This window comes from Gopherus evgoodei, chromosome 5 (assembly GCF_007399415.2).
Source record: "Gopherus evgoodei ecotype Sinaloan lineage chromosome 5, rGopEvg1_v1.p, whole genome shotgun sequence".
Classification (NCBI taxonomy): Eukaryota; Metazoa; Chordata; order Testudines; family Testudinidae; genus Gopherus; species Gopherus evgoodei.
In genome coordinates, this window is record NC_044326.1 from 72,721,166 (window position 1) to 72,793,254 (window position 72,089).

The 72,089-nt window shown below is 41.5% G+C and overlaps 1 protein-coding gene and 1 pseudogene across 8 annotated transcripts; both read left to right on the plus strand.

The window, feature by feature from the left end:
* The first annotated feature begins 27,285 nt into the window (after window positions 1–27,285).
* AADAT (aminoadipate aminotransferase) lies at window positions 27,286–55,353 on the plus strand. Of its 8 annotated transcripts, none has more exons than XM_030564043.1 (14): window positions 27,382–27,470; window positions 29,509–29,627; window positions 36,189–36,357; window positions 38,474–38,606; window positions 39,433–39,507; window positions 40,929–41,138; window positions 42,074–42,139; window positions 43,439–43,521; window positions 45,760–45,856; window positions 46,914–46,975; window positions 48,920–48,984; window positions 52,299–52,405; window positions 52,996–53,097; window positions 54,344–55,353. In XM_030564043.1, exons 2-14 carry the CDS (start codon window positions 29,561–29,563, stop codon window positions 54,383–54,385), a joined length of 1,278 nt encoding a protein of 425 aa, XP_030419903.1. In that variant the 5' UTR covers window positions 27,382–27,470; window positions 29,509–29,560; the 3' UTR covers window positions 54,386–55,353. The 8 variants fall into 8 exon arrangements, with proteins under 8 accessions (XP_030419902.1, XP_030419908.1, XP_030419909.1 ...); XM_030564046.1 differs by having other exon boundaries at window positions 27,385–27,470; window positions 29,559–29,627; XM_030564044.1 differs by lacking the exon at window positions 27,382–27,470 and adding an exon at window positions 27,493–27,758.
* Window positions 55,354–62,248: 6,895 nt separating this feature from the next.
* Window positions 62,249–72,089, plus strand: part of LOC115652671 — a 12,655-nt pseudogene continuing 2,814 nt past the window's right edge.

Below are 72,089 nucleotides of genomic sequence, written 5' to 3' on the forward strand. Positions count from 1 at the left end.
TTGTGGAAAGCCATTTTTCCCCTCTAAAAATCTGTGTTACTCCCATAAATGACAGAAGTCAGGGTGGGGAATGCAAACTGCCAGCATCCTATCATCTATGTCTACACTGCATTTTGATAACATGATTTACCTAGAGCAGCCAGGTGTCCGGTTTTCAACCCAAATGCCCAGTCAAAAAGGGATCCTGGCAGCTCTGGTCAGCACAGCTGACATGGCACCAAAAGTCTGGTTGGCTACAACAGGCAGCTCCGCATGGCTCCCAGAAGTGGCTGGCATGTCCCTCTGGCTCCTAGGTGCAGGGACGGCCACAGGGGTGGCTCCACGCACTGTCCCTGCCTGCACCAAAAGGGTCACCCCAAGCGTCAGCTCCACTGCACCCATTGGCCAGGAAGCTGAGATAAGCACCACCTGGAGCATGCATCCCAAACCCCCTCCCACACCCCAACCTCCTGCCCCAGCCCTGAGCCCCCTCCTGCACCCCAACTCCCTCCCAGATCCTGCAACCCCTCTTACACCCCTGCCCCAGTCTGGAGCGCTCTCCTTTCCCCAAACTCTTTATCCCCAGCCACACCCCCGAGCTCTCACCGCTTCTGCACCCCAACCCAGTGAAAATAAGTGAGTGAACTTGGGGAGAGGGATGCAGTAAGCGGGGGCAGGGCCTCAAGGAAGGGCAAGGGTGTTCAGTTTTCTGCAATCAGAAAGTTGGCAACCCTAGGCTTCTTCAGTTGCAGTGCTGTTTAAATGCAGTGCAGACACTTGGGTTCAGGCTGCACCCCTTCAACCTTGGGACCTTCCCCCCTTGCGGGGTCCTAGAGCCTGGGCTCCCGACCAGACTAAGCCCAGTAATCCACAATCAGTTAAACCTCCCTGCAGCCCATGTCAGCCAGCATAGGCCAGCTGAGGGTATCTAATTGCAGCATAGATATAGTCAAAGGCCAGCTCTTTACCAGACACCACAGCTGGTAATGCATCTATTCTTTCTGTATAGTGATGTATTAATCTGATTGATAATCTTGGATTAAATAATTCCATTTGAGCCTGTTAAATTCTGAGGCTTGGAGAAGAGAGGCCTGACAGAGCTAGGTAGAGTGGCACACAACAGAGACTGACCTATCAGGACAAGTCAGTATCCACCAGATCCAGCATCCTGTGATCAACGGTTATCAATGCTTGATACTTGCAAGTCAGCATAAAATATAGAGGGGAAGGAATAGAGAATTTATTCTCGACTCCAATTTGAGATCACTTATACTATAAAGAATGTGTATTGGTAGTTCTTTGCATCTGTAGCCTAACTATAAATACAGACACTACCCTAATCTGTACCTTGTCAAATTTACTCCTAGGCAGAGGGCCAGCAAAAGGCTGCCACTTAAACTCTCAGAGTAGCCCAGAAGAGTTTTGAAAACCCAAAAAGTTAAGGGATTTGATCCAGTTTACCTTTGCATGAGTTACAGGTCAATGTCATATTTATTAAGAGAATCATAGATGTTGTACAGGCTACTCTGAGGCTGGCAAATCTGAATAGAGTGCAGCCAAAAATCATGTGAGAAAATGTTAATAAGACCACAGTAGTCCAGTCTGAAAGGACTAAAGAAACCAAATCCAACCTTTCTCATCTTGCTTAGAGCACGAAGAAGAGAAGACTAAGATGGCCACTACCATCTACAGTGATGTTAATAGCAGAAGAACAGAAGGGGGCAAGTTGTTCATGGACAACTTAAAACCTCTGTCAAAGTAATAGCTTCTTGGGTGAATTTTCATAACTCCTCGGGAACTTACTAGGAAAGTTTCCAGACTCGAGTATATCCTGGTGGGAGCAGAGATGAGAGCTGGTCAAAAAGGGGAGAAAAGATTGAGGAAGCCATTTTCCACTGGAAAAACAACAGTGTTGAAGCCAAAATGCTTTGTGCAATCATGTTGATTTTAGTGACATTTTATTCCAGATGTAAAAAGTAAGGAATTCCAACAGCATTGTAGGACATTTAAAATTTTGTTTTGAAATGAAGTCATTTATTTTGTATATTTTTTAAAAGTTGAAGTCCAAATGTGTCATTTCGACTTTTCAGAATGAACCCTCCCTCCCCCCCAAATGTTAAACTTTCCTTCAGAGAATTTCTAAATGTTCAGGTTTTGTTCCAATTCTAATCCACATTTTGAAGTCCTCCGTGAAACACCATTTGCATCCTCTGCACAGCTTTAGAAAGAAGCAACAGTTAACCTAGACATCTACATAGTAATTAAACACTTGTAACAGGCCTGGGGCAACTGACTCGGCTTTCAGGGTTCAGACTGCAACACTGTAAAATTGCAGTTTAGCTGTTCAGGCTTGGGCTGGAGTCCGAACTCTGGTACCTCACAAGGAGGGAGGAAAAACTCAAGCCCAGGCTCCAAGCCAAGCCTGAACATCTACACAGAAGTTTTACAAACCTGCAGCCATGCCTGAATCAGCAGATCTAGGCCAGAAGCCTTGTGCCATGATCATTTATTCCAGTGTAGGTGCATCCTTAGTGGACTGCAAGTTTATTACAGGCTTTATAAGATCTGGTGAACCTGCTCACAAGTTGTGAGTGGGCTACACCCAGATACTACAGCTGGCAGATTATTCTCTCTGCCAGATATTCAATGTAACAGTACCATATAGCCTGCTGACCTGCTATAGAAGTGGGGCATATGTAGCCTTCTATCAAAATTGGGAGGGGGGGCAATAAACCCAGCTCACTTTCCACACAGATATGATGAAAGCCTTGTCCGTGAAGGAAGTTTAATAAAATCAGTTTTTAAACTGATTAAACCAGTGCCAACTCCTACGTGGAAGCAATCAATTTATAACTGACATATCCATTTATCTCACATTTATAAATTAAGAAACATCCTGCATGCATCCTTCCTGTTTAGCTTTTAGAGGGGAAGGATCAAAACACAAGTGTACCTTCTTTCAGAGTTATAGGAAGAAGTTTTGAAATGGTCAACCTCTTATTTTTGTGATACCAAATGTTTTCCACATACAGTTCAGTTACAAATGCAAATCTCAGAATGTTTACCTCCTACCACCTGTTTCACGGCGTAATTTGGGTCATTAGAGGCTCAACTCCTCTGACTTGTAACTGCAGATTTTGTAAGCACAAATTTTGTTTGTTAAAATGGAGTCTTTGCCTCTGAACACATATCACCCTACTGTTCTCCACATTATTATAGTACACTTTCTGCAGAATCTTCCAACTTTCTAAACAGGAGTATTCCCCAAGGGAAGAGTTATTAGAATATGAGAGGAACGGATTTTCCACAAAGGCTATTTAAGTCCACTGGAGTAGGGGGAAGAAAATCCTATTAGCTAGCTCAAACCTTATAAGACTTCAAAAAGGTATCCTTTGAAGTTTAGGAAAGGCCTTTGAAGTGACCAAATATATCAAGGGGAGTTTAAAGAACGTGTATTGCAGGATGCCAAAAATATCCATGGAGAATTTCTATAAATTGACAAGATACAATGGTAACTGCATTGGACAAGTGACATTCTACCAAGCATGTAAAATTAGCACTGGAGATCTCCACAATCAGAGTGAACTATAAACAACTGTTGTGAGTTTCTAACAGAGACTGACCCTTCCAGGAGTTAGGAAGCTGGAAAGATCACCGGCTTTCCAGAGCTAGCGACAATCAAACTGGACTATGCACCACTTTTGATCGGTACAGTTACAGATTTTGAAAACTCTGGAATTAAGTCTCAAAGCCCATACTTTTGGGTTTTTCTATCATCAGAGTCAAAAGGGATGGTCTTTTGAATGCTCTTCTGTGGATTTTATGGTTTTCCACTATATTTCCTTGAATGGGCAAGATTCTTTTCAAATGCAACTCTAGGACTGAACAGGATTCAAGACACTCACATGATAGCCAAAAGCATATTACAGGAAGCTGGTAATACTTTTTTGGTTGACCATCTGATATCTACCCATGTCCTCAAAGGTTCTGGACCAATATTACATATGGAAAGAAATATGACTTGGTGTCTTTTTATAAGTTTTATTACACAATTTAAACACAATCAAGCTATTGTGAATATTAAACTAATATGTGAAACAACACAACTATCAAATCAGTCTCAAGATTGGATTGGAATTGAATTATCAGTTAGATCAATAAATCATTAAAATGAATACAACCCCTTCCGAATTCCAAGAAGGGATCAAAAGAGATGGCTATCCATTTGGTGGTTTCCTAAACTAAAGAAGTTTACCAAAGTTAATCAGCTCTATCGTTCAGAGATGGCTAAATATTTTGCTACTGAAGTCAAGTTGTCTTAACCACAACCTCAGAGCCAACCTCCTTACATTTAAATTTTTGTATGGTAGCCAACCCTTTCTTTTCCCCTTACTCCACAGAGGTGATATAACACAGATTAACAATTCACTTGGATATGTAGAAACTTGACAACCTCTATGTACCCAAGTTCTCAGACAGTTTAAATTTTTTGGTACTTAACAGAGCACATTGTAATAAGCATCTCTGAGATATTCAGGCCTATTTAAGTGGAGGAAACTTCTGTTTCTGAACTTTATGGATGTTCATACACAGCCACACTAAGTTTAGGGTGTAGAGAGATAATGGCTGGGATGTCTCCCAGCTAACAAGACAAAAATAAAAAGTGGAAAAATAAAGGTAAGATGTTTGTGAACTCTTCAGCTGTCAGTCTTCTGGATTCTCATAGCATAAGAGCTGGAACTGCAGACAAGGAGCCAAAAAGTGATGTTCTGCTGGCATAGTAGGTCTCTGTATCAGGCCTTCTTTGGGTACAGGGGGACCAGTTCTGAAAAGTGAAGGTTTCTCAGCTATACACTTTATTCTTATTTTTTGCTAACTTTGCTTATTCTGCCTTGTAGTACCTCCCTCCAAAGCCTTCAGACAATATCAGGTACAAGGCCTACCTTGGAGTGATGCCATTTGGTCCACTCAGGTTTGAGTTAGGTCATCCTAGCATCACTTTTAGGATAAGCCTCACTTTGAGGCAGAAATTTTAAAAGAGTCTTTCGTATGCAGAATACTGTATAACTGTGAGACACCTCCTCCCTCTGCTCAGGTCATACTTAAAACTCAGTCCCACTCTGGGGTACTCGTCAGCCCGCCTTCTGGGGCCAGTTCCTAGCCCCTTCTGAGCTACCTTAGACTCCTTATCTGCTCTTTCCTAGAGTGCCAACTTCCAGGCTGCTTTCCTGGAGTCCCTGTCAGTCTATCATTTATTGGCTGAAGTTCTCTGCTCTTTGCATCTACTCCTAGGCCCTGCAGACTTCTTTGCTCCTCAATTCCTTCTCCCTGAGGTGCTTTTCCCTAGCAGGTTCCCCAGTCTCCCCTCCCAAGGGACATTGGCAGCTTCTCTCAGGGACCTCCCTCCTTTAGAGGCTCCCATGGGCGATGCAAGAGATTTTTCAGCAGCTCTCTTCTGTGTGGAAACAGCACCAGAAACACTGTCCAGCATTGGAAAGCATTGAAAGTGCTGTCCAGCACTAAGAGTGCTGATGTATCACCATAAGCTGAAACAGGGAGACATGAAAATTTGGGCTTGCTTGAATTAGTGAAATTGGAGCGCTGACAGTGAAGCATAATGTTAAGGCACATATAAGTATAATTTTTTGGTAATCATAAAGATTTAAATAGTTAATAAAGGTGGTTTTAAGCAGTTAGGGCTAGGGAAAACAAGATGATGGTTGCAAGAAATCATAGCTGGAAAAACCAAATGGAGGCCTTAGAATGATCCAGCCAATGGCAAGCAGGCTGGGATGAAACAAAGGTCACTCCAAAATCTGAAGGGTGAGGTCATTGAGACAGAACATAGGTCTTCAAACAGGTCTAGCTTCTAAAGTGCAGGTTTTCAATCACATCCAGCTTTGATTGACAGAGAGAGGGCTTGAAGTTGATTGGTTGTTTATGAAGCCCTACCATTATAAGCCAATCACAATAGATCAAAATCTGTGTACAAGATGAAGAGCTGACAGTCTTTAGTTAGTTTATCAGTGTGCAACAGTGGAAAGTACTGGTGTGTGACAGACGACAAAGATGATCAAGAAGAAGCCAACTAAAAGAGCAGAACGAAATCACTGAAGAAGGAAACCAAACAGCTGGCAACAGAATAGAAGGACCTATCAGAGGAATACAAAGACTACAAGAGAAGCAAGCATGGTGATTTCAATAAGAATCCTAAACTAGAATGAGTGATTTGGTCTGTATGGGATCATGAAGCTGGATGATTGTGTATGTATGTTTGTTATTACAGGCACAGTCTTTAATGTTGAAGAACTGGCTGTAAGCATCCTATCTGAGACTGGCCACTGTATACAGAATGAAGCCACTTAAAGGTATTTTCTAATGGTAGGATATTGCAATTTTGGGTACTTGAATGTACTTTATGCCTAAGAAAATGTGTGGTTTATTTTTTTAAATATATGTTTTATCGCTGCTGTGTTTTCATAATATTTTAATATGTTTTAGATTTACAGTATTAGGAAATATTGTGCTAAATAAAGGTTATTTGTTTTTGAAGAATTACTGCCTGAGGGTCAATTCTTTGAACAGAAAGTTGTATCCGTGTCCTCACAAGGGTTAAGAGTTAATCCGTTCTGGGGAGTTTTCCACAAATTGGAGGGAAACCCGCTAATAAAACCCTGCCAATTCCTCTAGGGCTAGCCACCTCCCATTACCTACTAATGCAGAAAAAAACTGACAATTGGTTTACTGGTACAGGCAGGCCATTATAGAGGTGCCATAGATCAGATTTTGGGGTAACCTGGGAGCCTAATCTGTTCCCTGTGGTTCTTATCACATCTTCCAATGACTTTTTATTCCAAGGCCCTGGTACCCACCATGCTGACACCTGTTCCCATTAGCCCTCTCCCTCTGTGGCTGGCAAGCAGTTAATTATGGCACAGGTGTAAATAACCCCATTTTCCCTGTGACATGCTCATTTACTCCAGTGACTCTGCTCACCTTATTAATCACTGTTTCCTGAGAGAAGCAGTGTGGACAGTTCAGACTCCGTGACATCTGGTAGAAAATTGTTTACCTTTGGTAGGTAGAAATATACTCACCTTACAGGAGGGACAATTGAAGTGCAAACATCCCATTTTCAAAATGGTCTAAGTGACTTGGGAGCTTAGGTCCCATTGAAAGGGCTCCTAAATGCCAAAGTCACTTAGGAAAAATCAGAATTAGGCACTTTTGAAAATTCTACCAATTAATGCATTACGCAAGGATGCATTGTAGGTCTGTTAGAAGGAATGAGAACAGAAATCAAGAATCATAGATGCCAGCCTTGAACCCTAGCCTTGTTCCATAATAGTCTGTATCATAACCTAGTCCCAGATTTGGACCTTAGCGTCCAAAATATGGGGGTTAGCATGAAAACCTCCAAGCTTAGTTACCAGCTTGGTCCTGGTAAAGCTGCCACCACCCAAAAAATTAGAGTGTTTTGGGGCACTCTGGTCCCCCCAAAAACCTTCCCTGGGGACCCCAAGACCCAAATCCCTTGAGTCTCACAACAAAGGGAAATAAACCTTTTCCCTTCCCCCCTCCAGGTGTTCCTGGAGAGATACACAGAAGCAAACTCCGTGAATCTAAACAGAGGGAGTCCACCCTCTCTATTTCCAGTCCTGGAAACACAAGCACTTCCCTCTTCACCCAGAGGGAATGCAAAGTCAGGCTAGTAAATCTAACACACACAGATTTCCCCCTGACTTCTTCCTCCCACCAATTCCCTGGGGTTCCCCACTAAAGAAAAACTTCAACAGGTTTTCAAAAGAAAGCTTTATATAAAAAGAAAGAAAAAGTACATAAAAATGGTCTCTCTGTATTAAGGTGACAAATACAGGGTCAATTGCTTAAAAGAATATTGAATAAACAGCCTTATTCAAAAAGAATACAATTCAAAGCACTCCAGCAACAATAGACATGTAAATACAAAAGGAAAAAAACAATAACCCCTATTGTTTTTATGATCTCTGTACTCACAACTTGGAAACAGAAGATTAGAAAGCAGGAAATAGAAATCCCCTCATAGCCGAGAGAAAGTCAGGCAGAAGAACCAAGAACAAAGGACTCACACACAAAAAAAAAAACCTCCACCCAGATTTGAAAAAGTCTTGTTTCCTGATTGGTCCTCTGGTCAGGTGTTCAGATTACTTTTTTCCAGGTGTAAGAGACATTAACCCTTAGCTATCTGTTTATGACAGTCTGCTATACTTGACTCTGTTTAGAGTAATCTCATTCTGTCTAATGGTCACTAGGGAATGCTATACGAGTTAACAGAGGTAGTGCCCACTGAACCAAAACCACATTGCCTTAGTAATGAATACCCTTGATCTTCAGCTTCGAGTGCAAGCCTGCTGACATGCTGAACTGGAGTATCTTGTTACTAAATCCATTCTTAAGTCAGTCTCCTGGTTTTTTTTTTTAATTGATCATGCCAAATATACATGACACTTAATGATAGAGAAATACTGTGATAGTCTCTTAGCTTTCTCCCCCAAAAGAAAGTCTTTGAAAGCCTTGCGTGAAAACCTGGCCACAATCAAGTCAGTGCAAAACTCCTATTGACTTCAATAGGGCCAGGACTTCACTCCTAATTTATTAAGCATCCACTAGTCAAGTGTATCCGCAAATAATTGTTAGTCCACATGAAGTTCTTTTAAGATATGAGAATGAATCCTGACAGTTTTACACAGCTTCTCTAGCAAGTTCCCCCATTAAACACAGGTAGAATTCTTACCATTAAAATAAATAAAGTCTTGGAGTGTTAAAACAAATACACACACACACACCCCGAAAGTGAAAGATAAAACCAAGTGAGAGACGATGTCGAAGGTAAATTTAAAACATGAGATTCAGCCTTTGCCATTTCTCTAGGAATATGAGAAAAAAATACTTAAGGAGAAGTTTCCAATTCCCTGTTGTAGCAGATGAGGGAACTTAACTGAAGAGTTGTTCTAAAGTTTACTAATTAATATGGTTGTTAGTGTGCATCACTGTTCACAAGTGGGAGTAGGAGGTTCACAATCATTTTTGCTTTGCCTTATATTTCAACACTGCACCATTTAACAGGGTCTCAACAAACAAAAACAGACTTTTCAGTATTCTGTGGAAGAGAGGGAAGAACCCATACATGTCTGGGGGGAGGATACATTAAAAAAAATGAACATATCCAATGCAAGAGTATCAGTCTTGCCCTAGCACCTTACACCATGAGTAGGCTCTTTGAAGTCAGTTGGGCCCACAATTAAGAGGGAGATATTAGATATTTCACTACATTCTAGTGGCTTTTTTAGAAGAAGTGTCAGTGAAATGGAAACATTCTATAACAAGCTGTATTCATGCTCTTGGAAGTTCTGTATTTTTCTTTTCTTTCCGTTTTGTGCAAAGGGTAGTGTAAGGTATTACTAATAAAGTTTAACAGGGAACTTGGTCTTTAGGTATTTGTTGCACCTCTTTCTCTCCTTGCATCCCCTTGTATAAACACATGTGCAGTATAATACAGATTTATACTCATCTGTATACTACCCCTCAGTGTAAATATTCAACATAAAAAATGTCAGGCCACAAGAAGTCAGTGGCCCACCTCATCTGGTGTTCTGCCTTCAATAGTGGCTTATACCCAAGGCTTCAAAGAAGCAGGAAAAAACCTACACAATGCAATACAGGAAGGTAAGATGCTTCACTATGCCATCTAGTTATCCTGCCCTGAGAACCCTTTAAATTTCTGCATATACTTAACACAACTCAAATCTTATTTGTATCAATATCTGCCTTTTAATCTTCCTAATTTATATCATTTGATAATATCCTGAAGTTCCATAGGTTAACCACTGAGCTTTAAAAAGCCCTTCCTTTTTATCCATTTTAAATTTATTACCTTTTAAACATGAAAGCAAACAAATAGGAAGAGAGAAACAATAGCAACTGCAGAGCATAGAGCATTTGATGAATACTAAGCTACCACTAGAGTGCTGTTCATAGACTATGAGATAGAGTCAACTTCATCATTCTTACTGAAAGTGTGATTGCTTCCTCTGAATATGTTGACAGAGTTGAACAAGTTCATAGATTATTGCTGCTTGCAGAACGGTTTATCATCTTCTAAATGTAGTGAGGTATGAGAAATGCAGAAAGTTAATGTTTCTATAAACCACACAATCATACAAATGAACTTGATTGAGGCTGTGTCTGAGGATTTTGAATCCTATCCCAGACAAGGCAGAAGGGGAAACATATGTGGAAGTTGTCTCAGACACCAGTTCTGAAAAATGGGATACAGCACATAAGGATACTGGAACCACAATTCAATTGAAATAGAGAAGTAGCTATACAGAGTGACAGGAAGTATTTAGGTCTTGGGCGGGGTGGGGGGAAGGGTTGCCGTACTAAAGTGGAGACAACTGTATTTTGATGTACTTGAAGAGGGGAGATGCTAGATTCAAGGTCTCCAGGACATCCATTACTCCTGGAGATTACAGTAGGGGAGTGAAAGATTCTCAGCATCTTGCTGGATCAGGCTGACTTGGGATATGTCCACAACAGCAATCAGATGAACGGGCTTACTAGGTAGCATCCTTGAGGCAATTGTAGCTACCAAGCATGTCCACCAGCTAATGGATGGGGGGAAATGTCCACCTATGAACAGCTCTGAACAATTAATAAGGAGTCATGGGCCTAAGGTTGTGCACAGAGCCGGTACTCCCACCACATAAAGACAAGCTTATTACAGAAGTGGACACCAGGAGCCCTATTGGTATGCAGCAAGCTAACAAGACAGCAGCTTCATATGAAGAACATGAGAGGCAACTGGTCAAATGCATAAGGAAGCCCATGTCCTGAAAATTCCCTTGCTCAAGGTTGGATCAAGAATTAAAAAACACACAGATTTTGCAATGTGAGAGCAATGTACAAAGCTACTAAAACAATTAAAGAAATGGATAGATATTCTCTTAATGTCCTTTGAATCAATAAATGTAGATGGACAGATTCCAACTATGTTAGAGAAACAAATAAGACCAGAATCTTCTCTAGGAATGTGGAGGGTAGACATGAGACTGGCTCAGAAATCCCAATGCCAAATCAAACAGAGCAGGCACTGATTGAGTGGGAAATACTCAAAGAAAGAATTATTAGAGCTTGTTAGTTTGAAGACACTAGTCTGAAAGCAAGCAATCATACAATAGTCCATACTAACCAATGAAAAGCCAGATGAGGAAAACAATGCTTTTTATGATTTGTTACAGGATTTATTAAGCAAGGTCCCAAAAAATGATAGTGACTATGGGTAATTTTGAACACAGCTGGTTGGAAGTAACAATGAGGGGTTGGATAAAGTTATGAGCAACTGCAGCAGGGTTTGGACATGGACCAAAATGGTTAAATATTAGTAGAAATGTACAGTGTGAACAGCCTAGTGAAAGGTGGAACAATATTCCCTTTCAAGTATATAAAGTGACATGGAACTCTCCAAATGGTACGACAAAGAAAAAGATGAAATGCAGAAGTAATGCAAGAACATCCAATGTATGTGCATATAGAAGAGCAGATATGAGCAGCAGCCATAACCTTGGTATCACTAAATTGAAGGTCAAGTTCAAGATGAAGGTGAAAAGACAACTGCACATCAATAGCGCACAACTGAAAGACAAGCACAAAAAATGCTTTTCAGCCTGGAGTGAAGAATAGGTTCAGTGTTCTAGTAGCATTAACTGAAGAAAACCAAGAGGTTGATACTGTGGGAAATCACAGCATGCTGTTTAGAAAGTGAAAAGACAACTCTATCACCAAACCCTAAAAGGGAAGAATGGATTGGTGATACTATTTGGCCAGCAGTGGAAAAGAAAAGAATTGTAAAGCAAAAAGTCATGAAAGCTGAGATGTGAAGAGTCAAGCAAGCAGCAAGAAAACAGAGCTCTAGACAGAGGTAAAGAGAAGTACTTGCTAGATTAAGTTTTAAAGAGACTTGTAGATGTAGGTTTTCACTTGTAACTCTTGCTAACTTTATTTTACGTGGCATCACTTCACCTATGTCCTATTGTTAACATATTGGTTTTATTCTTCCATTTAAACACAGTGATGAGTTGGTTTATAGTAAGGGTATATTTACTCCAGTTGAGTTAACAACTTGTCACGTTTGCTTTTTAGAGGAATTAACTACAGTAACTCCTCACTTAAAGTCATCCTGGTTAATGTTGTTTCATTGCTGATCAATTAGAGAACATGGTTGTTTGAAGTTGAACAATGCTCCCTTATAACACTGTTTGGCAGCCGCCTCTTTTGTCCACTTCTTGCAGAAAGAGCAGCCCATTGGAGCTTGCTGGTGGGGGCTTGGAACCAGGGTAGATTGGAAGCCCCTCCAATCAGCTCCCCGCTCCACTAAGTTCCCTGTGCAGCAGGCTTCCAGCAGGCTATCAATAGCCAGCGGTTCAGCTGTCCCTCCTTCCACTTGCATGTGCTGCTCCTGCCCTCTGCCTTGGAGCTGCTCCCGCGAGTCTCCTGCTTGCTGTACAGGGTGGGGGAGAGAAAGGGGTGCTAATGTCAGGGTGTCCCCCTGCCCCCTGCTCCTGCCTCTCCCCACTTACCCCATCTCCATAGAGCAGCAGAGGACACAGGAGGGAGCTTTCTGGCAGCAACAACTGTCTGAACTTGCTGATCAACTTTAAAAGGTAATGTACTTTGAGTCTTTTGTCTGGTGAAAAAAAATTCCCTGGAATCTAACCCCCCCCCCTTTATATTTATTCTTATGGGGAAATTGGATTTGCTTAACATCGTTAAGTGAGGAGTTACTGTATAATATCTCTCTGAACTGTCCAACAGAGGTCACAGTTTGGGAGAAATTTGGGACCAGGGCTGTCTAGGCAGACACTCAGGATGTGACATGCATGCTTGCAGGCTGGTTGTGAGCAGCCCAGGCTAGGAGCTCCAGCTCAAAGCATTAAGGCATTCTGGGTTACACAGCAAGTGGTGACACAATCTCTCACTGGTTGGACTGCAGCCCTGAACACAAACTGGACCATCACAGTGGTTCCACGGAATTTCTTGGGTTTATACTTGCATCATTTAGGCTCCTAAAACATTCTGCTGGTTTGTATTACCATGACATACTAGCTATTTATCTTTCCTACTTCACATGCAGTTTCACCTACTATGTCTTTTTTACTTCAAAGCCCCACTTTCTCAGAAAGTCAACCTTCTACCCATTTATCCTCTTTTTAGGCTACCTGACAGTTACCCACCATCTAGGATTTAGATTTTTCAGTAGCTTAATGATTATTGTAAGAAGGTCTTACCCAATACAGCATCACACTCTGCCATTGCCTTGGTTTCTCTTCTCCAGAGAGTCAATGCTATTGGGAGGAAAACCTTGCAGTGTCAATTCACCTTTTGGGAAGCTTGATAACTAATGTTCAAGATATGTACAGATCTCCTACCCAATCTTCCTAGCTAGCTCACCACCCTTTGTGCAATGTTCTCAGCTTCCCCTGCTGAGGCATTCCTTCTAGCAGGTCCCTGCTCTCCACAGGTATCTCTCCCGAGTCATCTGCTTAGGGACCTCTGAAAGTTATTCAGTCTAGACCTCCTCACTGGCACTTTCCTGACAGTTCATTCCATTCTTTAACAGTACTTCACTCCCAGGTCTACACTCCTCTGTCACTGCTCTGACTGAACTCAAACTGCCCTCATATGCAACCCCCTGTATTAACTGCCTTCACCTGAAGAAATGTGCTGAATCCCGGACACCTGAAAGGACCAGCTCACCCAATGATACTTATCTTTTGATTTCACAGCCTAGCTAGGTTTTTACTCCTCTTTTCAGTGTCACAGAATCTTAGGCCTCTTAAGTTACTATTATCTTGGCTTCAGTAGCCCATGACATAGGTTCTGAAAGGTGATATATTTTATCTTGGATCTGACGGACAGCAACAGATGTAAAGGTTGGTACAGCAAGTACATCACTCTTTTCTCAGATTCTCCTGCAAGGGTTGAAAATTTCTTTTGAGTCTTGTCTCTTACAGACTCTCTTCTGACTCCAGAGTTTAAGGTTCCCTTAGAGATCTGCATATACATTACTATATTAACCAGGTTCCTAAATTGCAGGTACACACTAATTAGCATACAGAAGTCTAACAATCCTATTGGTCATAGGTGTTGACACTGTGGGTGCTCCAGGGCTCAAGCACCCACAACAAATAGGGGGTACTCTGCACTCACCAGCCACATTGGTTCTGGACCGTCCAGGGCTGGTTGCCGATCAGCTGTTCAGTGAGCCCCCAAAGCTGGCCAGTGGAGCAACGAGCAACTGGCAGGAGGCTCTTGGAGCAGGTGGAGAGAAGCGAGCAGCAGGCACAGAGTGGGGTGGGGCACAGTGAGGATGGAGCACCCAAGGAGGGAAAAGTCAGCACCTATACTACTGGTAGTACATTCAAAAAGTGTAATATGCTTCATTGTGTTTACATATTTTTGAGCAAAATTCACCCTTACAATCCTGTATCCTTAGCCATTACTCTGCTAGACACTGAACTGATTATGTATATTTATCCTTTATCTGAAACCTACATAACACATCTGGAATATTTAAGGACTTAAAGCAGAAGTAAAGGAATCCTGATAGGGAAGTGACAAGAACACTCTCTCATACAGTGGCCACGTATGTCAATTATGCAGGAGACTTGCCAGTGAAGTCACTCCAATTCTGCACCAGAATGTGAAAAGGTTTGAAGCTGAATATTAAGTGGAATGGCTTCACTCTAGGATGTGAGTGGAAAAGTCTCCTCCAATGCCTTCCAACAGGAGTAGTAGGGGCAAGAAAGTGGACTCAGTGACTCAGGAGGTCCCTTCCTATACTATGGTCTTAATGCTGAGGAGAACAATTTAAGATAGTCTTTCCTTGTTGAAACATGCAGCCCTTTGAAAAGGGATCTTTTTCTTTATGGCCCTCCAAAGATTTTTCTTGTGCTTTAGGTCTTCGAACAATCTAATTGTGGTACTAACCTAGAGACCGTTGACTATTAATAGCGCTCTCAGTATATTTGTTGTCGTCAGGATCTTCTGAGGACTATAGGTAGCCAATAAATAATTGATGACCTACCGTGAAGCAGTTTCGGAGGTGATATTGGGTGTTTTAATTGAAGCCTCTGAGATTAGTCTTGAGAGGTAAAATAGATAGAAGGATCTGGGTTATATGCATAAGACCACTAAAATGTCCCCGAAGATGAAGGTTTTCAAATGATCTTTCATCTAATAGGTACAAATTTGGCAGATGAGAAATGATGCTCTAGAGAAGTTGCAGTAGATATCTGGAATCACAACTTAGCTTATTTTCCTCAGGGCATAGTATGAAATAATTGGAGAGCATGTCCATGCCAAGGACTGAAAGTATGGGGTTTATAATGTGTTGATAACAGATTCATGTTGCATACAGAAATCTGCCCCCAGAAAGCCACAGTTAATTCCTTTCCACCACAGATGGACATGGGATGTGTGCTAAGGAAATCCAGCTCTCAGCATTAAGAAGTTTAAGAGATCAGAGGACAAGGTAAAATAAGATGATGTATAACATCAGTTCAACATTGCAACTCTCAAATTAAAAGTTAAATTGCAGCAGATTAGATTATACAGAAAGGAAGAATGTTGTCCCCAAATTAGACATCTGCATTTAACCTTACAGTTCACACCAGCATGTGCTGAAAGTTTTCAAAATAATGTCATGTACATGTATATGAAAGAAATCTAATGCTAAAGTCAGGGTAAATTTTTGTAATAGTGAGAGGCTTAATGATAAACCAAGAAGGTAAACTTTAAAGAATTTTCTCTTCTCCAATCTGCAAAGTGCATGAGGGTATAGACATGCTGAGGCAAAGTGGCTGATGGTGTCTGGAATAGGCAAATTTAAGAGTAAATGAAGGAATAGAACACCTTGTCTAGTCTCAAATTCATACCTGAACATGCCTTTTCTCAGGGCATTGACCATTATGAATTGACTAGTGGGTTTACTTTTAAGTGTTCCTGTCTACACTTGGGTCTTGATCAGCCTCTGACCACCCCCACCCCTACAGCACTTCTCTTAGAGCTTGTGTGGTTCAGACCTTAACAAATCTATATGAAGCCTCTGGGAATGGAAATTATGAACAGCATGGGAATAAGAACAGCCAGTGGGAGAGAAATATTTGTGTACTGAACCAGAATTAACTCTGCAAGGGCTGAGCCCTGGGAATAGCACCTTTTGAAATCAAATTACTGAGCACCCATATCCTAGAAGATGTACAGATTAGAGTTTGCATGGCATTTCTTCTTCTCCTACAATATGCAACCAAATGACAGGGCTTAGGTTCTGTGGAATAGCATTTATCTAAACATCGTCAGGAGATTTCATTTATATTAGGATTATATTTAGGATATTAACTAGATATATTATTGATCCTTGCTCCATTCAATTTTGGCTTCAGCAGCTTAGACAAAAATGTGATTTGAAAAGTGTCTGTTCTGGCTTTCTCTCAGAGCAATGTTGATAATCAGAGTTTATGAAAAAAATCTATATAAAATATTTAGTTGTACTGGCAACTTTTGAATCAGTACTGTTTGGAATAAGACTATTTTGAGAAAAATTCTGGAACAGGCATTCAGGATTTCTAGATTCTATTCTTGGCTCTTTCCAGATGTGACATTGAGACAGAAAGGGTTAAGCAACTTGCCAGCTAAATGACCAAATTCTACCTTTAAAGACATATTAGAGAAGTCTATAAATCAGGGGTCAGCAACCTATGGCACGCGTGCCAAAGACGGCACACAAGCCGATTTTTAATGGCATGCTGCTGCCTGCCGGAATCCCGACAGGCAGCAGCGTGCCATTAAAAATCCTGCCCTGCCCAGCCCAGCCCAGCCTGCTCTTCCCTGCCCTCCACTCCCACCTTGGTCCTGCCGGCTCCCCTGCCTCTTTCCGTAGTATGCTGGGTTCCTGCCCCTCCTCTGCCTCTCCGTCCCTCCCTCCCTGATGGCCGATCAGCTGATGGTCCTTGCAAGGGAGGGGGTCACAAGGAGCAGAGTCAGAGAAGAAGCGGACGCAGGGCCTTGGGGAAGGGGGGGGAATGGGGCATATCCCCCTGCCCTGACCCCCCCACACACACACCAAGCCCTGAGCCCTGACCCCCCATACACACACACAGCCCTCTGCCCTGAGCCCCGCAGCCACACCCCCAGGCCTGTGCCCTGAGCCCCATACATCCCCTAGGCCCCTGCCCTGAGCTCTGTACCCCCCTCACACATACCCAGCCCTCTGCTTGACTCTTTCACCCCCGCCATGACTCCAGCCCTGTCTCTGGCACCCCCACAGATACCCAGCCCCCACCACCCCCTGCCCTGACACCTGCACCCCCTTCACATGCTCCCAGCCCTCTGCCCTGACTCTTGCACCCCCCACATACCCAGCCCCCCACACCCCATGCACCCCCCACATCCTGACTCTTGCATACCCCACATTGAGCACCAAACAGAAGCTCTTGCACACACCCACACATTCCCACCTGCACCTCTTGCATCAAATGGGAGCTGCCCAGGTTAAGTGCCCCACACCCAAACCTCCTGCCCCAACCCTGAGCCCCCTCCCTCATTCTAGCTCCTGGCCAGACCCTTCACCCCCAGCCCTGTGCTCAGTGCACTCCCACCCTCAGCTCAGTGCAGAGAGAGGAAGAGAATGGGCCAGAACCAGGGAGAAGATAGGTACCTGCTGTATGCGGGCAGGGCTGGGACCCCAGACTGGCAGCGGGCTGAGCGCGCCTGGCAGCCAGGATTACGCCTGGCAAGAGCCGGCAGATGGAACCCCTGAGCAGCAGTGGGCTGAGCTGCTTAGCCCACTGCCGGTCTGGGGTCCCAGCTGCCAGCCCCACACAGCCTGCTGCTGGTCTGGGGTTCTGGCTGCCGGACCCTTGCCAGCCGGGGTCCTGGCTGCAGGCCTCGCTCAGCCTGCCACAGGCCTAGGTGAACAGAACCCCAGACCAGCAGCGGGCTGAGCGGGCTGACGGCGTAAGATCAACATTTTAATTTAATTTTAAATGAAGCTTCTTAAATATTTTGAAAACCTTGTTTATTTTACAGTACAATAGTTTAGTTATATAATATATAGACTTATAGAGAGAGACCTTCTAAAAAATGTTAAAATGTATCACTGGCATGTGAAACCTTAAATTAAAGAGAATAAATGAAGACTCGGCAAACCACTTCTGAAAGGATGCCAACTCCTGCTATAAATGGTAATTAGGGCTAGTCCTTATACATAGTTAACAAAGCCACGTTAGATATGAAACGTTTGAAATGAAAACCTGTATTATTAGAGAATTAGAGGTAATACTAATTGTATGTAGTTACTTATATCTTGTCAGATGTTAACCATGTAAACAGACAGTTCCTGTCTGTCATTATGTTACATTGATTCAAAGATCAAAAGGGATTAACATTTTTATGAAGCTTAGGCGTAACAATATCATTGTCTTTATTTCTCTTTGAAATTTGTAATAAATTACCTAGTGGTGCAAGTAAATATCATTTCTTGCCAGTACTGCACTTATGGGAGGGACACAAGGGGGGGTGACATGTGACCTCCCCACCTGACCCTCCATGGGGCTCCTCCCTGCCCCACCCCAGGGCTCCCAGCTTTTGCCAAGTGAAGGAAAATCTGTTCTGACTTATGAATGATGATGTTTGGAGTCACATGGGCAAGCTACATGTCCATCACCATAGCCCATACTCTAATTAGAATGTTCACAGGAAGAGTCCATTAAGTGTAGCCAGGTGTTTTCCAGGGTTCATTCTGAGCTAAGTGTTCCTTAATAGACCATTCAACTTGACTTGTCTCTTTATATTCTGGTTAAGTACCTTGTGGGTATTACCACAGGAGCAAACATGTAGTAAACATAGCTAATATTTATAACTTGAGATACCAAGATGATACATGCATAGAAATAGCATAATCATAAGTACCACCTATTTCACATACATGACTATTCCCAAGAGAGATTCTGGGGAAAAAAAATCGCACCGTGTACCTGAGACCCCATGTGCCAGCACCATGCCCCACTGGAGTTTTGTTATCTGTTATATAACAGCACAGATGGAGCGAGTAGCATGACTTCATTTAGCCTAAAAGAGCCGGGTTAATTTTTAGCTGTTCAGGTGCGACTGCGCCTTTGAGCCTAGTCAGTGAGGGCATACATTCAAGTTAATACTTAAACACTGAGGCCAGCTGTAAACTGCAACTGATTTTTCATCTGTTGGATCTTTATTCTTTGTATATGGAAGCATAATATTTCATTTTATAGTGGAAATAGGGTGAGTTTTGAACAAAGGATACATTTTTTCAACCTCGAGTTCTTTTTAACAATGAAAAACAACAAAAAGAAAATCTTCATGAGAGAACAAAGTCTGTATGTTTCCTGGTTTATGGGCACCAAGCAACTCTGGGAACAAAACAGGCAATGAGCTCTGCAGATGTGAAAAATTCCTAGAAATTGAAAGATACAATACACAAAAAACCTAAAACCATCACATCTACCGCACACAAAGATACAGAAAAGGGAAGGAGCAGAGAGGAAAGAAAGATATGAACGGAGAAAAGGAGAGGAAATATAAAGAGAAAAGATTTATAGGAGAATCTTCCTTCATCTTTGAGTTCTCTTTCAGCCAGGCACAGTGCATTGTTCCTAGATAGTGGCTTTTATACAATAAGAATTCCCCCAGTATTTCAGTCCTATATTTGGTCTAACATAGCTCCCAGTGTTACAAGGGGAAAATCTATTTCTTTCACTACTGGTTAGCTGAGTTTTCTTGTTGCATAATTAGATTGAACTCCCCTGTATATTATTCTAGGCAGAGACCTACATTTTTCCCCCCACCCCTGTTTTATTGTTTGGTATTAGATTCATCTTGTAATGCCAGGGTCATCATCACACATTTTTCCAAAAAAATGAAGGTCACATCTGGAAACAATAGCAGCAGAGGTGCCACGTGCGGAAAAGAAAACAAACTCCAAGGGCATGTAGCCAGATATGGAGAGACAGAGGCTACCCAGCCTGCAAAACTGCAAGAGCTGCTGCCCAAAAGTGCATCTTTCATTTATCCAGTCAACCAGGCCACTTAGGTCCTTTAGGTCTGTGCCCATACTGATTCCAGTCAGCTTCTTCATAGCACTGTTCATGAGTGGAGGACAATAATGACCAACTCCTGTGCCTTTGACATGGTTCTGGCCAACCTAAAACTGCAAAACATAAGCTAACAAACCTAAACAAAGGCTTTGTTTAAGTTTGTTAGCATATGTATTGTGCTGTTAAAAATGAATGCTGCAGCAGTGAAAGGAGCAGAGTGCAGCTCTGCCCTCCACAGCCATGTCCTCTGGCACGGCTACGAAGCTGTGTGGGGGCATAGGGCAGAGCTACCAGCATGGGGCCATCCAGCAGCCCTAAGTCTTTCTGGTACGCCATATCAGCTAGAAATCTCTTGTAAATATGAAGTATGGAGGGTACTGCCATACTTGCACTCCTGAAACTACCTATAAATGGTGGGAGATGGGCAGTTGCCTTATAGTAATCCATGCAGCTAATTACTAATGGTACATAGGAAATAGGAAGTTCTGCTTCAAAGCCATAATGCTTCACCCAAGGAATGCCTGCTGTCAAGAAGCTGCCAGAGAACTATAAAAAACTCTTTGGCCCTGATCCTGTTAGCTCAGCTCAGCTTAAGCTTTGTCAGGGGAAGCTCGAGTCAAGCTTGAAGACTGAAGTCTCCAGTTCCAATCTGGATGACCCTGATATTGGACATTGGACTATAACCTATGGAACCAATTCTGAAAGAACTCTTTGCAACTCTAAAGCTCACAATCTCTACTATGAAAGTGACTAAGAATTCTACTCAGATCTGTATGTATGATGATCAATACTCTTTTTAAATAAATCTTAATTTAGTTAATAAGAATTGGCTGTGAGCCTGTATTTGGGTAAAGTCTGAACTATTCATTGACCTGGTGGACAATGTGTCCAATCCTTTAGGATTGGTAGAACTTTTTAGTATGATGAACAAGATTTTCAGTAATTCTCATTATATTTGACTTGACTGTCTGGATAGGAGCCCAAGGTTGGATTGTTCTGAAGGAACTGTGTTTTTGGCTAAAATCTGGGTAACCAGCAAGGTGATGTAGAAGCTGTTTTGTTCCTGGATTGGTGAATCTAATTATTAGAAACACCACCCAGTTTTGGAGACCACCTGCCCAAGTCTTTACAGTTTGCCCTGATTGTTCAATCTCAGCATACGCCTCCCCCAACCTATTCTATTCTTGATGGAAAATGGAGTATAAAAAGGTGGCAGCAACTGCACCAGGGTCTGGTACAAGAGAAATGTGTGTTTCCTGCAGTTTGCACATGAGCATTTTCCCCTGTTTGTGATTCCCAACAAAAAGGGTGGAAACCACTTCTGTACATCCTGCCACCCAACTGCTGCATCTGTGTGCTGTCAGTCCTCCAGTACAACTGGACACAAAACCAGTTACTTCAAATAGGTCCAAACAAAGAACACCTTATCACTGAAGTAGGCTGTTGCTTTTGTTTTTATTTTAAGCATTTCATTGGACATCTGTTATCGGCACCACAGTTACCAGGCCTATTGTGCCACTATGCTTTACAACTTCATTCAACTGAAAATCATTGCAGCACAACAATGGGAGAATGGTAACGAGGAAAATCCTTTGATAAAAGTTATGACAGGAATACATGGAAAGCACCTTGGCATAATACAAGTATGTTTTCCAAATTCTGTACACTTCAACAAATGGAAAATGGGCATGAAGTACTGAGTGAGCTTTCCTTACTAGTCTTCTTAATTTTAAAGAGATTTTTTGGAGAGAGCAATAGGAATGGTCACTATTTTTAAAAAAAGTCTTGCCTTTAACTTTCTCTGCCCCCACCAATTCTCACTACAGACCAAATCTTTGAACCCCCGATAAAAAAAAGTCCATATACGTTCTGTGCACGTGGGATTCTCTGTGTGGGACAAGGGTAAGGAATCCTTCCATTACATAGTACTCATGAACTATTATTGTTTCTATTATGGTAGCATCCACTGGTGCTAACCAAGTTAAGGCCTCCATGTATAGGTACTGTAGAAATAGAGAGATGATTCCTTCCCTGGAAACCTTACAGTCTTAAGAGACAAGACAGGCAAAGGTAGGGAGGAAAGAATGTAACTTGCAAGCAGAGAAAACAAATGTGATGGATTCAACTGTCATGTGTCATCCACGGATTTACTACCAATGCAGTCACAACACGAGTAGCTTTAGACTCTTGGTAGAACTGGCCAGAGTTATCCAGCAAATCTAAGAGACCTCATCCCTACACTGGACCAAACCCCACTCAGAATTGCTAGGGAGAGCTTATGTTCTTCAGAGTCTGCTAGATCTATTTTGCTGCCGCAAATTTGATAGTTTTCCTCATTTAGGACCTTCCATGAGGTCAGGATAGAAGGAAATCTCCAGGGATATTCAATATGGCTGATTTTATTTCTGTCCACTTCTTATTAAGATCTGATCAAGTCAGTGTCATACTTCCACTTTCATCGGTATCGCTGCTCTGATACTACCACCTTTTAAACTTCTAGTTGTTCCAGCTGCTACTAGGCACTGGCACTAGCTGGAATTAACCCTTAAGATAAAAATGCAGGTAGAAGACTAGCCTTGGCAGGACACTTCATTTCTAGTTTCACTGCCTGCAGTAAAGCAATTACAATCTAGTGGAATAAGCAGATATGATTTTGGCAGGAATTTTTATTTAGTTCAATTTCATGATCACAAAATGAAGTGCACAGCTGCCATCTACTGGTCAAACATTAGTACACAGATGTCTCTAATCTTGCCCCTTTTCTACAGGCAACATCTATACTGCTTAGCCCAGGTATCACCAAATAATTTCAGTGAATTTTAACACTTCCTGTGGCACACCACAGTGCATGCTGGACTAGGTCGTTTAATGATGGTCTAATATTTCCTATGGAATGGCATTTAGTTTGCAGGACATTCAGTGTCCTCAATCAGCCCAATTACCGCTCTTTTTTTAGGATATATTTATGTGCCTTAAGATATAGAAACAACAATAGTTCAAGTCACATTACAAAAGTAATTAAGTGTTGTAACAACCTTAAATAATCACAAAAATACTGTAGTTTGAATCTTGGCACAGTCTCATAGCAAGGGCAGCTTCTTTTTTGGTCAGCTCAGAAGAAAAAAACTACCAAGCCAATCTTTAAATCCAAGGAGTGTAATGTGTAATATATACATATATATATATATTATAAAACACACACATGCACTCCTGAAGTGCACTGCTTTCTAGCCCCTTTGCACAACTAATAAGATAATTTGAGTTCAAAAAGAAAAGTGAGACTGGACCTATAACATAGTCCAACTGTTTCGGGATTTAAGGATGATGGGGGGAATGTTTTTAAAGGAAAGAGATACTGTTCCTTAAAATGATGTGGGTATTACACATTCACAGCAACATTTCTTCACGAATTTCACAAGACTTACTAAAAATAGCATACACCCTATACAGAAACACAAATATCAGAACAGCTGAGAAGTGACTACTCTTACATAATGTGTAAACAAAGCATACATTTTGATTTGTGGTTTATAGGGTATGTAACTGGCGATGAATAAACTGCTAAAAGATCCAAGATTTAACAGATGAATGCAGCTTGGATAAGCATTAAATGAGCTATATTCTCTGTAACTTATTTTAGTTTGTTTCAAAAATACAACACTGAAATCTACTAAGGGCACCAATAAAGCCCACTGAAATCAGTGTAGCAGGGTTGCCAGCTTGGTCAGCAGGCTTGCCGTCCTAGTCTCTCTTTTCACCCAATGTATCCAGGACCCCATAGAGGGGATTCTACTCAGTCAGCTTCCGAATTGGTAATACCCTAGTCCTGCCCATCCCAGAGGTAGGCAAAGAGGAACCTGTGGTGGAGAGGGGAGTCTGGGCCCTACCACTCCATCAGGTCCCAGCCCAGGACCCTGAAAGAACAGGCTAGCCTGTTCTTGGCTTATCTTCTGTTCACCCTGCCCTGGGACACTTTCCACTCCACCCAATGTTTCAGTTTAGGGCATAGCTGATTTTTTATTTAGTCCATTTCACCAAACCCCCCGGAGTCTCAGGGCTGATGCAGACAACCCTCTCATGTCTCCATGGTTCTCTCTATCCCTGGGGTGAGATCTCAAGGTGTGGGGAGGGAGAAAGACTGACAGCTGGATCACCTCAATAAGAGCTTCTTCTGGTCCTGTTGCAGGACAGCACTCTTTCTGGAAATTGCTTCTCTCCTCCCAACTGCCAGGGCTGCTAGAGCTCTTTTTATAATGCTCCTTTTCCCAGGAGCATGCTCAGCAGCACCTGAGGGTATGGTACTCTGTACTACAAAGCAGCATCCCCATATTCACCACTATCATAATTATGATAGGTTTTGTACAAAGTATGCCTTGTGAGGTATCACTTTAAAAGTTTTGATCTGTTGAACATTTTTATCCTGTTGGATCATATGTGCTATCATTGTATGTGAAGTTATTCTGTATGTGTGTTACTGAAATATGTTCTGAGGTTAGGAACCCACAACCAGTCTTTCAGGTACAGCAATGGAATAGCAAGATATGCTGATAGCCCATTAAAGGGAATCCACTTTCCCAGCAGCCATCCCAGAAGACTTCTCAGAGAGAGCACTTAGACAATGGAGACTATCTGACCAATGTGGGCAGACCGCACATCACAAGCAGCGATCTTCCCAGCCAGCTGGATAAAACTAGTACTGGGCCTCTCCCTCCCCTCCAGCCCCCAAACTCAACACCTGGAAGATTAAGACTTTGAGCTGAGGCTGGTGGTCCCAGCCTGGAAAAGAGCCACAGCCTGTGTATTGAAGATCTGTAGCCTGCTTCAATCATCTGTCAAGATGAGACACTGCTTGATTCAAATCCTGTTTAGGTTGTAGAACTCAGACTGTGAATTTATTTTATTTCTTAGGTAACCAACTTTGATCTGTACACCTGCTACTTATAGTCACTTAAAAACTAATATTTCTGTAGTTAAGATATCAGTTTTATATTTTACCTAAAACAGCGTCTTTTGGTTGAAGTGCTTGGGAAATCTCAGCTCAGTGTACAAAGGCTAGTGTGTATCATCTCCACATCGAGAGAAGGGCAGACTGGGTAATGAACTTGCCCTGCTCAGAAGCCTGACCAGTGTAAGATGGTCCAGTTCTGGAGTGCAAAACTAGGGAGCTGTAGGGAATTTGCTGGAGCCTCTTTTGTTGGCTCATGAGTGGTTGGCAAAGCGTTCATGTAACTCAGTAGGATGTGTCCCTGCCTGTGGATGTCTGCAAATGAAGTACCTGCCAGAAGTTGTGACTTAACAATAGCACCACCGTGTGAGAGGGATACCCCAGATTGGTGGGACAGAGAGCTCAGTGGTCTCAGAGTCCAGGTTGCACCCCGGGAACCCATCACAGAGGATGAGAGCTTTCCTGTGTTCCACACTCCTTTGCCCTTGTGACAGAGTGCTGTTGGCAGCTACAAAATGAGCCCTTTGAAAGCCAGCATCCTGGTCACTAGATCACCCAGGGCACTGGAAGCAATTAGTGTAGTCAGGATTTGAAAGGGTAGAAGGGCCTGAGGGGCTAGTGAAGTATTTAATTTGACAGCTGGGTAGCTCTGAGAAGAAAACAAGCATCATGAAAGGTTGAGCCACGAGCAGGAAGGGGGCTCCATGAAACTACTGTTACAGTGTGATGTACCCAGAGCGTAAATAGCAACAAAGCACTTGGTAGAGGTACCTTGGTGGACTGTGTGTGTGGCTTAATTTACAGAGAGGGCCAGCCAGCCCTCCTAAGAGGTGACAGGGGAACCCATTCACAGTCCCACATGACTAAAAAACCAGTGTAGGATTTAAAACAACTCTAATCATTTTACCCTGCAGGACAAACAAATTTTAAGCACTTTAACCTTCTCTTCAAATGCTCTCCTCTTTCCACCTCCTATATGATGTCATATATTGACTATGATGTATTTACACACACTATCATGGTATTATGTGTAAATCATAATGCAAGTGCTTCAGAAGCTCAGGGCCCCTGCTTTATCCCTGTGTCTGTAAAGTACAATGCAGAAATCTGCCAACAGCTAAAGAATTAAATAAAAATAAATATTTCAAGAATAAACTCAGAAGGCAATTATTTTCTATCATATCATTTTTAAATGTTGAATGGTGCAGCTCCTAGACTGCATCTAGAATGCCTAGCAGAAACACAAGAAGTCTGGACCAGCTACACAATGCAGCTTGTCTCTGCTTTCCCACCTCAGTGTGGGAGGCATATCTTCTACCCATCACCCCTTGGGCAGCAAACTTCCCCACTCCCCTTTCCGAGATCTTTTCCCCTCTGCCCACTCAGCACCCCCATAAACCCACACCCCAACCCAAGATTTTCAAAAACAGGCAACTAAAGTTATGCTATGCAGGGCTGGCTTTAGGCCTATTCCACCAAATCCCCTGAATCGGGCCCCGCGCCTAAGAGGGCCTCGTGCCCAGTGAGAACCCTTCCCTGGCTAGAGGCACCTTTTTAATTTTTACTCACTTGGCGGTGCTCCAGGTCTTCAGCAGCACTTTGGCAGCGGGTCCTTCAGTGCCACCGAAGACCTGGAGCGAGTGAAGGACCCACCGCCGAAGACTCGGAGCACTGCCTGGGTGAGTACAAGCCCCATGTGTTTTTTTTACATTTTTTTTTTTAGGTGATCCCTGCTGGGGCCCCGCACTTCCTAAAGCTGGCTCTGACGCTATGGGTGACATTTCCAAGAGCACCTAAATTAACTTAGGAGCCCAAGTCCCTTTTTTAAGAGACTCAGGCACCCCAGGGTCCAAACAGACTTATGTGCTGACATTTATTGTATGCCCATAATTAGGCAAGTAAATACTGAGCTGTTCTTTTCAAATGGCTGAGCACCCCTCAGCAGGAGAGACTGGGGCCTCCAGAGTTTTGAGGGGCGAGGGGAGGGAAGATCTGGCCTCTTAGTAAGGTGCCTAAATAGCTAGGGACCTAATTTTAGTCTTTGTATTATTTAATCGTGGCCTGAACTCTGATCTCTCCCTCTGCTCTTCCACTGCCTCCTCCCTGGTCCCTCCCACCCGGCTCCCAGCAGCTCTATGGGCTTACAGCAGGGGGCTGTGACTTCAGCGGGACTTCACTTTCCCAGCGCTCACGTGCGCCTAGCAGCACATGCCCACCAGGGCGCATTCCAGTTTGCACAGGAGCACGGCAAAAGCCGGCCTTGCACCGACCGCGTCCGGGCCCGAGCCTGTGCGCGGATCCCGCCTGCCCGCCAGCGGGGAAGGTGCTGCGCCCGTGACCGCGGGTAGCTCCCGCCTCTGCCTGGCGCTGGGAGGAAGGTCAGTGCGCGCGCCTGCAGTGCCACGGGGCTAGTGGGGACGCGGCCGCGGCTGCTGCTCTCCGCTTCCGCTGCGACCTTACCCAGCGGCCTGAGCAGACGCTTGGTCCTGCCGGGGCTCGCGCCGCTGTCGGGACAGACACTGGCAGGAGGCGGAGGGTGAGCGCTGCAGGAGCCGCCGTAGGCAGCAGGGCCGGGGACGCTGGCGCCTGCGCTCTCTGAAACAGCCACTGACCGAGCCGCCAGCCTGAGCTGCCACGGCTGCTGCGGAAGCCAAGTCTCCTGCCCAGTAAGGATCCCCTGCTTTGCTCCCCCATGTTACAGCCAGACGCCGGAGCACTGAAATGCATTACAGGCAGGGCTTAGTCCCCGCCGAGGGAAACAAAGAGTTACCAGCTCCGTGCTGGTCAGTTTCAGCGTCTGCTTACATTATAGACTAGCAAAATCAACTACAAACTCAGATATCTACATAACATGTTTACACAGAGGTCATACAGTCAGTTACCTACTGGGGTAATGCATTGCAGAGAAGGTGAGTGGAACTAGGATCAGTCCAGACATTGATTACATTTTAATCCAGAAGAAGGGAATTTGAACAGTTTATAGTAACTTGAGAACATGAATTTGATGGGACCGTCACAGTCCAAATTCACCTACCTGTTGACTTACCCTGTTACTGAGGGCTGGTCTACACTGGGGGGTGGGGGGATCGATCTAAGATACTTCAACTTCAGCTATGTTATTCACGTAGCTGAAGTTGAGTATCTTAGATCGAGTTACCTGCCGTCCTCACGGTACGGGATCGACATCCGCGGCTCCCCCTGTCGACTCCACTACCGCCGTTCACGCTGAGTCGACAGGAGCACGTTCGGGGATCGATATATCGCGTCTAGATGAGACGTGATATTTCGATCCCCAAGAAATCAATTGCTAGCCGCCAATACGGCCGGTAGTGGAGACATACCCTGACACATCTAGTACTGTTTACACTTGCTTCTGCAGTTGCATGCAATTAGATAGTAACAAGTAACATTAACTTCACTTCTGAATTCTACCCTGCTTCCTTAGATACAGTGAGCTGTATTCTTTCCTGGTGCAATACAGAACAGTCAACAGATACAGTTGGACTAGTATTTCAAAAGTGATATTTTGTCCTGGGGAAAAGATGAATTCTAGGTCCTGCAGGAAGTCTATTTCGCTAGCCACATACATTTCTATTTGAAATATTTTCTAGAACATACAGCAACTGATTCTGGTCTCACACTAGTGTAACCAGGAATAGACTTGCTGAAATCAATACAAATGACACTATTGGAAAACTGGTGGAAGTGAGAGCAGAATTAGGTCCATGCTTTTGATATCAAGTTTGCAGGTGGATTTTTTTTCAGTGAATCCAAAGAATGTCAATCATCCTATCAGCTTTTAAAAAAAAACCAAAACACAAAAATGTCAGCCTGTGGTTTAAATAATGCATAATTAAGAATGTCTTTCAAAATGTTTCAAACTGTTTGTTTTTTGTCCATTTTCATTTGACAATTTTATTTTCCCCTTTCCCTCCTTATCTTTTAAATAAACCCAATATAGAGCTGCTACTTACCAGTACTTCCTTTTGTGTGTGTGTGTGCATCAGAATAGTTGATGTTCCCCAAAAATGTATACAGCTCTCAGAACAGTGCTGGTTAACTACTACAGCAGAAACAAAAAGAGTGAGAAAAAGAGAGAGAGAGAGAGAGAGAGCACAAAACCACTGTACATTGTTTTGTGAATGGGCTCCCCAAACTAAGTCATCTAAACATTCATTAAGAACATTTTAAAAAAAGCTATTTTGAATCAATGTGAAGGGAATTCATTTTAATTAGATTAAATTGTGATCTTAACAATGTGATGTTCCCCCATTTTAATGATCTTACTAAATGGCACAGTTAAACAGATTGTATGTTGGAGAAGTTTTTTATTGATGGATATTTTTTATGTGTTTACAATCCAATGTCATGAACCATGTTGAAAAGTGATGTTTTCTTTTTCCTTCCTTTTTCTAGCCCATTGTGTCCCATTTAACTAATGATCTGAATTGCTGCTTGTCTTATAGTCATGAATTATTCTCATTTCATCACTGCAGTAAGTGCAGCAAGAAAGGCATCTCCAATAAGACTTCTGAGTGAGTACACACTGGCCACCCCTCACTGATAGCTCCTAAACCATATTGCCCTGTCTTCCGAACTCAGCCATGACACTGCAGATAAATACCAGAACACTCCTACAAGAAAACTGTGAGCAATTATAAGCTAATACATACATAGCTAACAAATATGCTGTGTGTCTTATTTGCTTTTATGCGTAAAGGCAGAGGTACCTGAGATAGTTTGCCTTTGATCTATAAAATGAATATGCATTGTACCCAGTGGAAACCACCTCACACAGAGAAAAGAATTGGAAATAGCAACACTGTTTAATTCTTTTAAATTCATGCCAGAAAATATTTCTGCCAATGCCCCTGCTTCTGGAGTTGTGGCCATTAAACTGTGATTTTTATTGCTGAATTTTTATTAGTTGTACAGGTCCAACTGACTATTAGAAAAGATGAGACTGACCTTCAGGAGGACTTCCTCTTGGATTCAATAATTAACTATTATTGAATCCAAGAGGAAGTCGTCCTGAAAGTCTGTCTCATCTTCTTCACACTTCTGATTGCCTTAGCCTGTCACTTGAAGAAGACTAAGGCTTAAGGCCAGAAACGACCATCATGATCCCAAAGAACCTCCCCCACCCACTCCTATAATAGGCCCATAACCTCTAGCTGAATTACTGAAGTCCTCAAATCATGATTTAAAGACTTCAAGTTACAAAGAATCCACTGTTTACTCTAGTAAGTTACTCTAGACCTTACCAGTCATATTGATATGCTTAGTAACTCCTGTACCCTATCAACTTCCTTGGCTGTTTCATGCCATTACTGCTTCTTACTTGCCTGACTCTGTGCAGCTGACTTGAGATGAATACTATACATATACACCAGTGGTTCTCAACCGGGGTAGGCGTATTCCTAGGGGTACACAGAGGTATTCCAGTGGGTACGTCAACTCATCTAGATATTTGCCTAGTTTTATAACAGGCTACATAAAAAGCACTAGTGAAGTCAGTACAAACTCAAGCATGCAGAGGTATAATCAGAAAGGCCAAAACACAACTGGAGTTGCAGCTAGCAAGGGATGTGAAGGGTTTCTACAGGTATGTTAGCAACAAGAAAAAGGTCAGGGAAAGTGTGGGACACTTAATGAATGGGGGAGGCAACCTAGTGACAGATGATGTCGAAAAAGCTGAAGTACTCCATGCTTTTTTTGCCTCTGTCTTCACAGACAAGGTCATCTCCCACACTGCTGTCTTGGGCAACACAGTATGGGGAGGAGGTGAGCAGCCCTCAGGGGTGAAAGAACAGATTAAGAACTATTTAGAAAATCTGGCGTGCACAAGTACATAGGTTCAGATCTAATGCATCCGAGGGTGCTGAGGGAATTGACAGATGTGATTACAGAGCCATTAGCCATTATCTCTGAAAACTCCTGGTGATCAGGGGAGGTCCTGGACAGTTGGAAAAAGGCAAATATATTGCCCATCTTTAAAAAAGGGAAGAAGGAGAACCTGGGGAACTACAGACCAGTCAGCCTCAACTCAGTCCCTGGAAAAATCATGGAGCAGGTCCTCAAAGAAACTATTCTGAAGCACTTGAGGGGGGAAAAGAAGGTGATCAGGAACAGTCAACATGGATTCACCAAGGGCAAGTCATGCCCGACCAACCTGATTGCTTCTATGATGAGATAACTAGCTCTGTGGATATGGGGAAAGCAGTGGACATGTGTCATAAACAGATAGCTAAGGGTTAATGTCTCTTTCACCTGAAGCACCTGACCAGAGGACCAATCAGGAAACCGGATTTTTTCAACTCTGGGTGGAGGGAAGTTTGTGTCTAAGTCTTTGACTGTCTGCCTGCTTTCTCTGAGCTTTGGAGAAGTAGTTCTGCTTTCTAATCTTCTGTTTCTAAGTGTAAGGACAAAGAGATCAGATAGTAAGTTATATGGTTTCTTTTCTTTGGTATTTGCATGAATATAAGTGCTGGAGTGCTTTGATTTGTATTCTTTTTGAATAAGGCTGTTTATTCAATATTCTTTTAAGCAATTGACCCTGTATTTCGTCACCTTAATACAGAGAGACCATTTGTATGTATTTTTCTTTCTTTTTATATAAAGCTTTCTTTTAAGACCTGTTGGAGTTTTTCTTTACTTCAGGGAAATTGAGTCTGTACTCACCAGGGAATTGGTGGGAGGAAGAAATCAGGGGAGATCTGTGACAACATGATATATCTTGATTTTAGCAAAGCTTCAGTTTTGATCTCACAATATTCTTGTCAGCAAGTTAAAAAAGTATGGATTGGATGAATGGACTATAAGGTGGATAGAAAGCTGGCTAGATTAAAGTGCTCAACGGGTCAGGATCAATGACTCGATGTCTAGTTGGCAGCTGGTATCAAGTGGAATGCCCCAAGGGTCGGTCCTGGGGCCGGTTTTGTTCAACATCTTTATTAATGATCTGGATGATGGGATGGATTGCACCCTCAGCAAGTTCGCAGATGACACTAAGTTGGGGGAGAGGTAGATATGCTGGAGGGTAGGGATAGGGTCCAGAGTGACCTAGACAAATTGAAGGATTGGGCCAAAAGAAATCTGATGAGGTTCAACAAGGACAAGTGCAGAGTCCTGCACTTGGGACAGAAGAATCCCATGCACTACAGGCTGGGGACTGACTGACTAAGCAGCAGTTATGCAGAAAAGAACCTGGGGATTACAGTGGATGAGAAGATGGATATGAGTCAACAGTGTGTCCTTGTTGCCAAGAAGGGTAATGGCATTTTGGGCTGTATAAGTAGGAGCATTGCCAGCAGATCGAGGGAAGTAATTATTCCCCTCTATTTGGCACTGGCAAGGCCACATCTGGAGTACTGTGTCCAGTTTTGGGGCCCCCCACTACAGAAAAGATGTGGACAAATTGGAAAGAGTCCAGTGGAGGGCAACAAAAATTATCAGGGGACTCGGGCACATGACTTAGAAGGAGAGACTGATGGAACTGGGCTTGTTTAGTCTGCAGAAGAGAAGAGTGAGGGGGGATTTGACAGCAGCCTTCAACTACCTGAAGGGGGTTCCAAAGAGGATGGAGCTTGGCTGCTCTCAGTAGTGGCAGATGACAGAAGAAGGAGTAATGGTCTCAATTTGCAATGTGGGAGGTCTAGAGTGGATATTAGGAAACACTATTTCATTCGGAGGGTGGTGAAGCACTGGAATGGGTTACCTAGGGAGGTGGTGGAATCTCCATCCTTAGAGGTTTTTAACCCAGCTTGACAAAGCCGTGGCTGGGATGATTTAGTTGGTGTTGGTTCTGCTTTGAGCAGGGGATTGGACTAGATGACCTTCTGACGTCTCTTCCAACCGTAATCTTCTATGATTCTATGACTAAAATTTCATACAGGCAAAATGAGAAAGTAAGCAATTTTTCAGTAATAATGTGCTGTGACACTTTTTTTATTTTTATGTCTGATTTTGTGAGCAAGTAGTTTTTGAGTGAGGTGAAACTTGGGGGTACACAAAACAAATGAGTCCTGAAAGGGGTACAGTAGTCTGGAAAGGTTGAGAACCACTGCTATGCATGCTGCTGTTGATAGCTGATTGTTCCATATGGCAGGATAGCTGATTGTTCCACATGTGGACAAGGGGGATCCAGTGAACACAGTGTATTTAGATTTCCAGAACGCCTTTGACAAGGTCCCTCACCAAAGGCTCTTATGTAAATTAAGCTGTCATGGGATAAAAGGGAAGGTCCTTTCATGGATTGAGAACTGGTTAAAAGACAGGGAACAAAGGGTAGGAATTAATGGTAAATTCTCAGAATGGAGAGGGGTAACTAGTGGTGTTCCCCAAGGGTCAGTCCTAGGACCAATTCTATTCCATTTGGAGAAAGGGGTAAACAGTGAGGTGGCAAAGTTTGCAGATGATACTAAACTATTCAAGATAGTTAAGACCAAAGCAGACTGTGAAGAACTTCAAAAAGATCTCACAAAACTAAGTATCAGAGGGTAGCTGTGTTAGTCTGGATCAGTAAAAGCAGCAAAGAATCCTGTGGCACCTTATAGACTAACAGACGTTTTGGAGCATGAGCTTTCGTGGGTGAATACCCACTTCCTCAGATGGCATCTGAGGAAGTGGGTATTCACCCACGAAAGCTCATGCTCCAAAACGTCTGTTAGTCTATAAGGTGCCACAGGATTCTTCACAAAACTAAGTGATTGGGCAACAAAATGGCAAATGAAATTTAATGTGGATAAATGTAAAGTAATGCACATTGGAAAAAATAACCCCAACTATACATACAATATGATGGGGGCTAATTTGGCTACAAGAAGTCAGGAAAAAGATCTTGGCGTCATCGTGGATAGTTCTCTGAAGATGTCCATGCAGTGTGCAGAGGCGGTCAAAAAAGCAAACGGGGTGTTAGGAATCATTAAAAAGGGGATAGAGAATAAGACTGAGAATATATTATTGCCCTTATATAAATCCATGGTATGCCCACATCTCGAATACTGTGTACAGATGTGGTCTCCTCACCTCAAAAAAGATATTCTAGCACTAAAAAAGGTTCAGAAAAGGGCAACTAAAATGATTAGGGGTTTGGAGAGGGTCCCATACGAGGAAAGATTAAAGAGGCTAGGCCTCTTCAGCTTGGAAAAGAGGAGACTAAGGAGGGATATGATAGAGGTATATAAAATCATGAGTGATGTTGAGAAAGTGGATAAGGAAAAGTTATTTACTTATTCCCATAATACAAGAACTAGGGGTCACCAAATGAAATTAATAGGTAGCAGGTTTAAAACAAATAAAAGGAAGTTCTTCTTCACACAGCACACAGTCAACTTGTGGAACTCCATACCTGAGGAGGTTGTGAAGGCTGGGACTATAACAATATTTAAAAGGGAACTGGATAAATTCATGGTGGCTAAGTCCATAAATGGCTATTAGCCAAGAAGGGTAAAGAATGGTGTCCCTAGCCTCTTCATCAGAGGATGGAGATGGATGGCAGGAGAGAGATCACTTGATCATTGCCTGTTAGCTTTACTTCCTCTGGGGCACCTGGCATTGGCCACTGTCGGTTGACAGATACTGGGCTAGATGGACCTTTGGTCTGACCCGGTACAGCCGTTCTTATGTTCTTATAAGTGTTTCTATACTGCCAGCTGAGGCCTACATGGAGCCAGTTGCAAAATAAGAGCCTAAAAATATACCCCTTTTGTAACTGCTTTTAGCCTACATCCCATCACCTCCTCACTGTGGGTCAAATTCTTCCCGGGGGTGTAGGCTGGCAGTTGCCATTTCACTTCAGTGGGCGTTATGTGCATGACATCAGGTAAAATTTAGATCTTTGTTTTTCTAGATCAGGGGTGGCCAACCTGAGCCTGAGAAGGAACCAGAATTTAACCATGTACATTGCTAAAGAGCCACAGTAATACATCAGCAGCCCCCCTATCAGCTCCCCCACCTTGCTCCAAGCGCCTGCCACCCAGCAGCAGCCCTGTCAATCAGCACCTCCTCCTCCCTCCCCACATGTCTGGATCAGCTGTTTCATGATGTGCAGGAGGCTCTGGGGGAAAGGTGGGAGGAGCGAGAGCACTGCAGGCTCAGGGGAGGGGATGGGAAGAGGTGGAGTGGGGGCAGGGCTCGTGGCAGAGCCAGGGGTTGAGCAGTGATCACCCCCTGGCATACTGGAAAGTTGGCATCTGTAGCTCCAGCCCTGGAGTCGGTGCCTATACAAGGAGCCACATACTAACTTCTGAAGAACTGCATGTGGCTCCGGAGCCACAGGTTGGCCACCCCTGTTCTAGATACTCTTTATTAACCTGCTTCAAGTGGTATTTTGGTAACTTCTGAATTTGTAAACAGGAGCATTGTGTAGTATGTCTTGTAAACACTAAACAAACAAAGTAAATGCGTTGCTTTCAAAAATAAGAGTTGTCAACATTTTCCCCCACATAGCATAGCATTAAGATAGTAGGTGTTAAAACTTTAAAAACTAATTATAGTTACAGAAACAGCTTGTTCTAATGTTTAGAAAAGCAATCCAGACTGGAGTAAAAAAATCTGTTTATAGATTGATTGATTTATTTTAAGAGGTGACTTTTCCCACAATTTTTCTGTTAAAAATTCAGGTCTTGCATACCCCATTCTGCTGCATTAGACTACAGAAAACTGGAGAATAAGCAGGATTGAGATATCATAGATATCAAACAATTAAAACCTGATTAATAGGAGGTGGAAGAGATTTTTACTCAGACTATTTAAGACTTTTCATTTTACCCCTGCATAATTCAAACAGCTGCAAGGAAAGCTATCTGTTAAAGATTCACCATCCATGCCTGTTCAGTTAATGCCAAGAAAGCTCACAATGTATTTTGGAGTCAGCCAAGAAAGTAAGCGATGAATGTTGGCATGCCTGATAGCTAAAAAGACTTCATTATCCAATAAAGAGTACAAACAGGCACAAATCTGCATTAACTTTTCCTCTGAAGGTCCCCTTTAAATATTCTATAGGAAATGAAGGGACGGATGGGGGAAGGGGGAAATTTTATATCTTGAATAGGCTAGTGTGTAATGGAAGTTTTCTTCCTCATCTTTCACTGTAGCTGAATTGACACGGAAGTCTCCCCCATCAGTAATCTCCTTGGCTGGAGGGGAACCAAACCCCAGCACTTTTCCATTTAAGATGGCCACTATTACGACTGGAGATGGAACTGTTGTGAATATTGGGGAGGATTTGATGAAGAGAGCCCTCCAGTACTCTGCCTCAGCAGGGTACTTATGAAGACCCTTTACAGAAATAACAATAAATAACAGTTACTGCTTTAATGGTTGATCTATACAAACATTTTTTATTAATTGCTTATAATTTTCCCTGTCTGTATATGTTTTTTAAAAGTGGAAAGTGACTAATTATTTGTGAGTGGAGGAATGAATTGACAAGTACCAATATTTATTGATTAACATCAAATAATATTTGAGAGGCCTGAGTCCAGGGTTAGTAACTGTGACAGTGTCCGGTATGTTGCAGTACAATATTGAGCATATCAAAGTAAACAGCTTTGTAAAGCATTTTCTTTATATCTCCCCAAATCCTGGTTTGTTTGGCTCCTGTTTATACCATTGAAAAAACACCACTTATTGGCTGGGGTAGTTAAATTAACTATGAAATTTGCCACTGTTAGTACAGGGAAATATTGCAGATATCACGGTAAACTCAAACGTCACCGTGCAGGAAACATGGCTTGTTTTAGTGGCATCCACTGTAGGGATGTTAAAATAACAGTATTGGTTCATTATTTATGTAAAATGAGGGCTACTCTGCAATGACAGTGCTCTATTAACGTTGCCTCCTGGATAAAGAGTTAAACATAAAGCTAGTATTTGTGAGACTACCATTGAAGAGATAGTTGTCTTGCTGAAAAGGGACTAGTTGTGATACTAACAGTTATGGTACATCATAGTAAGAAATTTTATACCTGGCTCAAAAATATTGTTTAACTGTTTTTTTTCTGTCATGAGATTGTTCAGCTCTAGAAACACTAGATTTTTTCATTTTGCCTAACACTGAAGTCCTTCAGAGCAGAATGAAAACTCATGTACAGTCCTTCATATTGGGGTCTCTGTGCTGCTGTGTGATGTTACTTTGCTAAAATGATGTCTACCATCACAAGATTTGCAAGTGCCTCTTCAGAACACTGCTGTGCTGAGTAGGAGAGCAGCTGTTTTATAGAAACTTGAAATCCATTTACTGTTCTGATTTATTTTCAGATGCCAACCACTTTTTTTCCACCTGTGTTGTTTCCCCCAGCCTCCCAATTTCATATTGGTGTAACAGCCCAGATTGAATGCAGTAGGGAGTTAGTGCCACTTTTTTAAAGGTATTTAGATACGTAGAGGTGCCTGGTGGGATTTTCAAAAGTACCTAGGTGTGCCCCTGGGAGTTAGGCACCTAGGTGCTTTTAAAAATTCCACTAGGCACCTATCTGCATCTTCAGGCACCTAAATGCCTTTAAAAATCTGGCCCTTAGTCTACATAAAGTGTGCTACAAGGAGAGTTGGGCAAAGATTTTTAAACAAAACATTGCCCCCCAACTAAAACATCGTATACATTTGCTTAATTGTTTCAATCAAAAACAAAAAATTCTGAAAAAAATCAAAATGTTTCACTGACATTTTTTAAAACAAATGTTTTGATTTGAAACAACTTCTTGTTTCAAATGTTGCTTCAGTTTTAGTTTTAAAGGTTTAAAAAAAACTCAAACAAAATGAAAATTTATTTGAGCCAAAACAATTTTTTTTCAGCTTTTTTGGTTCAGCCAGCACTCTAAAACAAAAGAAGTCATTTATTCATGCACCTCTAACTACAGACAGAGGCCATACAAGTCACACCTGCCATGCCTGGATCTGAAAGGATCACCTCAGTGCAGCCTCCCTGCCCATTCAGTCCTTTGTTGACAGTCTCTCTGCAGAGGCTGTCAACTGTTTATTGTATTATAGACACTGGTCCCTAAGGGCTTTTTATCTTAAACACACACACACACAGTATTACGTTTCTCTCATTTCATTATCTCCGAGAAAATATTTTAAACCAGTGCCTATACCTATCTGTATTGCTAAATAACAGAGAAAGAGAAACAGAGAATTTGGGTGGCAATATACGCTAGATTTGAGGGGAATTGAAAGGAGCAGTACACAAGGTGACCGGACAGCAAATGTGAAAAATTGGGAGGGGGTGAGGGTCAATAGGAACCTATATAAGAAAAAGACCCAAAAATCGGGACTGTCCCTATAAAATCACCCTAGCAGTACAGAATACTGGGATATCTGGTCACCCTAGCAGAACAGAATATCAAGATAATAACGATGAGAAATAAAATCTGTGTTTCAGAATTCCTGAGTTGTTGTCCTGGCTAAAGGATTTACAGAAGAGCCTCCACAATCCTCCTACTGCCAACTACAGTCCTGATCAGGGCCAAATGGAGATATGTGTCACCACCGGCAGCCAGGAAGGCTTGTCCAAAGTAAGACTAACAGCAGAATACATTGTGGCTTCTGTAAAATGTAATTACTTGTTGCTTTAAATAGATGTTTGTTTTCAATCACTTGAATTTTATTTCCTTGTATACGAAAAGGCATGCCTACTCTATGAATACAGTTGTTAAGGGTGGCTTGTTAATGAAATGATATATTAAATACCATATCTTAGAAAGTAAATGGAAGTTGGGACAAAACTTGGCAGACTCTAATGGTCTTCCATGGCTACACAAATGTCTAAGATCTTTATGATGAAAGAAAGAGAGAATATCATAAGACATTTTATTCCATTTACTTTCATAATTGTATAGCAAATGATTTTAAAAATCTTATAATGGAATGTAGTGGTGCAATCCAATTAGAGTTGGTTGCTGTGCTATAGTTTTTATTGCGCAATAAGATATTTTTGTAAGAAAATATTGTTCTGAGTAAGTTGGTTTTCAGTTGGGTGATCTTCTCTTTCTCACATGCACACAGTTGATCCTTTCCATAACTGAAAAACTTTTGTATTGTGGTAGAATGTTGTTAAATGTCAGTATTTTTTTTCCAGAAGACAGAGTTGTTCTGTTTGAAACTGGCATTCTTCTCCTCTGACTTGTATCTCTCTGTTTGGCTTCCGAAGTGGAATTTAAATCCATTCACTGTTTACCTAGCAAAGTTTACATTGAATTAAATGGTGATGGAAACACTAATATGTAATTGGAAACCCTAATATGTAATTAGGATGTGTAGTTCCATCAGAACAGGCAGCAGTATGCAGAATGTACAGTAAAATCATATAGTCTTGTAAAGTAAATGATTCCCATTTTTTAGGTATTTGAGATGCTTATTAACCCTGGAGACAACATCCTTTTGGACGCACCCACCTATTCTGGGACTCTAGCAGCTGTGAGTAGTGTTTCAGTATGAAAAGTTGTGGAAGTTACAATGATCATCACCTTGGGACACAAATCTACATTAAGACATATGGGCTGCCTTGCTATTGCTAAATGCATCTAAGATCTCATTCAGACTAGAGTTTTTGAGCCTGTTCTAACTTAAATTGGTTGGCATTGGTGAACTAATACAATTGTAAATGCAAATGTTTGTCCCAGGACACAATGTTTTGTTCTGGAGCCTAGTTCACCCTAATCCTAGGTTTCTATAGAGAATCACAGTAGAGATGATCTTTCAGATAAAGTCAGTCTAAATGCAAGTGCATGATCAGTGAGATTCCTTCTATTTTAGATTCATGGTGTGCCTCTTTCTTAATGATTTAATGACCCGATTTAGTATTCTGTGTCTATAGTTGGATAAAATGGGGATGGGCCTGGAGCATGTATGCCCCTGAGGTCCAAGGATATGAGAGCAAGTCAGAGAGGTAACTCTTAAATGACAGTAGTTTTTGTGGATGAATATGCACCCTGTGCAATTAAATACATCCCTTTAATGCTTAATAGTTACAGATTGGGAGAAATGTTAGAATAAATGCTATACCACTCAATATTTCACTTGACATCTGGGTAAAATTGTTTAGTATACTATATTTTTGACATACCTTTTGATTATGCAGTAGGCCCATATATTGAGGATATTGTCGTTTCAGCAGCAATTCGTTTATAATCTAATAAATACAGGGTTAAATAGTAAAAAAATATAAATTCCACAGAAACTACAGGGACTTTTGTTCATTTTTGCTATAACTTCACATCGCTATTGTCCCATGTCACTCATTAACATTACTGAAATCTCAGTCCCATTGATGACATAATACCCATTCAGAGCAGTTATTCTTCCGCCTTTTGTCAGAGCAGAGCAGGTTATAGTTCTATCAGTTCAACTGAAACTGCATTCCTGATTATGAATAAGAAATGAAATTGCACTATTGAGAGACCTGAAGCTTATCTGTATTTTTGCATTGGAATGTTGAAATATCCCACTGCAACAGAATCCACAACGAACTCCTGGGCTCCTCAGATGTGATGTCATGTGCCTGATACGCAGGCATGTAGTAATGGTTTATCTTGGACCAACCAAGACTTATCAGAGTCTATATAACTGGTTTTAAATATTGGGAGCACAAGGTGATCTAATTAAATTACGTTCTGAGGGTTATACAATGTGTTCAGAGAAACTTTCCCTTGAATCATGAGCTAAGCAAGTTTGAAATCAGTGCAACTCGTTTATAACTATCTAGTTGAATCTAGATTTAAAGGAAGATACTGCATTGCTGAAGTTCTGTAACATCAGAGACATAATCATAATTTCAGAATTACAGACTCAGTGACTGAGATTTGTCTCTTTTATTTTGTTTGTTCCCCTCCCCCCAGCTAAGACCTTTGGGCTGCAACATAATCAATGTTCCCAGTGACCAATACGGTATTATTCCAAAAGCCCTGAAAGAAATTCTTTCCAGATGGAACCCAGAAGATGTCAGAACGCACAATAACAACATTCCCAAATTCCTGTACACCATTCCAAATGGTGACAATCCCACTGGAAACTCATTGACTACAGACCGCAAAAAGGAGATATATCAGGTATGCAGTGAGAGCCTGGCATCACAGGTTTCATGTAGGGAATGGACAAATGTGGGGTTTTCATTTAGAGGAATTGCACTGCAAAACCAGCACATCTTGTAAACAACTGAATAGCAAATGTTGCTAAAAATCTCATGCCCCATTACCATATTAACCTCTTGTGTGCCCTGCCACTTCTCCCAGGTCCTCCCTAATTGGTTTTCCTGCATGATTATGGTGGTCTAGTGCATATGGTGTAGTAAATTATAGTCCTTTGTGCCCAACCAACCATTGTGCTGACTTATGTGTTGACACAGGAGGCAGATGTGCTTATTGACAACACAGTGAAGGTAGCTGTCAGGATCACGTACCCACAGAGATACAGGGCAGGTTTTACTACTCCCTATTTTGGAAGTGCGATTCTCTGTAACAAGGAAAGAAAATGTGTAATATAACCCTTGCACTCAGTGCATTCTTTTTTTTTTAAGAAAATTACATAGAAATCAGTTCAGCTAACATTCTAAGTAAACACCTGGCTAGAGAAAATATTCAAAGTGCCATGTTTTAAAAACATGAGATCTAAGGTCTATGCATACAAATGTGTCCAAAATTATCATTCAAACTGGTAGGTGAGAAACACTTACTTTTTCTGCATGCAGCAGTCGAAACCGTGCTCACAAATACAGGCACATTATTGCACATGGAACCTAGGCCTCAATTTTTCAAAATTTGGCCCAGTTAGAACTGCTGCTTTACCAGTTCACATACTTTTGCAGTTACATGACTTGGTAAGTTTAGCATTTGAAGGCGACTCTTGACGTGATGTTTGTGTGCTGAATCAGCAGAATACAGAGCAGCCTACAGGGCAATGAATATAAATAACTGGGATTACATAGGGACTATTTTTATTACATTTCAATAAACCTTTACATTTTGGGGTTTAATTTCTTTCTTAGCTTGCAAGACAATATAATTTCCTTGTAATAGAAGATGATCCTTATTATTTTCTTCAGTTTGATAAGGTAAGTTGTCATTTGTACTGACTGGTATCAATATTTCTTTGAGAATTAATACTTGGACAACTGTGGGTCAAACTACATGCTACTCGTACTTAGTAGACTGTCAGATTAAATTAAAGCATTACTAGTAAACACTCAGTCATGACATTTTTAATTACATGCCTCTTCAACCATCATGTTGCATCAGTCCTTGTCAATTACAGTGCATCAAATTCTTCAGTTTTTAATTGAGGAAAATTCCCATTGACTCCATTGGGGCTGTACTAGCCGATACGCCTCTGAGCCAAGGCTGCCTCAGGCACATACAGATATACCCATTAAAAGGGCCTTCCATTGTAGAGGGAGAGGGATGCAAGGCATGGGAGAAGTAATACAGGCTGTATTGCCTTTTCTTTCTAATCTCTGCCTCCACCCCTTCTCCTTGTGCAGATCTCAACCCATGGAGATTGGTCACGGGAATAGGGAGAATAGTGCCACAAAGACAACTGCCACCCTCCCTGACACACAGTGGGAGGGTGAGGGTGCTCAGATCCATACTTGCAGGGCCTCCTCCATACATGGATCTGGGTGGGGGCGGTAACCTGGCCCTCACTTAAGTACATAACTTGAGGATTAAGATCAGCTTTTACAGAGAGTAATACCCCTCCCTTAGCAGCTAATGGCTGCTAAGTAGGTCGATGGAATGAGTACAGTTTAATATTTTTCTTTCTCTAACAAGGTTCTCCCCTTCCTTTTGGGGGTGAGGAAGAGTCTGGTGTGCTTGGGCTAGCAGAACTGAATGCCTGCCTGTAGAATCTGTGCTGAACTCAGGAGGGTGATCTTAGCAAATCCCCAATTCTGATGGATGTCCTCCAGTTTCTCCTAAAGGGAAACTGCAAGCGGAGGAGCTCCTCTGAGGGATAACATTAAAGAACATATTCCCCTTCACTCAGTAAAAGTATTTTTACAGAGAGTTGGGTATTTGGCTCTGACCTCCTATCATAATTCCAGGTAGAAACTCCAGGACCTAGCATTTGTGTGCAGAGGTGTGGGGTTAGAGGTAAAGGAATTTCTGATTGACTCTTTCCTGACATTCAGGTGACCCTATCATCACACCACAATAGGGTGCTACTCTAAACAATAATTTGTCAGGCAGGTACTGGACTTTGATACTAGTTGTGCATCTCCAAAACCAGAATTTTATCATATGATACATCACCCCTTGAGTCAAGAAATACTTACATCTGTGTTAGTAATAAGTAAAACCTTAGTGTAAGCCTTATTAGCTACTTGAATTTTAAACTCTCATTCTTTTCTTTCAAGCCTTGGGCTCCAACCTTCCTCTCAATGGATGTTGATGGTCGAGTTATCAGGACTGACTCTTTCTCTAAAATTCTCTCCTCTGGGTAAGGTCTGTTTCAGACTGTCGCCTGCTGGTTAGCACAGGCTGCGTAGTCATAGACACATAGATTTTAAGGTCAGAAGGGACCATTATGATCATCTAGTCTGACCTCCTGTACTATGCAGGCCATACAATCTCACCATCCACTTCTATAACAAACCCCTAACCTATGTCTGAGTTATTGAAATCCTCAAATTGTGGTTTGAAGACCTCAAGCTGCAGAGAATCCTCCAGCAAGTGACCCGTGCCCCATGCTACAGAGGAAGGCAAAAAACCTCCAGGGCCTCTGCCAGTCTGCCCTGTAGGAAAAGTCCTTCCCAACCCCAAATATGGCGATCAGTTAAAACCCTGAGCATGTGGGCAAGACTCACCAGCCAGCACCTAGGAAAGAATTCTGTGTAGTAACTCAGATCCCATCCCATCTAACATCCCATCCCAGACTACTGGGCATACTTACCTGCTGATAATTTGGCAATTGTTCTTTGATTAATTACGAAAATTAGGCTATCCCCATCATACCATCCCCTCCATAAACTTAGTCTTGAAGCCAGAAATGTCTTTTGCCCCCACTACTCCCCTTGGAAGGCTGTTCCAGAACTTCACTCCTCTAATGGTTAGAAACCTTCGTCCAATTTCAAGTCTAAACTTCCTAGTGTCCAGTTTATATCCATTTGTTCTTGTGTCTACATTGGTAGTAAGCTTAAATAATTCCTCTCCCTCCCTAATATTAATCCTTCTGATATATTTATAAAGAGCCATAATGTTCCCCCTTGACCGTCTTTTGGTTAGGCTAAACAAGTCAAGAGCCATGGGATTCTAGTCTTGAGTTTGCACTTCACTTTGTGACTTTAGGCAAGTCACTCAGCCTCTCTGTGCCTTGGTTTTCCCATCTGTGATATGTGAATAGTGACCTACCCACTGTTGCAAAGTGCACTGAGACCATCAGCTGTTCACGACCTGCTCATCTCCCGTTCCCTCCATGTCCTGACAGTCACCTATTAATCATATTTATTACAGTAGGGCCTAGAGCCCTGCTCTGCTAGGCACTGTATAAATACAGAGTAATACATGGTCACCGGAGCCCACTCCCCTCTGACAGCATCTGCAGCCACTGTCTCCTGTGACAGCCTGTCCTTACACGCAGCCTGTCCTCAGTTTTCAGTAAACTAGAGGGCCATGATGGAGGCGTTAGACTCCTCCTCTCTGGTTCTTGATGTTCTCGCCTCCCTTGGCTTTCATAACACTGGCTTCTCTCCCTATCTCTGACCATTCCTTGGCATGCTGTCATCCTCTCTCCTACAGTCCACGAGAAATAACAGGGCTCTTTCCCTGGGCACCTTCTCTTCTAGCTTTACACCTTTCCTTCAACCACCATCTTTTGCTGAGGACTTGCAAGTCTGCTCTCCACTCCTCACAACTCCTTGCACTCAGTCCTGATTTTCTGGCTGTAGTGTACATTACTTTTAATGAATCTTAGCAAGCTACATAAATCCTCGCCTCGCAGCTAGTGAGTTGTGAGCTCTCCCGGAGAATCTAATGAAATAAAGAAAGAAGGTAACATGATGGAAATATGGTTGTACTTTGAAAAGTGACCCTACAAAAAATGATGTCATGTAGTTCCATCTTTGTCATTCAACGACATGTGTAAACTTACTCCATTTATTTTCCTCTAACTGCAAACTCAACCTGGAATCAGAGTCAAGCAAGGATTTGTTTGAATCTGACAATATGAATAAAGCTTCTTTTAGTGCATGAATACAAAAACAATCCTGTTCATTCTCTTCTCTGTATTCACTAGCAATGCTAAATAGAAGTAAATATAGTAAACACTGGGTTGTCAGCATCGCACTATTTGGTGTTTGACAGACTTGCTCTTGTAAACTTGTAGTGATGTGAGAATCTCCACTTGCTTTTTTTCCGTAGCCATTACAATTGCAGAGAAAAGTTTAAAAATATGACCCACATATGCCCTAAAAGCTCAGAAACTACAGGGCAAATTGAAATAACTAACCAAAGAACATTTTTAAAAAATAATCTCATGATTGTTAAGCCAGTCTCTTTCCTTTTAACTCGAATTAGCAGATGTGACTCTGAATACACAGAGGGAGCAGATTCATTAAGGTTCCAATTTTCCATAGTTGCTGTTTGGATGATAGCCATATTTTGGTTCAGATTCTGTGCCGATATAATTTCAAGGATAGTGGACTGTATATGTAGTAATCTTCTTCTTCTTTTCCCCTAGGTTGAGAATAGGCTTTTTAACTGGTCCCAAACCACTTATTGACAGAGTTATTCTGCATATACAAGTATCAACAATGCACACCAGCACTTTCACACAGGCAAGTGCCATCTCCGAGAATTGGATAGGTGTTACCTGAATTGAGTTTATAAAAATAAAATGGTTTCTCAAACATAGTAACTGGGAAGAGGGGCAAAATCCCTAGCCATTTTTTCAGCATGGTTTTCAGGAAAATTTATATTACAAATTCTTCCAAGGGAAGAAAGAACAACGCAGAGAGGAAGACCAAGTTTTGTCTGGAGTGTGTTCTAATAGATGTGAAACAACATTGCTCCAAAGTATAGGCCTGTCTTTACTTTTATGTAATAGGTTATTGAGCCTTAATGGAGTTAGGGATCAATGGGAGTTGTGTGCTGTGTGGCCTTAGGCTTCTTTGAAAATCCCACCCTGAAGAGCTGCAGAATAAATGGAGAGGATTTGGAATTTTTATTTGGTGCAGTGCTTGTAGGTCAGTGTGGCGAACTGGTGGACGCTGCTGGTGCTGTATAAGTAGCCTGCTATCTATTGCCCCTTCCCTTCCAGACAGTGCTCAAAGGGTGAGTTAGGGTAGAATGAAATATATCCGCCCCTCACCTACTAGGTCATCATTGACTCATTTCTGAGCCCTTCCCTCCCCTCTATCACTGTCAGCTCTAAGGTTCTGCCCAGAGCTTAAATTAGACTGCATTTCCAACCCTCTTTTCAGCTCCCCAATTTCACCATGGAGATAGAATAAAAGTGGGGAGACTAATAAAGGAAATAAACATGTATTAAATTCAAAGCTGTGTATGTTTCCCTCCCTTTCCTTTCCAAATTCCCACATTTGTCTTCCCCTATCCATTCCTCTTTCCTTCAGACTCCCTAATATTTCCATTTTCCCATGGGACTGCTATAGCTCCGTCTTCCTAATGACCCTTTTCTGGTTTCCTGGTGGACTTTTTGTATTACCAAGGAGTTTGAAGGTGAAGGAAGAGATGGCTCCAGGAATCCAAGGATGTGACCTGTGCCCTTGCAGGATGTTTAATATTATATTAATATCATTTTTAAAAGCTTTTATTTGGTAGCTGACTATTCTGTTTTAAAGAATGGGATTTACTGTGTGGGTTTTATTTCTGTAGTTTATGATTGCACAGCTTCTTCAGCAGTGGGGAGAAAAGGGTTTCCTGGAGCACGTAGACAGGTAATGCACTTATATTCCATATACTATATTGTGGGGTTTTGGTTCTCTTTTAATTACTGCCATGTCTCTAAGTATAATGTTTAAAGGAAGTGTCACGGTGTCTGGAGTGACTCGCGACTGTTAGTGCCTGCCTTAGGTCAGACTGTCAAAAACAAGACAGACACCCCAAACTAGTGGTATGTTCTAGAATTAGATTTCACCAGCCCGGTAACAAATGTGAACTCCCAGATCACTGTAACATGGAGTCACAGACAGTCCCTTTGGGCTCTCCAGTCTGTCTTGCCACCCAGACAAGCTGGATGCAGTGTTAAATGGTCAGTGACACACACACACACACACACTCACTCACTCACTCACTCTATTCAGGTTGCTCCCAGTCCCAAGAGACCAGTCACTTACCTCAGATCAATTTTTCCCTTAGATCTCATACCAAAAACAATGCTTATAACTAAAGTGACGATTTTGTCATGGGCAGGTCCAGGCAATAAACAAAAATTCACAGAAACCGTGATCTGTCCCTGACTTTTACTAAAAACATAACAGACAAAATGAGGTTCCAGTACACTGTCCTGCTGCATGTAGTGGCTGGGAGCTGCAGCCCCCTATATGGTGGCTGGGAGCTGGGGGGAAATCCCTAGCCGCCGTGCAGGGCTGGGAGATGGGGGGAGGGCGCCACCCACAGTAGCTGAGCAGCTGCTGGGGTCCCTCTGCCGCCAGCTGGGGAGCTCCAGAGTCCCCCCGCTGCCCTGCAGAGCTGGGAGCTGGGGGGACCCCTACCCCTGCATGGCTGAGAGCTGCCAGAGTCCCTCCACTGCCCACAGCATTTGGGGGCAGCGCCAGTGGTGGCTGGTCAGTTGTGGGGGTCCCTGCCACACATGGCAGCTGGGCTGCTGCTGGAGGGTACACCTCTACCACTGCCGCCGGCTGGGCTGCAGAGGTGCCCCAATGTGACAGAGGTCTCCAGAAGTCACAGATTCTGTGACTTCCGTGCCTTCTGTGGCATAATCGTAGCCTTACCTATAGCCAATCCTGTAATAAACTAAGTAAAGGATTATTAACTAGGAAAGAGAAATAAGAGTTATTTACAGGTTAAAGCAAGCAAACATATATACAAATGAGTTGCCATCTATGGTTCCTAAAGATGACAGAGATGTACTAATCTGTCAATTCAAAATGTCTTTCAGGGCGGACCCAGGGGTAGCCCCTAGGGATCTCTGCCTGAGTTTAGTGTCCCTAGGCGTGTGTGTTCAAACAGTACAGAGATGAACAATTTTCTTGTGACCATTATCTTTTACGCTTAGCCTTCCAGCCCATGAGATAGCTGCCTTGCATGTAGCAGTTCCAAGGTGTGATAGAGTCATCCATCAATCCTTTGTATTGTGATGTTCCTTAATGCCTGGTTTAATCTTGACAGGCCTCCTGAATGGGTATGGGGGGGTGGGAATGGTTCCTGTGCCTGGGTTCACAAGTTCAGAGCAAACATTTTCAAAGTTATAAAGCCAAACTTACATATTTCCTTATAGCATGGAATATGGACATTACAACTGAGATTAATGCATGCAGCTACTTACAGGCATTTCAGAGTCTAAACACTAAATACATTCTTATAAGACTAATACCTGTTTTGAACAAAACTAGCAAACAGATGAGCTGGTTTGGTTTCCAGCTATGAGTTTGTCAGTGCTCATCTGACACCTACAAACTTGGCAAGAGCTGGCACCTGGTTTACCAGCATCACAGGGAACTGGAACAATGTTAGGATCTGTTACCTGAAGGTCCCACAGTACTGGGCAGCATAACATAATTTACACAGTTCTGTAATAGGCATATGGCAGTTGTATAAAGTTGTTTATACCTAACCATTTGTGGATTTAGCTCAGATGGGAGGTAGGGTGATCTTTCTCTTTATCTGTCTATACAAGATTTTGAATTGTTTGTCTCCAGGGTAGTGGCGTTCTATAGGGACCAGCGAGATGCAATGCTTGCTGCAGCAGATAAGTGGTTAAAAGGTTAGTGAACCCAAACACAGCATATATTTTCAAGCTGTTTTTCTCTGACTCCATCAACTCCATTTTCAAGAACAATCACCATATACCTGCAGAATTAAGTGATAAATAGGCAACATGGACAATTCAAAGGTGTTCTTGGTGTTTTTTTCCGCTTTTTGTTTGAACATTGAATATCCAAACCTACGATTATCTGATGCTCCTATTTTCTAAACTATTTGAAATGAGGGAGTGCTCAGAGGAAAGCCTCCCCAAGCTGCTGTGGCAGGCAGCCATGCAAACAACATGTATTTCAGTGCAGTACGTTCAGTATTTTTTTTATTTGCAGTACCTCTGTCTACGTAAAAAGCTGTACCTTAGTGACAAACATTTTAAAAGAATTGCACAAATAGTGCATGATGAGCTGTCAGGGTTGTAACAGATTGTGATAGTTAATCACAGTGCAAAGGGAGTAACATGATTCTCATAGACTTTAAGATCAGAAAGGTGATCATCTAGTCTGACCTCCTGCACATTGCAGGCCACAGAACCTCACCCTACACTCCTCAAATAGACCCATGATTGAGTTACTGAAGTCCTCAAATCATGGTTTAAAGACTTCAAGTTACAGAGAATCCACCTTTTACTCTCGTCTAAACTTCCAAGTGACCTGGACCCCAGGCTGCAGAGGAAGGCAAAAAAAAAACCCAGCATCTCAGCCAATCTGACCCGGAGGAAAATTCCTTCACGACCCCAAATATGGTGATCAGTTAGACCTTGAGCATGTGGAAAAGACCCACCAGGCAGATACCTGGGAAAGAATTCTCTGTAGTAACTCAAAGCCCTCCCCATCTAGTGTCCCATCTTCTTCAGTTGGGGATTTTTGCTACTTGCAATTGCCAATGGGCCACACGCCATCATAGGCAGTCCCATCATAGCATCCCCTCCATCAGCTTATCAAGCTCAGTCTTGTAGCCAGTTAGATTTTTTACCCCCACTGCTCCCCTTAGACAGGTGCTCCAGAACTTCACTCCTCTGATGGTTAGAAACGTTTGTCTAATTTCAAGCCTAACCTTGTTGATGGTCAGTTTATATCCATTTGTTCTTGTGTCCACATTGGCACTGAACTTAACTCCTATCCTTCCTTGGTATTTATCCCTCTGATGTATTTATAGAGAGATACAATAACACAGTCAATATCAGTACCTCAGTCTTGATATTCAGAGCCCAGCATGGCATTGGCAATAGCTACCTAAGAGATTGCCTTTCCCTTCACAAGCAAGATCTCCAGCAGTAGCTGTGTTCCACTGGAACCATGAACCTGTCAGCCAGTAGGGACTTGTGAGAGCAGGAGCTGAAATTTTCACAGGAGCTGGACCTAACCCATCTATCTGTGGTATTTATATGGCCCCTATTTTTATAGTATCTGAGAGGGTCACCATCTTTACCCTTACAGTTCCCCTGTGAGGTAAGGAAGCATTATTATCCCCCTTTTACAGGATGGGGAACTGAGGCCCAGAGAGACTTTGGGAGAGTCTACACTGCAATAAATAAATATAGAAATATATAAGTAAAAAAGTTTAACTTGACTTAAAATACCCATGAAAACACAGCAATTGGGCTTTTAGCTCAGATTAACAGATCGAGCTGAAGCCTATAGGGAAGACTGGGATTGAACTCAAACTGCTAACCTGAGTTAAAAGCCAAGTTGATGTGTCTTCCTTGCTGCTTTAAGCCAAGTTAAGAATACATCTTTTACTGCAGTGTAGATATAACCTAGGAGACGTGCCCAAGGGAACACCAGAAGCCTGTTTTAGGCCATGTCTACATTACCACTTATATTGGCAAAATTTATGTCACTCAGGGGTCTGAAAAAACACCCCCCTTGAGCAACATATATTTCACCAGCATAAGTGGTAGTGTACACAGCACTATGTCAGCAGGAAAGCTTCTTCCACCAACACGGCCGCCGCTTTTGCCGTCGGTATAGAGCAGCTACATGAGAGATCTTACTGCAACACAGCTGCATCGGTACAGCCACTATAAGGTCTCTAGCGTAGACATAATCTCAGATCTGGGGACTGAACCCAGGTTTCCCAGCCAAGTTCCAAGCTAGCATCCTGAGCCTTGGAATATCCCTCTTCTCTGCCCATGGAACTCACTCCCTCCAGAGCAAAGAGTGACCATGGGCCTCACTGCACTCAGATCCAAATGCAAACCCCTTTTATTTGATCACCTCGTCTCAGGGAAGTGAGGGTGAGAGAAAAGGAGAAAACAAAACAAAAATACCTTTTTCAACTCTGCTACCTTTCACACAGCTACTGTACATGGAGAGGGAAGAGAATTTTGTTAGTTTTCATTGTTAATTTTGGGAGCTGCTCAGAAACATGGTGGTGAGAGCTGTAACACTATCTTCACCTTCACCTATCCAGCCAAACTAAAGAATTAAAATAAATCTGGTAAAGCCATTTAGCATAAAAGGCTAAAGTCATGAAAAGCCTCCTCTTGCTGAAGTAACTGGCTTCTTACTTTATGAAGATTGACATAACTAACGAGTTGAGGCTTTGGAGTATTTTGTGAGAGGTCTTTATTCTTTTAGTTTATAATTAAGCTGCTGGTAATGATCAAATGTACCTAATAGGAATAAGGGCAGATGACAAATGAAACAAACAACCCAGTATATTCATACAATGTACACATTTAATAAAACTGGAGCCAAAAAAAACCCAGGAGTGTTTGGATTATTGTCCTGCCAAAAAGCGATCAAAGATTGCCTCAAGGTACAAGTGAATGTGTACAGTAAAACTACTGACTAAAGCAGTAAGATTGCTTTCTGTGTTCTTCCCTTCTTTTCTTATGTGGAAAAACATAACATTTTAACTAAAAATGAAAAAAAAATTCTCTTTCTAACCATGTCTACTTTATGCAACGCATTAAGATTGCATTTATAGTAATTATACTACGAAAGGAGCTGGCATTTGAAAAGGATGTTTTGATTACATGTGTTTAGTTGTTTTTTCAGAAATCAGCCTACCATTGTACCTTTAGTGCACCCGTTGGGCAGTCTGTAATCCAACTATGAGAGAATCCAGAGCATCAATTTTCAACAGTACCATAAAACAAAGTAGTGTCAACATTACTGAATTACATCTATATTAATTTTGTCAGAGGGGACCTTAAATTCTGCAGGTAAAATCTTGGCTCCATTGTCATCAATGGCAAAACTCCCACTGACTTCATTGGTGGCAGGATTTCACCCTATCTTTGTGTCTTTGGTGTATCCATTGCAGAAGGGACAGAGCATATCTTTGTTTGATTTTTCTGTTTTCTCTCTCCAGGTCTGGCAGACTGGCATGCTCCTGCTGCTGGCATGTTTCTATGGATTAAAATTAAAGGAGTTTCTGACACACAACAGCTGATCACGGAAAAAGCTTTGCAGAGAGCAGTATGAAAAATATCTGCTGATCTTAAAATGTAGTGAGAGGGAGAGGTTAAATAAACAACTATTTGAGTGCAACTCCAACTGTGCATTAATTAGGACTGCTAATTTTGAATAGGCATAAAGTAACATATTCTAATAACTCTCCTTACTAATGAAATGCGTGCATGGTTAATCTACATCTTTAATATGTTTGTTTAATTCTGCCTCAAAACAGATACAGAGAGCTAGCCTCACTATCCATTGTTTCTATTTTAATAAGAGAAATTAAGTGTGATTTATTCAATAATTTGTACAGACAAATGTTATGCAAAGACATCAGCTATGAGTCAGAAAGGAACCTAGAGATTTACTTCTCTGATACTTACAAAACACAAGAATGATAAGATAGAACCTGCCTATAGTTACAAATAACTAGGTTCTGTCTTTTTGTTGTGAAATATTTGATTCCAGTTTTTGTAGCCTGCCTTCCCTTTTTGGAAGGAAGGAAGGAATTAAGTCTCTTTGTGAGACCATTATTCAGCAATGAGCTATTTAATTATTTTTTTTTAATTAAGTAGAAATTTGTAACTAAATGGCTAATCAATTTCTTTTAGGTGTTACTGATTCCTGGAGGAGCATTTAACATTGATAGCTCAGTTCCCAGTTCTTATGTCAGAGCTTCTTTCTCTCTGTCTTCTCCAGCCCAGATGGATCAGGTGAGTGCAGTATGATTTGCTGTATATTCCTGAAAAGAATGTTCCCCATGCAGTAATTGTTGCTTTGCTCCCTTACTTTTTCCTTACACATTTTAACCAGCTCTCTATATTGTGTAGTTATCACCCTCTTTTCCATTTCCAGTCGGCTTTTGTTTGTTTGTTTGTTTGTTTGTTTTGGTAAGTACCGTTTGTGTGGTACTTCTGAAACTCTCTAAACTGTTCCTTGCACATACTCTTATCTAGAAGAATTGTTGTGTGCTGAATCTTTAGTGTCTCTTAAGATGCACCTGCCTTCTTCAATTTTACTTATTACCACCAGATCTCACTCGCTGATCCAGCTGTCACTGAAGCCAGTGCAAGTGTAGCTACTCATTTAGTGTGAACAGGAGCAACCACTTGTCTTATTTCCCAAAGTTTGCCATCCTCAAATCTAATTCCCTTTACTCCACTGTTTTCTGTGTACTGATTCCTTATTATTAAACAAGCTCAAGATGGCCTGTATCAGGCTTTCCCATTATTGTCCTATTCAGTTTCTCCTGAGTAGTCAGTAGCACATTAGCTCTCTCTGCTTCATGATTTTGGAATTAATCTGTGTTATTTAAGAACATCTTGAATATAATGGTTGTATTTGTGAGTGAGTACACATCATTGTATAGAGGTATTGGGGAGCAATTAGCTGCCCAGAGTATTGCGTTCCATTGTTTCAAGTGCCTTGAGAATTTTCCCATGTCTTTGGTCTTACTTCACTTCAGTCATTAAGGTGTGTAGCTGATGTCTAGTTATGCTTCTCCTTTGTTGGTCATCCCTTCATCATTACCTAAAGAATTTCACAATCATATTGTCTCTAGTCAAATTGCATCTTGCTGGCATTGCACATGACTTTTGATATATAACACCTTTCTTCCTCCTTTTCTCTCTCCTGTATGAGATTGTACCCCTCTGTATTACTTTTGCAGTTATGAGAATCCTTCTGCTAGGCTTCATTAATGCCTTCATTAGATTATAGATGCCGTGAGGTGTTGAAAGAACATTAAGTGGAAGCTCTCCCCACTTTCTTGAACATTTAACGCGCTATTAATATCAAATTGAATAGGGAACACGAAGCTTTACAATAAAGTTCTAAGACTTCACACAGCTGGGTTCCCCTGTGGTTAAAATAGTTTCAGAAATTCTGTTTAAGATTTAACATATTGCCTGCCTATCTAATGCTGGGATGTGAACATTAACCATCTTGCTTTCATTGTAGGCTTTTCAGAGGCTGGCTGAGCTTATAAAAGAAGCTGTATGAAGAGACCAAATGAAAACCATCTAACAAATTAAAAGTCCCCTTGAAAAAAAGTGCACCTTCATTAAAAGAGGATTTCATAATGACATTTAAGGAGCAAACCACAATACAGTGTATATTTCCTTAGTTGGTATGAATGCTTTGGGAATTTAAAACATGGATAGAAGATCACCAAAAGACCTCAGAACATGCCTTTGGATAAGGAGTGCAAAAAGCTATAGTTTAATTAGAAATGATCTCGTTCAACCTATTAACTCCTTTTTGTGACAGGCAATATCATATAAAAAGACTATTATTCCAAATTACAATGCAGCTATAGTATATGGTTATGTGCACAGCAGCAATAGTGTAGTTGAAATAAGAAGATAATTCCATTCTAAACCACTCTTCATTTTCCCATAACTTCCTCAAAATTGTGCTGAATCGTCTCACACCAGATCTTTTCCAAAAGTGAATTTTAAAAGAAGGTTTGAACAAATTCTGTTCGGTCATTTTGAATTATTGGCGGAGGGAATAGCTTTTCTACTTAGCAAACAGATCAACGTTTGAAATAACTCAGGGATGAACCACATAACTTTTGACTTGACATGACAAATGCAGTCCTTGCTAAATGTGGCTGGGAAAGGACTTTGAATTAAAGTAGTTCATTTTTAAAAATGGTATACTTGATATGTACAGTAAATTATCTTTCTTCAACTACCCTATTGCTATTGTGCACATAACCATATACTATACATATGCTATTTTAGGTGCACATTTCAAACTGTGGAAAAACTGTATTGATCAGAAAGTGTTTCACTGAAATCGCTCAGAACCCTCTTAACCCAACCCTTTCTGAACTCTAAAATCACATTGCACCAGCAAATTAACTAATATTTGGTCAGAGTAAATTGACTTAGGCACTTTTGAAAACTTAAACCTGAGCAAATGCATTTAGACTCTGGTTACAAATAAAAGGAAATTAATTTGCACTCTTTGCCATGGGACGGTTTGTTTTGATCTGAACCACTTGAGCAACGTTTTTGCAAACATAAGTGGTAGCATAGACATGGCTTTAGACCAGAGGTGGGCAAACTTTTTGGGTCAAGGGTCACATCTGGATGGGGAAATTGTATGCAGGGTCGGGGCAGGGGGTTGGGATATGGGAGGGAGTGGGGGGGGGCGTGCAGTGTACAGGAAGGGGCTCAGGGCAAGGGATTGGGGCAGAGGAGGGATGCCGGATATATGAGGGAGCTCTAGGAAAGGGGTTGGGGTGCAGGTGGGGTGCAGAGTGTAGGAGGGGGCTCAAGGCAGAGGTGCAGGAGGGGTTCGGACTGTGAGAGGAGGCATGGGGTGGGGTGCAGCAGGGAGTTGGGGTGCAGGAGGGGTGTGAGGTGCAGGCAGGGGGCTTAGGGCAGGGAGTTGGGGGGCGGGGTACTAGCAGGGTTCAGGCTCCAGCCCGGTGCCACTTATCTAAAGCAGCTCTAGGGTGGCAGTGGCATGTACCGGAGCCAGGGCAGGCTCCCTGCATGCCTGCTCTGGCCCTACGCCGCGACACTTCAAGAAGCGCTGTGGATCCTGGAGGCCAGTGGGGGTGGAGGGCTCCATGTGCACCACCCTTGCCGCGCCTCCAGGTACCTCCCCAAAGCTCCCATTGGCCGCAATTCCCTGTTCCCGGCCAATGGGAGCTGCAGGGGCCGGTGCCTGGAGGCAAGGGCAGTGCACGGAGCCCTCTGCTCCCCCCTCCGGGGGCTGCAGGAAAGTGGTGCCAGCCGCTTCTGAGAGCAGCCCAGGGCCCGCAGAGCCACAGGGGGCAATCCCGAGGGCCGGATCCAAAGCCCTGTGGGGCCGGATCAGGGCCACAGGCCGCAGTTTGGCCACGCCTGCTTTAGACTGTAAGCTTTTTGGGACAGGGACTATCATTCTCTACATGTTTTAATCATGCCAAGTGCAATGTGGCCCAACCTGGTTGTGCCCTTTAGGTGCTACTACAGTATAAATGTTCAATAATAATAGAGTGAAATGTGAGGTTTTTACTCTATTTCTTTTCTCAACCACATATATTAATGTTGAAAGGCTATTCTTAGAACATTTTAAAATGAGTTTTTTGTTAGCTTCCAAAGGGCAAATATTTGAAATCTCAAAGCACACATGAAATTTGGAAAACATAGTATATGGTGGAATGAGGTGACATACCTAGTTAATTTAAATAAATGAGTTTTATTTAACAAGGAAATAAACGTCAATGACATTTTAAACTGATTTTTCTGAATAAATTGTTTCCTTTTTTAAACAGAATTAGAGTAAAAATGTTTGAATAAAAGTGCCAAGTATTAGTTTATCAGTAGGATTTTGCACAGAAGTAAGGCACATGTATATTAATTTTGCAGAATGCAAGCAAAACGCAGTTCCATTTGCTGCCTGCCTGACTTTTTTTTTAATAATAGTCAATTTAATCTGAAGAGAATGTTTGTATTCTGACTGTGATGAAACATCTAAAACGAGGCTAAAATCCTGACGAATGCAAAGCTGCTTGAATGAACAATGGCAATAAGGTAATCTGTGTGCTTATTGTCTCACTGATCTTCTCAAAGCATGAGTCCTCATCTTCTGGGCTGGAACATTCAAGAGAATTAACAGTTCCTGGATGAAATCAGCTGGAAACGGGTAAAATACCAAGCAACAGCTACAGGCAGATGAACTTATAAGGCAAATGGGATTTGGATATGAGTCGGGATATTGTTTCTCAGTATTTAAATAGCTGGGGAGTTTTAAAGAAAAAAATCACTACTCTGCAGCACTGGATTTCAACAGTTGGAGGAACTTAGCACACCCCAGTTGGTGAGGGAGCTCTGTTTCCCCATCCCCCACCTTAGCCTCACCTTTGCTTGGACTAGCAGTGGCAAGCCCCTCCAGCAGCACCACAGTGGGTACCTCCACAGCAACTGATGTGGTGGTGTAGGGTCCTCTTGCTCAGGCAGATGTCATTCCATTGGTTACACTCAGGATACGATTTCAGTTTCAGGTTAACTTATTTTCTAAAGAAAGCTTAGACTCCAGCCCCATTGTGATGCCAGGAGCTCAGGCCCTATGCTCAGACCTGCGCTGTTTGTGCCTTAATCCAGCCCTACTGCCTCTTCCAGTTATACAGGTTTCATTTGCATGGTATCTCTGCTGACATATAACTAGTTCTCCAATTGTCTTCAGAAGGAAAAAGAATTAAAACTGTACAAAAAGACCCATGTATTTCTGATGTAAAAGGACCTTTTAAAAATGCTTTAAAACCTTCACTGAGTCCACATAAGAACTTTATACAGGAATTGCTATATTTTGTAAGGAATGCGATGCTGCCTCACATTGCAATGGGCCAACACATGTAATAACCCTTTCCAAATCCCTCGCACAGAGGCAGTTCCACTCACTAAGCAAGTCTCAACAAGAACCAAGACCCACACACACAACATGATTTTCTGGCTGCAATAAGAGAAAATTAAAAACTTAATTTTTGCACCCAGCCAATAAATCTTACAGTAGCCTAACTTTTACAGGAAAGATGCTTTGGACAAGTTGCCTATGGCTCAGAAAGGAAAAAGTATAAAATTTTCATCATTCTCTAATCCTATTTGATGCCTAAATTGCTAGCCTCTCTGAGCCTGAAAGAATCAAAGCCCCTTTGGGTCCTTGATTTTGAATTATCTATTCTGGCCCTACTGTGTGACCTATGGGATCAACTGCAACAAAGGCCAAATAGTGAATTTTAAATACTCACAGCAAACTATTTCATCAACTAGCTTCAGATTTAAAAATAAAAGTTTTTTTTTAAATGAAGTAAATTAGAATAGCAAATTTAAGGAACTAGTGATCAGCTTTTAGCCATTCTGCAAGCAGAAAAAGAGACTAAATTTGCCAAGTAAATTATTCACACAACTCTATTAATATCCATTAAGCATAATATATCCATACAGGCATTGATTTTTTCATAAATACTCTCCCATTCCTTGGCTCCACCATTAGCTAGCCGTCCATTCCATCCCTCTTATGTTAATAGCTCCTTGAATTTAAAATCAGAATCCCACCAGCATACAGTTAAGATTAATGCATAAATCATTTATTGTGCAAAAACATTGTGCTGATAAAGTTTGAGACCACAAAGGAGCTTAGGAGATAGTGTGTGTGTTTAAAGGTACAGTATGAGTGTCCTCTAATAAACTATGAGGGGGATAGGGGAGATTGTGCTGGATAATTACGGTGTGTTAGATAATTTCTGATCATCATCCCACTGAGTTTCTCCTGAAGACTCATTTAGTTTTGTCTTTTTTCCTTGGGTAAATTCTAGTCTGTTTTATTTCAAAACTATTCTAAAAATTAACTTTAATATTCATTCATCTCATCTATGTGGTTTAAAAGTTTTCATATATAATTTTCTACATATATAGTATCTGCAGATATCTTCAATTACACCTTTAAAATGAACCAGGATACATATTAAGAGCACTGATCTATACTCTGACTTTGAACTATTTGACTTTGTGCCCTAAGATGTTTTGTTTTCTGTTTCTGATTAAACTGTTTTTGAACAGCCCACTGGAAGCAGTATTTCAGGAGGGGATGGAGTTATTCTTGTGTATGGTATGGGATGTTTCAGTTCATATCATTCTGGATGAAAAGTGCTCTGTAAATGTTAGTTAATATTGCTATTTTGTAATTATTCTAAAATTACTACTTGAACGCTAAGATCTCCTGTTTCCCATGATGGCTAGTCTAAAGTTCTTATATTTTCTATATGAAGATGGTCTTATAGATGCTTCTCCTAAAGAATATTCCTGAACTGCACTGACATGATTAGTGATTAAAGATCTGTTGCTTATTGTACAATGTTTGGACAATATTTCTTTTTCAAATCTTGTAAACTTGTACAGAAGCAGACCTGCATTAATATTACATATTAACAGGCTCTGTTATGGTCTGGAAAATTTTAACTTTAAACTGCTGTTTAGTATCTTAGCTTATAAACAATTTTGGATTATACATTTGGGTACATATGGAAAAAAAGAAATGCTCTTTGACCTCAGGTTTGGCAATGGGATTTCTTCCACCTTCCTTGAAAACTTCTGGTACTGGGCACTGACACAGAGGAGGGATACTGGACTACATGGAGCATGGTCTGATCCAGTCTAGAAGTTCCTGTGTATGTTCCGGAAGGGTTTCATATTCCATAACTTCTGAGTTTACTGGTTAGACCGTAGATCCACCTGGTAATGCCCAGAATGCTTCAGTGGAAGGCAAAAAATGTCACAATAACTAAAAATAACACATCTAGGGGAAATTTTTTAAACCACCTAAGTGACTTAGTTAGCTGCTTTTACCCTCATATGTACACCTGAGCAGGCTGGGTCGAGCAGCACTTCCAAGCTGCCACCCTCATATGCCCCAGGTTCAGCATATCCCTATCCCCACTTTCATGTTACAATTGTTTTGGTACTAACCCACTTGATGAGCAAACTCCACAGGATTTTTGGGCACTGCAGGGATCTTTAGCTTAGATATGAGGAGCGTTGCTGCAGAGCAAACAGGGAAGCCAAAAAAGTCCCATGGGGGGAGGGGGTAGAGAGAGAGAGAGAGAAGCAACCAGCTTAACCATGGAAGTTATTTATTGCCAGGTAATAACCATACAAGGGGAGTAAAACGAACAAAACAGTTATAATATTACATTTATCTTAAATCTGATCACACAAGTCAGGTTTAGAAAACTATAATTGATCATACATGTCAGGGTCAGAAGGCTAGAGAGAGAGAGAGAGCTGGGTTCTCACCACTCCATGAAGCTTGAATCTATCGGGGTTCCCAGGTGGTGGTGGTAGCTGGGGGTCTGGAGTGCTGGAGAATGGCAGAGCCCCTAGCACAATCAGTCAGGAGAAGATGAAGTCCCAATGGGACTGATGAAGATTTTGGATCCAGGCATCAGAACAGTTAGTTGAGTGTGGGTAGGGGTTTTTGCAGGGAAAGAACAGTGGTTCAAGGGGAGAACACTAGATTTGTTTGTGGGTAAACTGATGGCTCAAGGGAACCAAAGTTGCTTTGTTCAGGCTAAACAATAGGAGCTGATCATTCCTGGCTTTGGGCGGTGTTCCTTCGAGGGAGCTCATAGTGCAATTAGGCAGCTTCAGTATTTTGGATACCAGTAAAGGATTTATTACTAGAATTGGTCTAAGTACTGAGCTGGGTATGTGCAAGCATGGGTTCACTGATATCTCGAGCAGAGATCCCCCATCATGCAATGCTTCCCTGCTTTTCTGATCCCAGAGTTCCGTGTGGTTCTTGCCTTGGAATCGCTGTTCTCCATTCTATATGCTAATGGAAATGCCTCTCTGTCCCATCTTCGATGCAAATGAGGCTAAGGGAGTTTTCTTAATCCTGTCACCCTTGTCCAGAGGGGTTTAGGTGAGTCTTCCACCACATTTTAATTGCTTTTTGTAAGTCTTTCTGATCGGCTTTGGTTCAAGCAGAAGCTGGGGAGAGGGGTGGCGGGAAGGTCTTTTGTGAGTCAGACAGGCTGGATCCTGTGCCCTGGTTCCCCTAGAACACAGAGCTGATAGGTAACGTCACCACAGAAAAAAAATCAATCAAAAAGCGAGGATGGCAACAGTGTGAAATAATTGGTGGAATAGGTTTTTTTTTCAAAGTGAAAAAAAAAATTGCCATTAACTTTTTAGAAACTTGGAAGAGTTTATTTATAGTGTTAGTCAAATGTTTTGATTCCTCAAGAGAGAGAGTTGGTTATATTGACACTAATGCACTAATTAAGTTCAAGCATTTCAGTTCTCCTCCAAAGAACTCAAAGACAAACACTGAGGGAAACAGCAACAGATTTTTCATAAATACCTAAGAAAGAAAAACAAAACACTTCAAACTGTCTGAAAAGATAAAAGCCTTGATTCTTAAAGGGGCATCATCCTAGTTTCCAGTTTTGCACATGCACTTTTTGTACCTGAAAATAATTGCTGCCATAACTTTGCAAATAATTGTGAGTGTAATTCATAGCACACAGAAATTTAGGACTTTATTTTCAGAAACACTGAGCTGAAGAGCTCCCATTGAAAATCAACCCTCTAACTGCCTATATGCATTTGTGGATTGAGCAGTTAGATTTCTAAATTCTGTGACTTGTCCTTGCATTTATTTGCAAGTGCAAAGCAGGAGATGGCTTCTCAAAAAATGAAGCCCAATCTGTCTGGACCATATACTTTCTTACAATTTAAACAATAAAAGCAATTGTGTCTCCCACTAGTTGTATTATTTTCTGTTCACTTTAAGACAAGGGATACTAATCTCTTATTTAGCCTATTTGTCCTCTCCACTTATTATAGGTTGCCTGATACATAATTCATCCCCATCACCTCTTAGTTGGAGGCATACAAATCCCATTTCCATTTAAGGCAGCCAAATTCACAATAGAAGCTGGCACTGTCATTGAACTGGGGGAGAATTTGATGAAGACAGCCCTTCAGTACTCTGTCTCAGAAGGGCAACTACCAGAAATCTTAACACAGTATTTTCTAGTAACAGGAAGGTCCAAAATACATAAAATGAATGACTCAAAATGGAGTTTATTCTAACTTCTCAACATGTACAACTATTAAAACTGCAGATTTGTCCCATTGTTATTTATTAACCCTTATTATGATAGTTTGTCGCTTTATTTTGTTCAAGTTGAATTTTTACATTGTGTACCACTGGGAGGTTCTTATCTGTATTGTTAATATAACTGGCAGAAAATAAAGTATACATAAAAACTCTGTTACACCATCATTGTTTTATGGACATTCTGAATTCGCTCTGCAGTGATCCTCATGATATTATCTATATTTTAAAACTAGAGCCAGAATAATGAATAAGCACACAGAGGCTTTTAAAAGGCAATATGCACTGATGACTCAAGAACTGAGAAGTATGGATATGAAGAGGTACTCTAGAGTAAATGTGATTGCTGTGAACAAAGTATTAAAGTAGCTTATCCTACTTGTTGTATCATTGAAATTAGTGGGGCTACTTGCAGAGTAGAGAGCAAAAGTTCAGAATATGGCTGTGATGTTGCACTCCACATGCTTTACGAAAATGTGCTTATGAATGTGAATATGATGTAACTGGAATATGCTTATGCAAAAGGTCTCTTGTAAGGTATCATTACAAAGCTTATAATCTACTGAGTGTGTTCATCCTATTTGTTTGCATGTATTATTTCTATGTCTGGCGTTAGGAGAATAAGATACAAATTTGTATCACTGATGTAAATATAATAAGTGAAGGCTATTAAGGGTGCTCCAGAAACAATTGTAAATGGCCTTAGTTACTTGAAAGCCTTCTTGTGTACATGTGGGCCAGCCCCTGGGGAATGGAGATGAGGGGTCTTACAGTGATATGTGACCATGTCATCTGATAATGAAATCCATCTTAAATCTGGTACTTTTCCATTTAGAAGGAGAGGTGGAGACCCAGAGAGATAAAAGATTCCTGTCTTGTGCCAAAGCTATAAAAGGGTCTGGAACAGGACAAAGAGATGTCCAGTCATGAGAAAACTCCTGCTTACCACCTGAGATGTCTACTCAAACTAAAAAGGAATTTGCCAGGGGAAAGGATTGGGCCCACACTAGGAAGGAGTCTAGTCTGTGAAAGAAGCTTATTGGAACATCTCTGAGGGTGAGATATTACCTGTAATCATTTTCTTAATGTATTAGGCTTAGACTTGCATGTTTTTGCTTTACTTTGCTTGGTGACTTACTTTGTTTCATCTGTTATTACTTGAAACCACTTAAATCCTACTTTTTATACTTAATAAAATCACTTTTGTTTATTAAAAAACCCAGAGTAAGTGATTAATATCTGGGGAAGCAAATTGCTGTGCATATCTCTCTATTGGTGATATAGAGGACAAACAATTTATAAATTAACCCTGCATAAGCTTTATACAGAGTAAAATGGATTTATTTGGGGTTTGGATCCCATTGGGAACTGGCTGTCTGGGTGCTGGAGAGGTAAGCTGCTGAGCTGTTGGATAGTTCTGTTAAACCCAGAGTTGTGAGTTCAATTTCTGAGGGGGTCATTTAGGGATCTGGGGCAAAAATCTGTCTGGGGATTGGTCCTGCTTTGAGCAGAGGTCCCTTCCAACCCTGATATTCTATGATTCTATGAAAGACTGCAGCTTTGGGGGCATGACCCAAACCCTGGGTCTGTGTTGCAGTAGGCTAGCATGTCTGGCTCAACAAGACAGGGTTCTGGAGTCCCAAGCTAGCAGGGAAAAGGTGCTCAGAGGTAATTTCAGCACATCAAGTGACAGCCCCGAGGGGATCTCCGTGATCGAATTGTGATAATGGCCCCTAAATTTGAAATCAATCCAGTGTTACAGCACATGTCTAAATGATCGGGTCTGATGGAATCATTCACTATGTCTGATTGAGTTTTGTATCTTATATGTCTTCTTTTTTCATCAGCTAAGACTATTGTGCGGTAACATTGTCAGTTTCCTCTGAGACCAGTGGGGTATTAGTCCAGAAGCCCTGAAAAATTTCTTTACAGGTGCAAATAAGAAGGTGCTTTGTTTCTGCTCCGTTTGAAACAGGAAGGTAAAAATAAAGTGCTTTGACAAATGAATAATAAATGTGCTAAATACTGACAGTCACATAGCATCTTTTATCTAAAGATTAGCCATTTTAAAAGCTGACTTACTCACAGGATGCAGAGCTATAGAACATTATACAGCTGATCTATCTCTCTGTAGTGTATTGACATTCTTGGTGTATAATGTTAAATTTGCTAATCTATCAAACACCTGATAAACAAATATTATCTGGCTTATTTTTCAGTCAATAGCCATTTAAAAATCATTGATATTGGCTTGCCACTCACTTTCCTTTGGAAGAGCTCTTCCAGTGACAGACATCTGGCATTTTGTAGAAGTGATCATTGTCATTTAGTATTTGTTGTTTCTTCAGCTGATGAAAGTAGACTAGTGATCTTTTGTTAGTACCAAATTGACACATTGCTAAATTACTCTCTACTTTTTAATTCATTAGCACCAATATTTCTTTCCCTGGATGTTGATGGGCGAGTCCATGTCTAATATTCTTTCCTGGGTAAAGTCAGCCTAAGAATGCTGTATAAGGAACACTGTAGCATGCAAAGCTGTACCTGCTGTGGGTTTCCATATATTCTCCTCTCCATTGGTGCAAGTAAATCTTATTAGCACTAGCTCGATACACACTGGTGAATAGACACTAAAAAACAGATATCTTGGCAATTAAGAGTCCCTATTGTGGTGCTTTAACTCTCTGGAAACTAATTCCCAAATGGATGTCTGCTAGGAACTGGCTGATTTCCAAGGTTAGGAGGTGGTTACTATGCCAGGGAAATCTTAGGGTTTCTGGTCACTGAGAGATGAGACTGGGCTGGATTCCTGATTGAAGCTTATTGTCTGGTCCGTTTGGGGGGGCTGTGTGCTATGCAAGGCTGAGAGCTTTCTAACAAGGCTCTGGCCTGTGATCCTTTGATCCCTAATCCCTTGCTGAGGGGACATGGCTAACTCTGAGAGGCGGTAGCTGGGTCAACAGAAGCATTCCTCCATTGACTAGTGCTGTCTATACCAAAGGTTAGGATGGTTTAACTATGTCTCTCAGTGGTGTGGATTTTTTGCACCCCTGAGAATTGTAGTGTGCCAGTGTAACTTTCCTTTATATCAATATACTGTGATACACACAGTCCCTTTAAATCAGGGGTTCTCAAACTTTTTCGCAGTGTGGCTGGCCCATAACAGAAAGATTCTTGGCCTTCGCACCTTCTACACAATTGTTCAGACTGTCTTCCCTCCCATTTGCTATTACATCAAATCCCTACAGCAGCTTCATATGTTGTTTACATGAAAAAGTAATAGTGCAAAGGTATTTCATGTATTTCTAGCTGTCTCTTATGTAATTTAGCAGCTGGAATCAAGGAAGAGAGCCAGCAGCACTATGACTTGACTTAGACCACTGATTTTCAGTGAAATAATTGAAGATCTTTGCTGGATTGGCCCAGAGTGTTCAGCACCTTCCAAGTTTGAGCCACATGCAACCAGAGATTGGTCCAAACACCACCAGAAGCCCACAGACCACAGTTGGGAACCTCAGCTTTAGATAACTAAAGATTTGCAGTTAGATAACCTCACTGTCTGCCAAGGTATTTCTTATCATGAAGTGTAAAGAAGTACAGGAAAAAGTTAAGGTACTAAAATAAGAGAATCTATTTATTTTAGGGAAAATTGGCACCCCTTTACTTTAAAAATTATACATGTAGGAAGCTGGGCAGTGTCTGCTAAGCTTATCAGAAGGTGGTGGTTATGAAAAATAATGTTTAGAGTATCTTTGGGAGTTGGTAGAGTTGGCATCGAGGTTTGTTGCATGGATTGGTTCCTGAGCTAGAGTTACTATGGTGCGGTGTGCAGTTACTGGTGAGAATATGCTTCAGGTTGGCAGGATGTCTGTGGGTGAGGCCTGGCCTGCCACCCAAGGCCTGTGAAAGTGTGGGATCATTGTCCAGGATGGGTTGTAGATCCCTGATGATGAGTGGGAGTGGTTTTAGCTGGGGACTGTATGTGATGGCCAGTGGAGTCCTGTTGGTTTCTTTCTTGGGTTTATCTTGCAATAGGAGGCTTCTGGGTACACGTCTGGCTCTGTTGATCTGTTTCCTTATTTCCTCGTGTGGGTATTGTAGTTTTGAGAATGCTTGGTGGAGATTTTTTAGGTGTTGGTCTCTGTCTGGGGGGTTAAAGCAGATGTGGTTGTACCTCAGTGCTTGGCTGTAGACAATGGATCGTGTGATGTGCCCGGGATGGAAGCTGGAGGCATGAAGGTAGGCATAGCGGTCAGTAGGTTTTCGTGGTGGAGGTGTAGGGTGGTGTTAATGTGACCATCACTTATTTGCACCATGGTGTCTAGGAAGTGGACCTCCCATGTAGATTGGTCCAGGCTGAGGTTGATGGTGGGGTGAAAGCTGTTGAAATCATGGTGGAATTTTTCCAGAGTCTCCTTCCCATGGGTCCAGAGGATGAAGATGTCATCAATGTAGCGTAGGCAGAGAAGAGGCATGAGTAGACGAGAGCTGAGGAAAAGTTGTTCCAGGTCGGCCATAAAAATATTGGCATATTGTGGGGCCATGCAGGTGCCCATAGCGGTGCCACTGATCTGGAGATATATATTGTCATCAAATTTGAAATAGTTGTGTGTGAGGATAAAGGCACAGAGCTCAGCAACCAGTTGTGCTGTGGCATCATCAGGGATACTGTTCCTGACAGCTTGTATTCCATCTGTGTGTATGTCATGTTATTTTAGACAAAAAACAGTCTAGTCGTGGTAATAAAAGCAAAAATCACTTTCATTGTTTTGAATATTCCAAAAGGTCCAGACTGCATCATTCGAATCAAAATATTTTTTAATTTGCAATAAAGCTAGTTAACAATCATTTGATGGGGTGATACTACAATCATTTAAAGATACTTAAAACAGCTTGAAGTACCCCACTTTTGCCAGTTAAGCCTTGATGTAGCAGTAACCAGCTTCCAGATCATAGAGCCATACTATGAAGCATTCTGATACAAAAAGTGACATTTTATTTGTTAGCAACATAGTGCTCTTTTCAATGTTTTTTTAATTGAATTGTTTTATACTCTTTAACATGTATGGATAAAGCAGATAATAAAGTTTTGTTTTGTTTTTAAAAAGTATCTTCCTGATTTCTACTAGCAGCTCTAGCAGAATTCTGTGGTTAATGTGCTATCACCTTCATGGTCCATGCGTAGGTATCCCAGAGAAGGATTGAGTGATAAAGTTATACCTCAAAAGAAACAAGAAAGTACTAATATTCTGAATTTCCTCTTGTTGGATTATTGTTATTTATTATGCAAGATACTACCAGGATGGTAATTTAACCATAAAGTCCTTTGTTAAATCCAAAGGCCAAATGGTATTTATGCAATTGCTCTAAACATGCCTGAAAAGCCTAAATAATTAAGCAGTTTATTACATCCAAGGTAACAAAACACCTATAAGCATTTGATCAAGATACTTACAAATGGGCTAAAGCCAAGGGTACTTAGACCCCAGCTCCAACTTGTTCAGGCAGGTATAAGCAATGACCCTTTAAGAGATTACTTTTTTTATACCCTTTAACAAACAAGTGATGTCATTGCGAATTATTGGATCCTAGCTAAGGCCAGATGAAGGAGTTTTTTATGCAGACAGTTATTTACTTCACCTGGTACCCAATTAACTGTGTTTTATTTCTATCACTTTAGGCCAAACCTTTCTCCAGCTGTAAAAGATAAACCAAGAGAGCCTTTTAGCCCTTCTTAGGGACAAACTTTCAAAACCTGAGCTCCAAAATGCATGTGCAAAAGATAGTGTATTGCATATGAAAAGCATGTATTTGTGTGCACAAATATGCCTGTGTATGAATATTTACCCAATTTGAAAATGCAAATGGTTGTTTCATGAATACAAATTCTAGTCTGAATGTCCACTCACTTTTGAGAGAGAGGCCTGAATTTTTAATGTTTGGCCCTAGAGATCTAATGCCTCTTAGTCAGCTAGGCCAGAGTTCATGTAGATTCCAAATGAGCTTCCAAAGATGTAGATTCCTTCAGAGTGTCAGTATAATTCAAGGTGACCTGCATTCATTTTTTTAAAAATTCTCTCAACTGTGGCAATGTACATCAACTGGCTCATAGTTAGGGGAAGAGCAGTGTAGGAGCATAGACCCACATTAGATTTTAGTGAACTATGATTTTAAATTGAGTTGGGATATTAGCATGAGCAATAGGCTCAAAACATGGAACCAAAAAGAGTGAAATCATGAGAAAGAAGAGTTGTGTTAAACTTTCAAAATACCAATGTTATCTTTTTTCTTAGATGCTGCTATTCTCTGAGCAAGTATATAACACTAGTAGCTCAGAGCCCAATTTGTGCGTAAGAGTTTCTCTCTCTCCCTTCTCAAGAGCAGACAGATCAGGCGAGTGCAGTTTACCCTGTTTAGCAGCCCCAAGATAAACGGATTAATCTGATTTTGTTGTTCATATGAAGGTGTTCACATTCAGACAGCATTCTGGCTTTCAGCCCTCTTTTTCTCTCATTTTTTTTTCTGCCAAGGTAAAATTTGCAACTATCTATTGCACGGCATTATGCCTGATGAATTTTTTCTCATAGGTTTAAAATCTCAATGTTAAACAGGTCCATTGGTGCAATAGTTACAAGTTAGAGTTGATTTTTGGGAAACTGCTGCAGTTTCACTTTTACTTGATTGACATAACTTTCCTCCTGATGACTGGTGTCCAAATCTCATCTTGGTAGGTTAATTCACAGTATGTATCTGGTGAATTTACAAATCAGTAGCAATTCTCGGATTCCCATCTTCAACTCCAGTTAGTCCCTGAGCACACGTAAGTATCACATTGCAACATCTAGCAGCAACATTTGTGATTAGGCAGCTTTTCAAGATGCCCCTAGGTTTACAAAGAAAGAGCTCTTTAAAACTACTTACTCAGACCACAGCCAACCCAAGGATTAAGCAGCTATCTAGTTTGCACAGTAGGACAAACCAGGAGAAAAATTAGGTGACATAGAAGTAAAGATAAGCAGGCAAACAGGAAATGTAACCAAATCAATGAGGCATGGCCAAAATGTAATAGTAATAGGATGAAATTTAATAGTGAAAAGTGCAAGGTCATGCATTTAGGATTAATAACAAGAATTTTGGTTATAAATTGGGGACACATCAGTTGGAAGTAACAGAGGAGGAGAAGGACCTCGGAGTATTGGTTGATCACAGGATGACTATGAACTGCCAATGTGATATGGCCGTGAAAAAAGCTAATGCGGTCTTGGGATGCATCAGGCAAGGTATTTCCAGTAGAGATAAGGAGGTATTAGTACCATTATACAAGGCATTGGAATAATGTGTGCAGTTCTGGTCTCCCATGTTTAAGAAGGATGGATTCAAACTGGAACAGGTACAGAGAAGGGTTACTAGGATGATTCATGGAATGGAAAACCTGTCTTATGAAGGGAGACTCAAAGAGCTTGGCTTGTTTAGCCTAACCAAAAGAAGGCTGAGGGGAGATATGATTGCTCTTTATAAATATATCAGAGGGATAAATATCAGGGAGGGAGAGGAATTATTTAAGATTAGTACCAATGTGGACACAAGAACAAATGGATATAAACTGAACACTAGGAAGTTTAGACTTGAGATTAGATGAAGGTTTCTAACCATTAGAGGAGTTAAGTTCTGAAACAGCCTTCCAAGGGAAGCAGTGGGGGCAAAAGACATATCTGGCTTCAAGACTAAGCTTGATAAGTTTATGGAGGGGATGGTATGATGGGATAGCCTAATTTTGGCAATTAATTGATCTTTGATTATTAGCAGGTTAATATGCCAAATGGTCTGTGATAGGATGTTAGACGGAGTGGGATCTGAGTTACTACAGAGAATTCTTTCCTGGGTGCTGGCTGGTGAGTCTTGCCCACATGCTCAGGGTTTAACTGATCGCCATATTTGGGGTTGGGAAGGAATTTTCCTCCAGGGAAGATTGGCAGAGGCCCTGGAGGTTTTTCGTCTTCCTCTGCAGCATGGAGCACGGGTCACTTGCTGGAGGATTCTCTGCACTTTGAGGTCTTTAAATCACGATTTGAGGACTTCAGTAACTCAGACATAGGTTAGGGGGTTGTTACAGGAGTGGGTGGGTGAGATTCTGTGGCCTGGATTGTGCAGGAGGTCAGACTAGATGACCATAATGGTCCCTTCTCACCTTAAGTCTATGTATCTATGAATGAATCTAATCAACTAGCCTCTTGGTCCCATCTTTCCGAGTTCCAACTTCATCACACAGTTTACAAATCCTGCATATTTCCTTTTGTTACACAGCAAAGGAATGCACAATAGAGTATGCTGTATTATCACTAAATTTAGCATTACAGTTTTTATTCTCAAATAATAATATTCAAGTTATTATTCTCAAATAATACATCAATTACATTAAAACTGCTTGTCAAGTGAATATTCTTATTTCACTGAGGTCTTGGTCCTGCCATCCTTATTCAATCCATCTTCTAGTGACATGCTCCTCAGTTTACCTAGGCTCTTAATGAAAGGACACAGACTCCGAAATAACAAAGCACTTAAGACCACAATTAAATCCATTCCTATTCAACAAAGCACTTAAGCATGGATAAAAAGGTTCTATTTTTAGTCAGGTGGGATTATTATGCACATATATGAGTATGAGTCATCAGACTTCATATTTATCACTTTGAATTTCTTGCTAACACTGGACCTCAACCTGCCAGAGCTGAGTTCCCTCAGCAGATCCCAAAGGATTAGATTCAGTAGGATAAAACTAGTACTAGTCTCTCTTTTTTAAAGAAATTATTTTTTTCTTAAAATAATGTTACTGGTCTTTGTTGTTTTATTTTAGGCTTTTGAGAGGCTGGCTCAGTTTATAAAAGAAGCTGCATGAAGAGACAAAAGAAAAGCCTTCAGTAAACTAATGGAGTTTTCAGAAAACAAGGATCATTTGAAGAGTGTCCATTTTTATCTAATTATTAAAAATTACAACACATCCTGTGTTCTCACTGTTCTTAGCTCTTACAAGAGTTTATCTCAAACTACTTTTACTGTAATGGTATTTAAATGTGTTAATTCTAAACTTGGTCTTGGATTATACTCCTACAAACACATTAAATGAACTAAACATTTATTCGACCTCAGTTAATAATTTTGCTATTTTTAAAACCTTATTTTTTCAGCACTTAGTAGCCCTATGGAATTTGTATCTGGAGCTCATTACTATAGTGCTGATGTATTTTGTATCAAGGATCATTGTTCCTGGCTATATTTGTGTTTCTCCTGTTGTGATTTAACTACAAAGTGTGAAGTGCAGGTTACATTTCAGTAAACTTAACTGAAAGCACAAACTGTACAGAAAACAGGAAAATTATAGTGGCTGAAAATTCAGAAAAAGCCTGTGAATCCACTCTTCTCACCTAGACCCCCAAGCCCAACCTTCCAGGAAAAGCCAGGGAAAACAGAGATACTTTAGAAAAAGCATGCCTGGATGGTTTTAAAAAAAACAGTAAATAACAGGCTCTGTCACACTGGCATGGGTGCATTCTAAAGTCAGTGACCATCACTAAAAACGCCTTGCCACATGTCTATTTAACCTTTCATCTAAATAACTTCAGTGGGAACAGCTCTGTGCTCTGTGCTTTAGGGAAATCAGGCCACTTAGTAGTCTGAATTTAAAAACCCATTTATGAAAATCTTGACCTAAAAATCTGTATTCTGCTGTTGCTATTGAAAGGAAATTACCTCCTGAAATGGAGAGCTGGTTCCATAGTTGTATAGCCAGGAAGCCTGTTCAGTTTCTGTTGATCAACAGTTGGGCTGGGGTGACTCCTCTTTGTGCTATTGATAGCCTTGATCCACTGTAACACCTACTGTGCAGAATCGGCTTAACAGGAGCCCCAGAAATGTATATCTACAACATAGGAAATATGCTCATTCTTCTCACTCTTTTTTTCTTAACTGAAGTCATCACATATGCCTGTAGATCTTGGTACAATATAAACTAAGGAATCACCTTGTACTTTATTAATTTTATATTCTCTTTTATATGTTTAAATCATATATTTACAACAGATGAACAATC

Bases quoted from the DNA above. Each gene is read 5' to 3' on its own strand.
- AADAT (XM_030564042.1), top strand. From the start codon at position 27,301: ATGCCCACCAGGGCGCATTCCAGTTTGCACAGGAGCACGGCAAAAGCC. The intron at 45,857-46,913 runs GCAAGTGCCATC...TTATTTCTGTAG, and splicing joins ACACCAGCACTTTCACACAG to TTTATGATTGCACAGCTTCT. The intron at 52,406-52,995 runs GTATGAAAAATA...AATTTCTTTTAG, and splicing joins AAAAAGCTTTGCAGAGAGCA to GTGTTACTGATTCCTGGAGG.